Source organism: Poecilia formosa, unplaced genomic scaffold (genome assembly GCF_000485575.1).
Source record: "Poecilia formosa unplaced genomic scaffold, Poecilia_formosa-5.1.2 Scaffold20, whole genome shotgun sequence".
In the NCBI taxonomy this organism is placed as follows: domain Eukaryota; kingdom Metazoa; phylum Chordata; class Actinopteri; order Cyprinodontiformes; family Poeciliidae; genus Poecilia; species Poecilia formosa.
Genome location: NW_006799959.1, coordinates 637863 through 705781, shown reverse-complemented (window position 1 = coordinate 705781; position 67919 = coordinate 637863). Strand labels below are relative to the sequence as shown.

Below are 67919 nucleotides of genomic sequence, written 5' to 3'. Positions count from 1 at the left end.
GTCGGGCGAGGAGAAGGGCCTTGGGCGCGCTGGGGAGGAGGCTGGGCGTCCTCTGCGACGTTTGGCCGGTGGATCGGCGGACTTGCAGGTTCGCTTCCTGCTGGTCGGGGGTGGCGATGGGGAACGAGTGAAAGGGTGGGGAGAGGAGTCCCTGGTAGGCAGAAGGGCGGCGAGAGAAGCGATCTGGGAGAACCGGAGGCCCGGGGTGGGTGTGACCCCTCTCGACCTGAGGGCTGAAGCAGGAGACGTGGGATCCGGGCGGGTAGCCAGGCGAGCGCTACGGCGCGCGGGGGGGAAGGACGGAGGGACGGGGTCTTGCAGGGAGGTAGCTGGAGAGCCGGGAACGAAGTCGGAGTCGGACATGAAGAAATGCGTTCCAGGACGATCGAGGCAAAAAAGCGGTTGATCGGGGCTGGTAAGCGGAGGAGGCTTGGAGTGAAGGTCCTTTTGAACCGGAGCCTGCACGATGATTGGCTGGAGTGAGGCTTGGACCTGCGTTGATAGGTCCGGGTGCGGAGAGGGAGGCACTGATAGCAGGGCCAGGTGCGTCAAAAGAGTCTTCCAGCCTGAACTTCAGTCAAGACTCCATGTCAGTTGTGCTCACTCTGCAAGCTGAGGTGATTTTACAGAAAACTGAGTATATAATCCTATAACAATAGGAATGAAATTGGGTGAAAACAGACAGAAATGCCTACAAATTCAACTGACAATGTACTGTGGTTAAAAAAAAATTAAAAAAAATCCCAAAACTTAAACTGTTTCAGCTTCGAATGAAGTTTAAAATACAGCTGCATTTTACAAAACTGTTCAGTTGATTATTGTTATTTTAGATTAGTTATCTGGCCAAAAGTCAAATATTTCTGATTAAAAGGAAACCAAAAATTAAACTAAAACAAAGCAAGAATCTTATTTTAAATTTAAAATGTTTAAAACGGATATAACCTGACTGCTGGTCGCCAAAACTCTCCACACTTAAAATAGCAGAAACAACTTCAAGTTTAAGAAACAGTTAAAAGAAAATACATCATGAAAATGCCTTTTATGGAGTAAATAAACTAAAAAAAAAATTATTCCATGCCAGTTTAGTAAACCATGATGCATTAAAACTATTGTTAAGCAAATAAAGACGTTGCTCATCTTTTTGCTGTTCATCACAAGATTAAAAAAAAGAGTAAGATTAATTTTCAAAACTAAGATTTTAATATAAACAACTGATGTTGTTGCAGTTTTGCTTGATGATTTTTATTTTTAAAATTTGTAAACAACTTCAGGAGTTAAAGTAACTCCTGAATTTTCCTATGGAGACGATAAATCACCAAATCCAATAAGCCCCTTAAAACCACATGTGATTAACAGAATAAACATTTATTCCAGAATTAACTTTGATTTCCTAAATGTACGTTACTTTTAGCCATAATCCCAGAAGAGACCACTTTGCCGTCTAGGCAGCATTCCAGTCCAGTTTATTTACTAGTTTTGACCACACCAGTGCAACTGGTGCTACTGGTTTCCTAGCATTCCTGCTAAGGTGATGAACCACAACAAACAACGTGGCGCTACTTTAAGAAACTGGAAAGACACAACAAACACGTCTTATAGTTCAGGTTCACAAAAGTGTCTATATACACACACACACACGTTTTCTTTAAACAAGTATATAGAAAACAAAACTGAGCATGAAATACTGCATAAGGGCAAAATTACAACACTGTGCAGTTGTAGCACACTGCGATCCGAGGAATGTGCAACTGAGTACGATTAAAAAAATAAACAAAAAAACACGTGGCATTTTTTTCTGTAGAATCTCAAACAGCTAAACTTGCTTTGGCAGATGACATGAAGAGGAAACTAAACAAAATAATTCTTTGCATGTTCTTGATTTAAACAACAATTCATACATCAGAATTGGCTTTTTTCCATTTTGAAGCCCAGACTTTAACTGCTAAGTCCAGCTACATAATTTAGCTGAGATTTGCTGCAGCAACAATTTAATTTACCCTCAGGGGATCCTATAAAACTGTCCCTGCATAAAACACACTGCTGCAGCCCTGCCTCGGCTTTTAGAGCAACGATAAATCCGCGTACATCCGACCTGGACAGGTTAATTGAGGTATTGATAAACACGGACGGTCTCTTGCTTTGGGCCAAACACACATCACATTTATGATAAACAACAGACTTTAGAGATTAAGGGTGCAAACAAGGCTGGTGCATTCACACCAGCCTTGTTTAGTCCCTTTAAAATTAGATTTTTTAACTCAGTGAGATTATTTTTCTGGTTCAGTAAAGGTTACAAACAATCAAACTCTAGTTTGTGTAGAAAATCCGGTTTGTTTGAGGAGTGAATGTGTGAACATGCAATAATTGAACATAGAGCAAAAAGTGAACAGTAGTTGCATTTCCATTACAAATGTATGCAGAACTTTGTTAATATTCTGCTAATTTCGAAACCTCCCCGCAATTTCGCAATTGTGGAATTTCCATTAAATAAGAAAAACAATTAAAGTCACGAGATAATAAGTTTGTTCATACGCCAAGTCATTAAAAAAAAAAACAAAAAAAAAACATGCAGCGCCATCATCCTACAACCACTTCCTGTTTGTCTTCTTCGTCTTTTCCGCCAGTAGTAACATCTGGCTGTTGATCACATTTCGATACAGCTGAAAAACCATCATTTCTAGTTCAAAACATGCCAAATTTTTTTCAAAATTGCCATGTTTCCTTAAGCTAATTTATTTTCGGAATTCCAATTTACACAATTATTATTCAGCTTCATTCAAAGTGTAACAGTTACTTAGACGTTACTGTTTTCGCCAGGTAAAGCAGTGGCAGGTGTTACAGGGTGTCTCTGAGCTGCTCTCTGCGTTGTTATGCGTTCAGTCTGCCTTTTTCAGTCTGCTTCAGGTTTACTGTTATTACAGACTATGTATTTTAGCTCAACTCGCATAAATCATACCAAACATCTTATAGACAACAAACGAACCTTATAGAAGTAACCATGTTTGACCGCAGATACAGACTTATGAATGCGTAACTATGGCAGCAATAAACAAAACGGCCAAAGCGCCCTTTAAACAGCACTAAGAAAGCGAACTGCACCAGCTGAAAATGCAATAAATATAGCTATTTAGTGAGTCTGCCAGAATATCAGCTGTGAAAACACCCATAACGGGGAAATGTTATGAACATTTTTTTCCATACTGCCATTTGGGTCTCTTGTTCTCTTAAAAACAGCCCAACGCTTAAAAAACACAGAGGTTTTTGTGGCATCTAGAAAATGAGCCGTTTCAAAAACCTCAGGAATGTAACGTGCAAATCAGCAGGTACTTAGCAACCCCACCAGAGTTCTGCTCGTTACCTAGCAACCCACCAGAGTTCTGCTCGTTACCTAGCAACCCACCAGAGTTCGGCTCGTTACCTAGCAACCCACCAGAGTTCTGCTTGTTACCTAGCAACCCACCAGAGTTCTGCTCGTTACCTAGCAACCCACCAGAGTTCTGCTCGTTACCTAGCAACCCACCAGAGTTCTGCTCGTTACCTAGCAACCCACAAGAGTTCCGCTTGTTACCTAGAATCCCCAAAGGAGCTCCAGCACATCAGCTGGTTTTACTGCTGTACAATGGCTGCTAGAAAAGACAAGGTTGTATATCTGATTATACAACCTTGTCTTATCTAGCAGCAGGATCTCCAAATGAGCCGTTTGCAGATCTGCAAACGGCTCATTTTTCTGGAAAATGAGCCGTTTCGAGTCGACCAGACCATCAGGTGTAAAAATGCCCTAAAACAACATCAATGGGTTCTAAACTTGGAGAGATTAGACCTCTGATCCTGCTGAAAGGTGAGACACTGTTGGGTTTTGGATCCATTCACCTGCCAGCACCAACAACGTCTCTGAGTTACAGCAGGGAAATGGACTCTGACACGGAGACGGCGAGCGCGCAGGTTGATCATCATTGTCATTTGAATAATCAGCTTAGAGCGTGGTGAGAGAGCAGCACTGGGGGTGGCATGCTGCCAGGTTCCTATAATAACACAAAGGTCAGTGCTGCAGCTCCGCTTTAATCTGATCACCTAGAAACTTTACTCACTTTCTCTCCCCAGCTGCCGATTCTACCATCAACATCGACTAAAGCCTTTTTGGGTTTGTGGCTCCAAACGTCAGTGAGAGACCATCATTGTTTGGCCAGTGGGAAATTCAATAATTCAAACGTCTTTAATAAACCGGGACACAGCAAAGGAAATTCAAAGACGCAACAACATTTGTGGTTCTCCGCAGGCTGATTGATGACTGGGCCTGACGGGCCAACGCTCTGAATCTTCAGCGTCCTGCTGCCATGTGTGACCTGAATGTTCAATTTGTTTTTCCTCTTAGCGAGAACTGATCACCAATACAGAGGGAGCCATTAACGATTGGGATTGGAAATTAATTGGCTATTTGGGGGTTTATTTTCTTCTCAGGAGTAATGTTTCATAAAAGGCCTGCAGAAACCTTTAAATGGTGACAATTAGGGCTGAAACAATTCGTGATTAATTGAATCAATTGGCAACTAATTTAGTAATTGATTAATCACTAAAGCCAGAGAGAAACGTTCGGGCTGAAATTCCCCACATCCAGGACTTGTACGGGTCTAACTAGGGAAGGGCTGAAACGATTAATTGAATTATTCACAATTAATTCAATTAATGACGATTAATCGATTATTTAAATAATCAACCAATTTAGTGATCTATTAATTGTTTACTGGAATTTACTGAAAGAACAAGCAGTAATTAAGCCAAAACTGTACAAAAAAAAATATTTTTTTCACTCAACATAAAAAATATATACTTTTGTTTATCAGTATGTTAAACCCAAACCTGCTGTAGTGGCAGTTTTAGCTCCAGGTGGCTCTAATTCTGTAAATAAAGCTTTTTGGTACCCAAACAATCGGTTAGTCTAAAGACTGTACATGTTGGCTTCTGCTGATGGTTCTGGCTGTGCGGATTTGGAGCATATTAACACAAACTTTAATGTTTAAACTAGCAGAATAGGAAGTTATGTGTGTGTTTAGTGGGGTATCAGATATTTGTGGATTTTAGCTATTTTAGTTGTGGACACCAATTCTTGGAAATATCGTCAGTCTGGCTTCTTCTGCACTGCAAAAAACAAAATCTTACCAAGTATTTTTAGTCTAGTTTCTAGTGCAAATATCTTAATATACTTGAAATAAGACCAAACTAATTTAGAGTAACTTTTCAACAAGATACAGGAGCTTGATTTAAGTCAATAATTCCTTGATATTGATAAAAAGAAAAGTATTTATTCCACTTGCAGATGGTTTCATTTAAAACAAGACATTTTTCACTGAAGTGAAATAATCTGGCAATGGAATAAATACTTTCTAAGTCAATATCAATAAATTATTGAAACTTATATACCTGCTGAAAAGTTACTTGTAAGTTAGTTTGGTCTTATTTCAAGTGCACGAGGATATTTTGTGTTTTTGCAGTGTGGTGCAGAATTGTCTCAGCTAAAAGTCGGATAAAATTTCACATGATTGTTCAGACAGCAGACGCTCTGAAAACAATCTGATACATATCCAAATCACTTCCATATACATAAGTGACTAAAACTGGATTATTGTGGGGAACAAACTCAGAAGGAAAAAGTTGAATATGGTTCGTAAAACAGAAAATAAATGAGAGCTTCAGTATGAAGACAGTGACAGGGCCTGAGACGCTGTGAAGCTACGGCCCTCAGCAGTTTGTCGACTCCCAGCTGGACTCGACTCGCTCAGGTTCATTCATCGCTCCTCACATCACCACGTTTTAAATTTCAGCACAGATAAAAACAGCTTAGTTGTGTCACAGTAACCTACATCTCCTAAATCTGCTACATCACACTTTCTGCTGTTATTTTTAGCCCGAAGTGAAGTGCCACCACAAACAGTTGACGAGTATTTGAAGAGTGTCACATGGATGTATTGTTGTTATTCTCCAGCTGAGCGACCCGGTGGCACCAAATGCGTCTGTGGTGAGAAGCGGCAGACAGCTGCAAATCCCCTCAAGCTATTTTCCGTCAGTGTAAACGTTGACAGAGCAGTGGAAGACCTGCTGTTTCAGGATGCATTCACACCAGCTCTGTTTAGTCCACTTTAGTCAAACTGGTTTGTTGTCTAGAATTCATTCGGAGAGGTTTGGATTCACAATCACCTACAAACTTAGTGAACACTGGTGCGATTTGAATCCATATGTGAACGCCAGGCGGACCAGAGACCGCTCCAAAAGCAGGAGACGCACTGCAGCGCAATGCATTCTGGGTAAATGCAACCAAACAAATGTGGTTGCATTTACCACATTTCCCCCCTAGTCTAATTCTAGGGGGGGGAAATTGAAATTTTATCAAAGAAAAAAGAGAAATCCTACAACAGCTTAATCCATTTTTGTTTACATTTCATGAAGAAGGAAGTTGGGCTCACTTCCTTAATCAGCTGAAAATGTAACAAATGTTGCAACTTTGATCTCCAATCAAACAGAGTGTCAGATGTGAAAAATTTACCTTTTTACACGTTTTACCTCTAAAAATAACAAAAGCACTTAAAAAACCCACCCAGTCATTTTTGGGCAAAAGGTTGTTGTTTTTTGGGGTCTGTAAATTGAACCATTTCAAAAAGTGACAGGAGGCCCTAAAGCAGCTCAGAACAGGCAGATCTCACTATGTAGGAATGATTTTATGCAACAAAATGATAAACGTTGTATCTGATCTGATCTCTCCCTGTTAGTAGTCAAACCTCAAAGATGGTTTCATAGACTGCATTTGGGTGCTTCGTATCTGTAAAATTAATTCACTAGTGGGACAGCTCTTTTACGCAAACTATCCCACAACATTGTAGTTCTGAGGTCGTTTTAAATCAGGGAGAGATCAGTTCGCGCAGCAGGTCACCTCTAAGTGGGCTGCAAATGAAGAGAGCAGGGTTACCTTTGAGATGAGCTCGTCGTGGTTGGCCAGGTGCGCTCGGCAGTGGATGCAGCTGTATGTGCGGTGGCAGGATGGCAGGTAGGCCTGGAAGGTCTTCGACTTGGTCATCTTCACCATGTCAGTGGGGCAGGGCTCCTCGCTGGTGTCAGGGCTGGCACTGGAAGAGTTGCAGCTCTGCTGGACTTGCTGACAGAAGAAACACTGGAAGATGCAAGCAAAAGCCGTCGTTGTTGTGGAGTGGGTGTGTGGGACGCTCCACACAGACACCACAGGAGAAAATCGAGCCTGCGGAGGAGAAACCACAGAGGTGAAGCGGTTAGCGGCACGGTCTGCATCGGCTATTTTTAGCAAACATGATCCTGATTATATTTCCAGTACGAACTCGGCTCATTAGCTGGAGCAATCATTTGATTACAATCGTCTATTACATGATTACAATCGTGGGTTGTGCACAACGAATGTGTGGCGAAGTAACGAAATATTCCAACAATCAGAACGTCTCGTAATGTGATTCACTTGGTTGCAAACTCACTTATTTGCAATTTGTGAGTGTTTTGTCCCAATGGACGGATGAATAGCTGCAGGACAAAAGTTTTGAGATGGTTGCTTCAGAGGATAAGAATAAAAGTGATGATGCATCAAATGTTGACATTAATCCATCAGAGGTTAAACAGTCGACTGGGAATCATTTGAAATGTAACAATAATAGACTTTAACAACAACAAATGTTACTGGAGGATAAACTGTCCCAGAAGTTATTGCGATAAACGATAATATTGTTATTTTGAGACAATTTTCTAGTAATACAATGGCAATAATACGAGAAGACATTCTTAAAGATCAATAAACTTTAAATACTAATGAATATTTAACACTGGAGCTGGAAGACATTTTAAATATCCAAAATAAATAAACAAAACAATAGAAACAACAAATAAAATGAATTATGAAATCTCTGTAAACAAAATTGTCCTTCAAAAAAAGGAGGTAGTTGAGTCAAAGTGTATTAATTTGTGGTGGGGTCAATAATTTTTTTAAATTTTAGGATCTGCATTTAATTAGTCAATCACAATTTAACCGAAAAATGTATATGGATAAACACGCAACATTTTCAATTCAAAAACTGTTTTTGTTGCTAAATTATTGAATAAACAAACACATGAAGTTGTTTTAAATCTGTTATTTAGATTATTCAACCATCTAATTGGTGCACAGTTCAGTTTTCCAGTGTTTCAGGAACTTCTGATCAGTCATGGAGCTTCTTTAGAAAAGTGGATGCTAACAGTAGCATTAGCGCCTGTGCTGCTGCTACATGTTTCGCGTTGAGATGCTAATATAGGCTTGAATAGTTTTGCTGATAAGCCAACTTCTTTCAGCACAACTTGAACACAACAATAGTCTTTTCCAACGTCCATCAGATCGTTTTAGAAGCAGAAATTAACCTCAAATGGGTGAAAAGAAGCAGTTTTGTTGTTTTGGGGATGTAGCTTGTGCGTCAGATTTACTGAGGTACCAGAAACGTGTGAATACAAAAGGTTCCGGCTGACAGAATACTTTTGGAGGAATTTAGGAGAAATGTGCCATTGATTTGCTGAGTCATGCTATCTGCTGGTGTTAGCTTCCCGCTTCTCTATGATGACAAGATGTACGGAGATGCTGATGTCATTTTCAAGCAGAACTTGGCAGCTGTTGACTAAAAAGTACAAACAGCTGCTTTAATGACCATAAAAATCACTGTGGCAGACTCAAATATATGATGGCTATAAATGAGTTTTACTTTTTGAACTAAAGTGTTTTAATACTGCAAAATTGCACACATGTGCAGCTCTACTTTAAAAGGAACATATAAAAAACTTCTTTAACAAGGAACTTTTGTTCTATTTTTAGATCTGCAGAAACAATTGCACAGCAGATGATGCTTTAAACAGGACAGACCAGAATAGTCGACGCATGCAGTTGTTGACAGAAAAGTCTCTGCAGCAAATATTCACACAAAATGAAAATCTGCTGCTACTGTGCTGCGGCACAAATCACAGATGACATTAATGCCTTGTAAAGAAAAGCATCAGTCCTCACTAACTGATACCGAAAAGGTTTGTTCCTTTTTACACTCTGGTCTGCTGCCTTTTATGAGCCTCTCATTTGTCTTGTCAATGCAATTCTCTTTATTAATTGCTCTGAATGTGTCAGTGGTTTACAGCCAGCATCTGCTAAAAGGCTCATCTGTCAAAGAAAATACTTTTCTGTGAGCATTGCCGTCTGTGTGCAGGGAAACCGCAGCTGGTCCGGATCTGTTACAGGAGCTGAGCTTCCAAAGAAAAGACATTTGAAAATATTTTTTCAACGTTAAATAATTTGCATCGCAAACAGAGCAGGAAGTTCAATCATCCAATGGTTTATTACGGCCACTGGATAAACAGAGAGAACTTTTCAGCCAAAAATAAACTTTGAGATCTTAGAAATTTTCTAGGAGAAAAAAAATAGAAATTGTTCAGTTTGAAAAGTTTTTAAAAAATTACTAAGGAAAAAAAAATTCTGAATATCAAATGACAAAAATTCTCAATGTTTGAAACTCGGAAATTTTAAAAATGTTTTAAAATCACGACATTTCTTGTATGATGAGATCTTGTTGCACTCCAGCTGCAATGCGATACTTTCATTGCCACTTTAGCGAAATATGAAAACAATGAATTCTGTGCAACCAGGAAGTTGTTTTTTCACCATTAGCACATTTAGCAGCAAGTACAAGAGGTTGATTGACAGCAGTAAGACCCGCCTCCTGTCTATTGGTTGTTTTTGTGCATTTATTCAGGAGACAATAGTAGCTTTTGAGATCTCAGAAATTTTCTAGAAAGGAAAAAAAAAAAGAGAAATTTCTGAGTTTCAAATGTGAAAAAATTGACGATTGAAACTCAAATATTTTCTGGAGGAGATGGATCTTTTCACAGATTATCTGTCTCGTTACAAACTGTCATGACATGGCGACAGTTTTAAGAAAAATTAGTAAAAATAATCTTTTATAAAAGTTACATACTGCACTTTTAAACATACTTATCTCCAGTTCCTCTTTTGCAAAGTAAAAGGTTGTTAAGAGTTCACTTTCACACATATTGTGGGTAAATGTCAGGGTTTGCACAAAATGGAAAGGAAAACAATAACGATGTATTTAAAAGGCACTTCAGTGACTCTGGAAGTTTCTAAATGAGCTGCGACAGGAAGAGCAGCGTCGAGACAGAAACCAGCAGCCAGACGACAAAAACAAAAAAAAACAAGAAGAAGGTCTCTTCCGCAGCTCAACAGGAAGCAGGTTGTGACGTGAAGCATGGCGGCTCTGCAAACACGCGTTTAGATGACAACATAAACACAGCGCAGGCCTCCCAGACGAGCCGTATTTACATACACCGTGCATAATCTGCACAGGTGCTGCAGGCATAATCCCTGCATGAAAAGGGCCAAATCCCCTCTGTGAATTAGCCCAGTTTAAACCCACTGCCACGTGCACGTGTGCACGGCGAGAGGCAGCCACACACACACACTCACAGAGAGCTTTATAAATGTCACACCTCAGCATCATCAACATCACTAAATGAGCTTTGTGCAGAAAGGAAGGGTTGTCCACCGCACACGCGAACAATAGCAGGTTGTTTTCCCCTCAACATGACGCAAACGCGCAAATATTTATTCAATTATACCAGCAGAGACAGTTAAATGCCAGCCGCAGAGCGTGTTCCTGCCTTTGTTTTGGCTTCTTCCCCAACAAACACTTCCAACATCCAACGAGGCGTCCACAGGCCTGGCACGATGCATTTTACTGGACAATAAATTGTCCCAGAAGTTATTACGATAAACTTTAATATTGTTGTTTTGAAGTAATAGAACAGTAATTACAGCATAGTAACACATAACCAAAGGTGGATAAACTTTAAGGTTTAATGGACATTTAATGCTGGAACTGGAAGCCATTTTAAATATCCAAACTAAGTAAACAAACAACAGAAACAACAAATAAAGTGAATCATGAAATTTCTATAAATAAAATGATCCCTGAATAAAAGTGAGACCAAGACACCAAACTGAAGACAACAGGCCACGCTTTTAAAAAGTTGTGCTTTTAATTACTTCATGCTGTTAAAAGTCCTTTTAATGAGGCACTAGAGAAAGTACAAGAATATTTTCTCCAGTTCTGCCCCTCCCCCACCTGTTGCTGCGATTACAGGTTGGAAAACTCAGAGACTTTTCCCTCGTTTACAACAAAAACATCAAAGGTCACATATAAGGGTGAACCGATTGCACTTTTCTGAGCGATCTTTAAAAAGCCCAAGTGCCGATTGTGATTTCTATGTCTGAAAAGTCTGTGCCTGGTGAGTATTACGAAATGCAGATGTGACCTGGTGGGGAGTAAAATGGAAGATTTTCAGACCTTTGCGTAGAAAGGAAAGATCGATCTCCAAAATGAAGGACGTCGGTCCGATTGTTGATGCACCCCAGGTCTGTGTTGTATCAAAATCTAAATAATAATAATGAACCGACTGCCATTTGCCGATTTCATGGTTTTGATTCCAAGTTAGAGTTTCCTCCTTAAAGCTGCAGCATTTAACTTTTATAAAAACATTTCATATATTTGTTTAACTGTCACCATGTAACGACAGTTTAATGAGACAAATAACCTGTGAAAAGATCGATTTCCTCCCTGAGCTGAAGAAATGCATCCTGACCAAAACCAACCAATCAGAGCCAGGAGGCGGGTCTTAGCGCTGTCAATCAACCTGATGTATTTGCTGCTAAATGTGCAAAAGTTGAAGAAACAACTTACAGTTACAGGAGAACCATTTGTCGTCATCGGTTGCTATGCTAACTACCCTTAGCATTCACGACACGCTAATGATGCTCTGATCTGACACAGATTTCAGGATTTAGATGATAAAACAGGTTTTTAAGGACTCTTCCATATAGGGAATAATTTTCAATCCAACAGAAATAAACAAATAGCTCTGTCCCTCTTTGTGCATCAAAGTGAATGCAAACTTGTTTTTGTTTGGATTTGTTTTAGCTGCAATAAAAAAAATGGTTTATGCACTTATAGACTAAAACTTATGAAAGTTCTTTGTTTTGATGCATTTAACGAACAAGAGGGGAAAAAAATCTGATTTTTATTCATTTGATTGCTGGTGAAAAAAAAACTCGTCCGATTCCAATGTGTGGCTGATTGATCGGTGCGTCACCAAACACAAACAACGGCAGCCTGTTTTAATTTCCTCCCTGACTTCACCGCAGCCTGACTGGCTGATCTTTGTTCTCTCTCCTATTGGGTTACTTTAGTTTCTAACTGGACTCGGGTCCGTTTTCAGTTTCAAGGTTTTGAAAAGTTTACCGTCTGATCAAAGCAAACCACAAACGTTTGGAGCAGAGATGAACCGATCAGACGTTTTCTGGCCTTTTCCCGACTTTCGCCAACATGGATTCAGTTTTTCACAGATTTCTTTTGTCCTAATGACAATAAATAATTTAAATATCTTTAACAGGAGTTCATAGAACATTAAAAAAATTAGAACATTTCTGTTTTCACACAACGTTGCATCACAAGCATTTAATTCATTTTTATCTAGAAAAAAAAGCTCATAAAATCAGTTCATCATCCTACTTTCTGATGCATTTACAGGCCAAACGTTATATGACTTCTTAGCCAATCAGAAAGACGGAACAAATATCAGCCAATTCCAGTGTCTGGATGATCGATCAGTGCAAACAACAGGTCGTTTGTTTTCCCGATGACAGCTTGATATGACGCACACTTTATTCAATAATACACAATATGGACAAGTCAACAGGGTTTTGCGCATGAAATAAGTATATCCTCTTTATTTTTTAGCTTATTTTAATTATAACCTATGTTTTCCTACAACAAACAGATTAAATAAAAGACCGAATAAGCTTTCTGAAAGGTGATAAACTAGTCATTTGCTGCTCATCTTTTGTTTGATTCCACTTCCTCACCGTCTTATCAGGTCCGTTTTGTCTTTATATGGCGTTTTCTTTTGCAGAATGACTAAAAACTAAAGCTTACCAACAGATAAGCGCTGAGAGGACTGAGGGATCCCAGCAGGATCAGCTGATTATTCTAAATGAAAACAAAGAAGCGGCGCACTGTGCGTCTCCGCGAACAGGAAGAGGTGTCCAGACAAAAGACTCGCTGTCCTCTTCTGTTAAACATGAAAAATAAATAAAAACACAGCATGCGCCTTTCCACCACATCTACGTGGTTTAATCTCAACATTCCGGTCGTTTCCAATCTGCTTAATTCCCTGTTTTTTCCGCCTCCAAACGTGTTTATCACCACAAAAGAGCTCGACGAAGCGCAACAGTGTGGCTCAGCTGCTTTCGTTGTTTTGCCTCTTCTTCTTCTTCTTTTTTTTTTTGTTCTGACAGTGAACCCAACGCGGCACCAGAACCGAACCTTTCCTCACAGATTCATAATGAAAACATTGTTGGATCTACTCACCACCTGAGTCAAGATCTCGGTGGGGGAAACTGCAGCCAGATGGATGTTGTTGTTGTTATTTTATGCTAATGTTGATGTTTTTTCTTTTTTCTTTTTGGGGGTAAACCGGTGATTGTCTCCGTCCCAGATTCCGGTCCACGTGTGATGCTGCCAGGTGGGAACTTATTGTTGCGTCCACAAGGTGCTGACGGATCTCATTTTCCCAACACGGGCTTTTGTTGTGCCTTTTGTGTGCGTAATGGACTGGCCTGGTTACTTTGGAGAGGGGGACGTCACCACGTGGGAGGAGAAGCGCGTTCGAATTGACGGCCGAATCGACCAATGGGCGGCCGCGTTGCCTTCACGGACCCGTAGGATAGAAGATAACCGATTTGAAACTTAAAAAAACAAAACAAAAAAAAACGGTTCTTAAAGTTAGTTTTTAAAGAATCAATACTGATTTCTTGATAAGCGCGGAGGTTTGATGCAACTGTGATGATCAAATGTATTGTAAAAATATTTTCGACCAAAATTATTTGTTAATAAACCGCCAGTATTTACAGCATAAACAACAGTAAACTAGATAGAACTAAGCTAGCTTATGGAAACACGGAGAGTTATACACAGCAAACTAGAATGAACAGAAAACAACACAATTTTCCTTCAGGGAGCTGCTTAAACCAAGACACATTGGGGGAAAAAAATAATTATTTAACCTAAAAGCAGTCTAGTCTAGCTGATTTAATGAATGTATAAAATAAATTTAAAAAAATAGCTAGCTAGAGTCCTCAAGGTAGGGAAGTTTGGTTCAACAACTAAATAAATATCGTTTAACCTAAAGCAGTATCTAATATAACAGTATAACTGTAATTAGTGTGTTAACATCTCAACAGTTGAGCAACAAAAATAACCCGATCTATAGAATAATGTAATGTTTTTCCCACTCTTAGCAAACTAGCTAACTTAGCTGGTTAGTAAGCTAACTAGCTGGAAAGTTGTAGGAAAAGGTCTTTTTAGTAATTTTTAAAAAAAAAAATAATAATAAAAATTCAGTAATTAACATTGTTTTGTTTGTGCTCAAATTCAGCAGTTTGTGACTTGAATTATCAAATTTCTCCAAAATTCCATGTATATTAGCTCTTCAATTCTAGTTTTAATAACTTTAAAACTTATTTTTTGAGTTGTGAAGTGGAACCATTTGCTCTGGGACATTTAGTGCTGATCACAATTCGGTTCATTCCTGAAGTTTTGTGCTTCCTCTGATGGCCAATGATGTACTCAAGCTCTTCTGTAAGAAAAGTTTTAGATGGCTGCTTGTTCTTGCTTTGTGAGACCGGCTTGAATTGTCTTGGGGTGAAAATTTGTCAATTTATCAGACTGACAGGCTCCAACTGCGATCAGAAGCAAAATAAAAGGAAGTGCTATGCAAAACCAATTATTAAAATAAGGGTGCACTGATTGCAGATTTCTGGCCGATCACTGATGTTTAAACAGCTTGACCAACCAATTTTAATTTTGGCCAATGCCAATTTTTTTTCTTCTTCAAAGTTGCTTAAGGTTGCAACAAAGTGAACTTTAAAACTTAAACTTTTTTTTTAACTTAAACAACAAACCTCAATGAGTTTTTTTTAGAAAGATAAAACAGTACTGAATAATTGTGCAGTGGAATGACATCTATAAATGGTTTTCACTATTTTTAAAGAGATAAAAACCTGAAAAGTATGACCTTTGTATTCTATGGAAGCCCATTTCTGCTATTAAAGAAAAAATAAAAGCCAAACAGGAAGTCATAATGATAAGTTTTAAAGTAATTGAGATCAAAAGACAAAATTTCAAGAATAAAAGTCCTAATTGTGAGTTTTTGTCATAAATGAGAATAAAAGTAATAATTGTGAGTTATTATTACTAATGTCACTCATTATAGCAACAATAAAAGTCACTTGTGAGTTTAGTCAAAATTTGAGTTTTAGTCCTAATTATGAGTTAAAGAGACAATGTTAGTTAAAAATCATCCTGTAGCATGATGCTGCCACTACCATCTTTCCTCACATCCTCAAATCTGTAAAATATGGTCTTTGCAGAACAGCTGCGTTTATGTTGGACTTAAATTACAAATTAATTAAACAATTAACAGGACAGGACTTTGCTTCAAGAGTACAGGAATACAAAACCTTTTAAAAATGGCAATATACCAACAAGTTGAAGTAAAATTTAATTAATTACATTAGATTATGATGTAGGAGGACAAAATGTGAAACAGTTTAACTTTTGGCAGACGCAGTAAATATAAACAGACATATCTAACACATCCACAAAAACAGATTTTAAAAACCTCACTGGCAAATCTCCACATCCTTCCACTGACTGAGCACAAAGGGAAAAATATAAATATATAAATAACTGAAATGGTGTCGTTATTGCAGTGGAAATTATTTCCCATGCGGCGTGAACGCGCCACCAGCAGTAGGCGGCAGCGTGCAGATACCAGGATGTGTAAATAAATACAAGAAGTTCCCCATCATTTTACAGCACGGTGAAAACATGAATATGGGTTTGATTCCTGATTCTTTTGGTTAAAAAACATCTGGAAATACAATTACTCTGGTTAATTTTTACTTAATTTGTTTTGTTTTTTTTGTTTTTTAAAAAATCAGATATTGTTCATTCTTGTTAAATTTGATGATGTTACGAGTTAATCAGGAGACAGATTCAAGAATAAATTAAAACAATTAAAAATGAAAAATTATCAAAAAGCAACATATCGTTTTTTTTATTGCAACCTCTTGGTTGTTTACAGCTGATCGGCGTCATTCTGCCGTGCCAGTTTGAAAATACGTAAAATATTCAGAAATCAACATAAATAAATAAATAAATCCTTAAATGAATGAATGCATGAATGTGACAGCAGACCTACCTCGTCCTGCGGATGACGTCGAGGACGCGCGTCAGCCAAAACAACAATTCAACTGCTGCTATTCATTTATTTATTTATCGATTAATTCCCATATTTCTTTATTTTTACTTGTACTATCTTGTATCTCAATAGGTAAACGTTGTACTATCGGAGGATGGATGCACGTAAACGCAACATTTGCTGCAGCTGCACGCCGCTGTGCGCGCGTGCGTTATGAAATCTGTGTTTTTGTCGCCGTGTGCACGTGACTTTATAATCCCCCCACGTACCCCACCCCCCATGAAAACACACAAAAAACACACACCAAAAACCCGAGATCCGCGTCTGCAGGACGCAATCTCCTGAAATGAGCCGCGCACTTGAACGCAACTCCAATCTCAAATTACAAAACGTGGCTCTTGGAAAGAAAGCGATGCTGTAACATCATCATACATGCTGGTCAAGGTTCAAAATGACATACAACAAAGGATAGAAACTGTTCTTTCACACTTTTTGGTTGTAAATTAGCAAAAAATATGAAGAGTTTCACGCATTTAATCGTGCAGTAAGCATAAAGTAGCGCACAAATGTAGCAACCTTGTGAATATTTCAGCGCATTCCTACGTTAATGCTACGCTAAAGCTGTAAAAGTCACATTTAAAAGCGAATTTGTTGCAAATAACGCCGCGTCCTCCAGTAGGTCACCCTGCGTTTTGCACTTACCCCAAAAGCCGCTTCGCCTTTCCTCCCTCTCCTCTCCTCAGACCAAAACAACCCGGCGGAGGACGAGCGTTTCTCGGCTCTTCACGGTTCCATAAATCCAGATCGGATCAGTTCAAAAAACAAAAACAAAAAATAAAAGTCTCCTCAAACATCCGCGCGTCCCGTCCTGAAGGGCGATCCGTGGAAATCTGCGGGAATCTTCTGTCCCGGCTGAAGAGTGGAGACCCATCCGTCAGAGCGGGATCATGTTGTTTTTGTTTTTAAAATCTCCTCTGGATACTTCAGCTGCAGAAATAAATGACGGCAGGCCGAGTGGTTCCGTCTGAGGCCTTATTTATAGCGAAAATCCCGATAATCTGTGCAGAGCGGCGCGTTTTGGTCAAAACGTGAACAGATGCGCAGCCATGAATCCAACTATCCGGTCAGAGTCTCTGGTCTGGGTGGGGAGGCAGAGAGCGAGAGGACTGCGGAGTGAAACTTGTCTGAAAAGTGCAGAAAAAGCTGCGTTTTATTTCATCAACTGATGCTGCGTTCAAGAGCTGCGGGAGATGTGGGTGACAAGAATCGCAAATAAGCTAAAAATACAACAAAAAAAGTACAGAACTACGGAAGCACTGAACTGGAAAACAAAAAGCTAAAGAGAAAACTTTGTTAAAACAAGATTTATATCTTATTAAAACTGAAATATGTTCTTTTAAATGAGAAAGATTGTAGCAATAAAACAAAAACCGCAGGTTTAGATGTCGTCTAGAAGAAACAGATGACATGATATGTCACAATCAGACAGAGCAGCACATTTTATATTTTGCTAAAACAAGAAATTTTGTTGTCATAATGAAACAAGATTTTCATCTTATAACAAGAAATCTTTTTATAAATGAGAAACTGTTATAACAACGTTCATAACAAAAATCTCGTTTTCTTGACAAAACTCATCTTCTTAGATGAGAAACTCAGTCACCGTAGCAAGTTTTGCATCTCCTTTTTAAAACAAGAAAGTTTCCCATTACAACAAGATCCTGAATGTATCTCCAAGTTCTGACAGTTTAGTGCTCCTGTACGGAATCCCATAAGTGCTAACAGATTTTGTGCGTCTTACGTTTCAGTGGCATACTGTAGACTAAAACATTCGTATTCAAAAAAATGATAATATTGCCATACTAAAGTGATAGCCTGAGTAATTTTTTGACAAGTGACTTTTTTGTTTTTACCTAATTATTTTTTTGCAGATGTACAAACATGTCTACCAATCACTTAGACAAAACTAGTCCAGGTGGTTAGTAGACATGTCCAGAAGTCTTCGTCACTGCAACTAAATTTAGTTTCCCTTTGGGATCAATAAAGTATATTTTTTAATTGAATTAAATTAAACACCTCACCTTTAAGTTCTCAAAGATACTGGAAAACTTTCATTTTTATGGCTTTTCTCTGGAGGTAATTATTGCTAAAAGAAGAAAACAAATTGAAGCACATTTGCTGCTTTTTTATAGCAGTTGGTTAATTAGATCAAGAGGGATTTCAGTTAGACAGAAATAAAGTTAGCTGATTAATCTGTCACCAGCAATATGGTGAAAACGGGTTTTGTTGGAGTTTTTATGGTGATTATTAGAATGACATCCTTACTAAGAAGGTCTTCTGGTAATGATTTGGTTTTACACAGTCATGCAAATGCAGTCAATAATTTGTGGTGAGAAGTAAATTGAGATATCTCACATTAAAACCCTCTTGAAATGGTAAAGATCACACTAGATCTAAAATTAATGTGGAATTCACCATCTATGAAGTATTTGTACAGAAAATGGTTAATAAGTGTTGGAAAATCAAAACAACTGCCAACATTTCAAACTGTAAGATGATAAATAAAGATTAATTAAGCTAATTCCTTGCTCCATATATCCAAATCTAAACATGTATTTTGAAATAACTCAATATTTAAGTAAGTGCCATACTTCTGTCTAAACTTGGTGTCTTTTAAAGACATAAGCACAGCAAAAATACATGAATAAAGTATTAATAATTCAATCAGTCTTTGTTAAATTCAAAACGTTTACAAACAACCCCCGGGACGGCGATTAGCTGCTTCTTTTCCAACCAAAACAACGTCTTTCGCTTAAAAACACTGTTAGTTCCGACGCAGCGCGCGTTCCGAGAAGGCGGCAGCAGCAGCACAGTAGCCTAGTTACACAGCCGAAACCACAAATAGCGTCCAATGAGAACGAGGCAGAACGTCCGCGCGACCAATCAGCTGCCAAAGAGGGCGGGGAAAGCTAAATACAGCCAATCAGCGCGAGGGAAGGCTGTAATTTGCGCGCGTCCGCTTGTTTGTTTTTGGCAGTGCGCGCCGCCACCTGTGACGCATGCCAAATGTAAATATAGCTGTTTATGGCGCATGCGTGGCCGCATTGCAGGCACGTGGTGGAACCAGAGCAAGTAAACAAACTCGTGGCTAATCAATATATTTGACTGGTTTGTTTTCTCTTAAGATTTAGCTTAATTGTTCTCGTATTCTTTATTTTTAAAGCTAATTACAGCTTATTAATAACACTTAAATTTTCGGGTTTTATCGTTAGTTGTTGAGTATAAACATTTTCACTCGTTATAAATCAGAGTAATTGTCATAAATGTCAAATTTCTATAAGATTGTGAACTTATTTTGCAAATTTGAGAAATGAAAAAAACATGTCTTCCCGCCGTGACCCACAAACATAAATGTTGAATTTATGAATCAAATCTTATGTAATAGCTCTGGCGTTGCAGAATAAGACTGCAGAGAGATTTTAACTTGTACTACAGCGACCCCCAGAGTTTGTCAGGTTAATATCACTCTGCAGATTACATAATCCGGTGCATTCAAAGCAAACGCAGGCTCCTCTACGAGGTTATTATGGTTCATTTTCCGAAACCGATTTATGTACGTAAAAATGTCCGTTTAAAATGGTAATAAATAACTAAGTTAAGTCGGAACGTATTTTAAACGCACAGAACCATGATTTTAAAGGGGATATTTAACAAAATTAGCCTAATTTATATTCATACGCAATCTGTGTATGATTGTAATATTGTAAGCAATTTAAATATGACCAAATGTAAAATAGACAAAAATAAAATAGAAATAACTGTGCATATGGAAGTAAGTTAAAACTATAAATTGAATCAAATTAAACCAGCAGTGTCAACTTTTTGGCTTGGGGATTAAAATGTCCAAAATTTTTGTATTTTTCTTTCAAATTATAATTGTAGAAATTCTTGATTTTTACCTACTAAAATAAACATGAATTCTTATGAAATAAGCAAAGAGGTCATATTTAAATAATTTAAGATTAAAAACCAGAGAAAAGGTCTGGTTTGCCAGATTGTTTTTTAATAAAGGCAAACCATATCCTAAATTTTTCATCTTTTCCTGAATTTTTTATTTCAATCTTTGTCTTTTTGAACAACATAATAGCCGTGGCCAACCTTTAATTTTAGTAAAAGGCTTTGGATTTTTTGTTGTTCCTTTTACAAATAAATTAAAGTAAAAAAAACCTGGATGAATTCGTGTTGAACCTAACATTTTCATACTTCAATTGTGTAAGTTTTGAACATCAGTTAAAATTTTACCTTCATTTTTTTTCTTGGCAGTAGGTCTCGAAGGTTAGCAGCGTCTTCCTTGATGGTTCCAGCACCAGTCTTCTAAATTCTTGAATTTTTCCACACTTTCACGCCATTTGCATTGCCAGACCAGATGGGACTTCTGACTTCCTGCCACGTCCGCTTAAAAGTGAAACATCTCGTATTTTATTTCTTAAAAAATGTCGTTTTAGTCCTTTCTCGGCGCTGTGAGTAGCTGAAGGTAATTTTTTCAGTCAAAATGTCCTACAAACCCGTTTAGTCAAAGTATACAGCTGTTCCCAATTAATCAGTGCTAACTGGGAGTAACACCGAACGTTTGGACTGATGCAGAGCTGTGAATTTGCAATGGAAATGCTTAAGTCACATTATAGAATCGTGTTTTGATTAATTCCAAAACACGAAACATGTTGATAAAGTTCAAGCAATTATGCTAATTAAATGCGACCGCAAGAAAACTTCTGTGTGAACAGTTTACGTCCCCAAAGTGAGCCGCATGCGCAGAAGAAGAATGTTGACGTCACAAAGTAGCGCATTGTTTACGGAAGTAAGGGCCGCAGTCTATGGATCGATTTCAAAGTTGTTGAGCAATGGGTGCCAACAGTGTCATCATAAAATCATAACAAGGTGAAGCTAATAAAAATAAAGCAAATAAATGCCATGATCATGCCAGGAATGGTCATGGCATTCCTACTTTTATGTAATTGACGTCATAATTATGCATCATAATTCTGCACCTGAAGAAGTCAGAAGCGGTAAAAACGGACGTAAACAGTGACTAAAAATATTAATGAACTCATGAAGTCTGCATCAGTAAAGCGCATTGCATCACAATCCCTCCACAGACAGACTTATTTACAGTCAGTGGTCCCCAAATACCGTTGCTAATAGTTGTGCTTTTTGTTAGCTTCCATCGTCTTGCTATGACGTCAACGTTTTTCATTTGCGAATGACGGTCGCTTTGGGGTCGCAAACCAGTCACACGTTTCCTTCGTCGTCTTATAGCAAAATCTATCCCTAGACGGCGGCAACCATTATTACTTCCGTAAACAGCGCGCTGGTGTGACGTCAACGTTCTTCTGCGCATGCGGGTCACTCCTTCACACAGCAAAAATATTTCCAAGCCAACTTACAATGAATGAAGACTTGGACACACTACTGAAGGTATATTATTTTTAATGAACGTCTATTGAAATGTCATGGCAGAGTTGCAAAAGACATCCCCATCCCCCCCAAAAATTTTTTTCCCCCAAAGTAGCAGTCAGTCTGTAATAATAGCAAATGCTTCGTTCAAGTCAAATCCTTCACACGACAGCGAAATAAAACCCACCAATCAACTCCAAACGATTTAATGGCAGCTCAAACAAACCTTTAAAATACAACCAATGGTTCTCTTTTTTTCTTTATTTAGTTTTCCTTTTTTAAAACTACACAATTAAAGATTTATACTGATCAAAACATACAGAGTGAAGAAGTTCCACTGGAGACAACTCAAACAAGATTAGTGTCTGATAGAAACATTAATTTTACAATAAAAATATCTGCACAAAAACATCAAAAAAAAAAAATTAAAAGGAAAATAAAGGGTAACGCAAAAAATATATTGAAATGTTTGCTTTTCGTCTTTTATTACAGTCACAGATCACACAGCTGTTGCAACAAATCTCTTAAAATTTACAGAAATGAAGGATAAGGTCGCCCCCATCCCGTTCTCACCCCCACCCACAGAGCTGATTGTGTTCATCTTTAAGAGCGTATACTGCGATTACAACGGATTCCCGACTGAACAAAAGCTGCACATCAAAATATTGGATATCGAGACTATCAAAAAAGGCACAAACAGACAAGGTTGCACAAAGAACTCAGCTGAAGCTTTTTTTTTTTATTATTTTTTATTTATCATTTTTAATTTGTCCTCTTTTTATACAACTAATCCCACTAAAAGGTTTCCAGTGCCCTTTAAAAGTTCCCATCCCCACTCCCCGCCCGCTTCTCAAAGAAAGAAAGAAAACTATCTACAGGCATGTCAAGTCCTGGCAGGCACCTCGGATTACAAGTCCCATCCCAACCACCGGAGAAGCAAGTGCATTTCATCATAACGGAGACGGACGAGTGTGTGCAGTGAGCGAGACGAGCGCTGGGATTAAATCTGCAAAGTGCAAAAAACAAAAAGCAAAGCAACGTTTTGGTCATCGTTCCGTGTCGACAGATGGGTTAAATCTCTGCTGGAGTTGAAATGTAGACATGCATTTAAAATGGGAGTGACGAGGTGATTCATAGCATCAACTTTAAGCTTAAATTTGAGATAAAATTATTTTAAAGATAAATTTGTCAGTTAGGTTTTTGATCTGAGCTGCATTTTTTGTTTTATTAAATCCAATCAGGGATTTTTTCAACCATCTCAGACCATAACTATAAGTTTTAAACTGATAATGATGTGGAGTTTTTCTTAATATGGTATTACGGAAGCCCATTTGTGCCACTGTAATAATTGAATTCAAAGTTTTGACTAATTTATGACAGATTTTTAATATGTATTTGTATTAATATGTATTTTAATATTTTTTTATTGAAACAGGAATTTTTTACATAAGCTTTAAGCTAAATGAATTAAAGAAATCAAGCTCTAATATGGCATATTATGGAAATCCATTTGTGCCACTATTAAATCCAAATTGTGGCCAATTATAATGCATATGTTTAGATTTTTTATCTGTGGTGCATTTTCTTTTCTTTTTTTAAACTCAATCAGGCATTTGTACATCAGTTTTAAACTGATGATGTAAAGAAATTATGTTTTTCATAATATGCTATTACGGAAGCCCATCTGTGCCACTGTAATAGCAATTAAATCCAAATTTATGATTCAGCTGGTGAAGTTTTTGATCCGTGATGCATTGTTTTGTTTTTTTTATTAAACCCATCAGTCATTTTTATCCAAGTTTTAAACAGATAATGAAGTAAAAAAGTGGAGATTTTACTAATATAGCATTACGGAAGCCCATTTGTGCCACTGTAATAACAATCATATCCAAATTTTGACTAATTATGCTGTTATGGTGGCATAAACAGGTTTCCATAATTTCCTTTAGTCCGGCCCCCCTTTGGGGTCAATCTGCAGTGGTTTAATTTAAAACATGGCTGCTGTGATGTTGGCACGTCCGGACGCGATGACATCACAACCGGGTGTGGTCAGAGGTGCGGCTGACCAGCTATGGCTTGAGTGCGTCTGAGCGGCGCGTTAACGTATTCTTGTAAAGATAAGTCATCCACAAAAATAAAGATATACTCGACTGTAAGCTGTGTGAAGAATCCCGCGTTTATTTACGCTGGAAACGCAAATCCTCCCAACTTTAAACAAAAATACAGCAGCTTGGCTTTTCTTGTTTTCTCTACCAAAGTCAAATACAATTTGTGTTCATAATGAAGAGAAAAATCCTCCAAAAAGCTGCTGACTTTAAGCTGGGAAGTAGCAAATTATCCATATTTTTTTCTTCCTCTACTGGGATTTTATCCAAATATCTAACATTTTGCTGCATTATCCAAGTTTTAAATCCATCTGTGCGATTTGGAGGTACTTTAATGACTAAAATCTCAGCTGTTTTGTTAAGTATTTCCATAGACGCCCTGAAGATTCTAGATAAACTGAAGAGGCGCAATAGTAACCCTTTTTTCCCCCTCATCAAAATATAATATGTGAAATAAAAGTATTTAATTTAACAGTCTTCAATCTGATCAAACACAAACGGTAAAGATATTCTTGACTTCTGCTGCAGTGATGCATGTTTTTTTTCCTCAGTTAATGCAGTTGTGTGCTGGTCCAACTGTTTCTAGAACTAAAATGTGCGATTTAGACGTGACGCAGAAGTAATATGTCGTCATGCTGTGCTTTAAATATTTGTCTAACATTTTAAACACAGATTTGTCATTACTGAGCATGCAGAGATTAAAATCTGCTCGTCGGACAGAGGGCGGGTAAGCGGAAATAAAAACAGGGGGCGGAAAGCACCGAGTGTTTGGAAACGATTTTAACCACGAAATGAGGAGGAGGAGGCGGCGAACCGGGCCGGCTTGTGTGGCACTTTTAACGTCGCTGTCTTTGTATACGGAGCTTTTTATAACAGTCATGCAAAAGGGCACAGTTTTCTTCTAACAAGGCGAGAGAGATCCACAAACACCGAAGAGGACAACAAAAGAATAATAATAATCATAATAGGAAAACAGAAGAGGGGAAAGGTGGAGGACTCTACGTGTCCCACCTCCTGGAAAATATGAAAATATCATACAAACTTGTGTGAAATCAACTTTTCCTTTATTTCCTCGTGGCTAAGGCAGAAACTTCCAATAAACCGTACATATCTACACGTTTTAATGCCAATAAGAAATAAAAAAAAGGGACTTTTTTCCTTTAGAAACTCATTAATTCACTTCACCCTAAACAATAAAACATCTTAAGACTCTTCAGGCTTCATATATATATTTATATTTAGTTATATGCGGTCCTCATATCCGGGGCCTTCTGTGTGAGTATGTTTGAGATTAAAATACAAGGTTTGATAAAATATACATCCTCGTCAACACCAAGTGATGGCTTGTGGCCAGTTAAAGTCTGGCTCATTCTGTCAGAATTGCATAAATCAGGCGAGTTAAGTCGAATTTTTCTAAATGAGAGAGAAAGAAAAGACAAAAATCACTGCATCCTGTTGCAACAGTGTGATAAAAGGTATGAAAACTCGTTTTGTTTTAATGATAGATGATTTTTTTGTGCAAAGCAGCTGCACCAAAACAAAAAGTATCATTAGAAAAAAGGTTTCAACTCAAATGCCTTTTGAGACACACATATAAACACAAAAAAAGTTGTTTATCTTGGCTTCAAAAAACAAAATTCACCCCCCAAACTATGAGCTGTGATGTGACTCCCACCCCTCCGGTCCCCTTACCTCGCCTCTCCGCCGAGAGAGAGAGGAAGAAAGGAGAGACGGAGAATGACTGATTGATTCCTGACGCCGTTCCTGAGCAAAGTGGACTTGACAAAAGAAAAAGGAAACTGAAAAGAGAAACCGGAGGAATCCAGGCGGTGTGAACAGGAGAGAGTTAAAAAAAACAAAACAAAGCAAACCAAAACCCCAAAACAAAAAAATCACAGCAACAGAGTGGAGGCGGGGAGGAGCAGTGGCGACGCAGAAGCCTGTCCGCAGAATCTCCTGCAGGACGAAACGAAAACATTTCGTTTTTTGATGCTTCGCTGTGAAACGAGGCTGAAAAAACAAAAATATCACAACAAGCAGCAGAGAGACGGAGATCTGGAGGGAAGTTCTGACTAGAGCTGAAACGATTAATCAAATTAATCATGATTAATCGATTATTGAAATAATCAATTAACTTAGTAATCGATTAACTGGAGTGTGCAGACTTGAAAAGTAGATTTACTGAAAGAACAAGAAACTCTGAGCCAAATTTGTACAAAAACGTACATGTTCATTTTGATTTAGATAAAAAAAAACTTCTTTGTAAACATGTTTTATAAAAAACGTCAAGAAGTTTCAGCTTCACCTATTAATCACCTGTTGCTGTCCAATTATTGATTAGTTAACTGAAAAATACTCAGCAGATCAGACCTACACTGCACTGATGTTAAGTGAAGCAGAAATATATAAAGTATTTATTTTGTATTGTTTTTGCTGCAGATGCATCAAATGTTCTCTAAAGGAATGGTGTTTAAGAACAATAATTACTTAATGGCAGTATTCTAATGCATTTTTAATTTTATAAAACATGTAACTAGAATTATGTTGTGTTTTTTAACCCTCACATTGTTCTCAGACACTTTACAAATAAAATAAATGAGCTTAAATGGTTACATAAAAATATGTAGAATTTTTATTTGAACCGATTAATAAAAAGTTGCTTTATAAGAGTTTTTTAGAGACAGAATGTGAATCAGGTGACTCTAAAAATGATGCATGATGTTTATGGTTCCTGCACAGTTTTGGCTTGATTTCAGCTCCGAGTGTGCTGCTGTTTTAGAGAATTTATTCAGAGCCCGTTTACTCCGGTTAATGATTAATCAATTACTAAATTATTTGATGATTATTTCAATAACCGAGTAATCGTTTCAGTCCTATTTTCAAATTGAACAGAATCCTACTTCAGAAAGTTTCCATGCTCCACAGATCTGAAACAAACTTCCAGAAAACTGAGGAACTGCTGAAACACCGAGTTCCTTTGAATCAAGACTTAAAAACCAAATTCTCAATCAATACATTTGATTAGTAATAAATGATCAGCATATCTGATGTGCGAGCATCTGCCAGTATATCAATTGTTTTAACATAATTTGAACCAGGTGAAGCTCAACTAAACCACATTTACAGACAGAAGGGTTTTGTTTTGTTTTATTTTGTCGTAAATGCATAATGTACACAGAGTGTGTTGCTATTTTAGCCAGTTGTCCTTTATTTTGAGCCTCAAACTGAACAGAACTTCCTCCAGAGCTCCTTTTGGAGGGAACAAACCGGGTCTGCGGTACCTGAGAGCCGTTAGGACCTGAAGCCGGGCTGGAACTGAGCCGTTTCTTCGAAGATGAGCTCCTTCAGCGTCTCTTTGGGCAGGTCGTCCAGCTCCATGTCGAACTTGAACGGAGCCTCGGCGATGGGCTGTGCGGGACAACAGAGGGGGCAGCGTCAAAACCCACAGCCGGTAACCATAGAAACGAAAGCGGCAGGGCGAGGGCGCCTCACCTCGTCCGACGGGTCGTAATATTGCTCCAGGTAAGGGTGGGCCAGGGCCTCCTCCACCTCGATCCTCTTGTGAGGGTTAAACGTCAGCATTCTGTCCAGGAGGTCCAGAGCTGCAGCACAAAATCAGCATTTAACACGACCAGTTGGTGCAGGCGAACACTAGAGGGCGCCATCACATCCTCAAAGTAATCGTTTATGTCCCTCAGCAGATAAACACAGATTTTGTTTGCAGGAAGCTGATAAGAAAACTGGATTTTCCTGCTGACGAGTTACTTTCTACATCTGGCAGGAAGAGCTTCAGAGAAAAAAATAATCTGAAGCACTGAACTGGTGAGGATGCAATTTTTATAGAGTTTTTGTTAAAAAAAAAGATGTTTCAATTTGTTATTTTAACATCAAAACCAGAGGTTTCCTTTCAGCTGATACAGAAAAAAACTGAATCAACTTAAAACATTTCTTCTTTGAAACAGACATAAATGTAGTGAATTACAAATCTATTTAATAACGCTGCATCAGTGCACAAAACAGCTTCACAAGTTTGGTCAGACATGTAAAAGAACCTTAATTTGTTCAGTCGGTGCATTATAATAAATATATATATATAAATAAATAATATATAAAAAAAATATAATTCAAAATAATGAAACTGACAAAAACAATAGGATGACTATCAAACTGCACCAAACAGGCCTGTTGATATAAGCAATAAATCAATTAATGCAATTGATTTATTAAATCGCATTTAATAAATAATGCAATTTAATAAAATTGCATTTTAATAAAATAATGTGATTTTATAAAATCTCATTTTAATGCGATTTTATTACAATAATAAAATTGCATAGTAAATTTAAAAAGAGTTAAATTTACTATATTTTTAATATAATAAAATGATAGTACATTTAACTAATTTTTTAGTCAAATTAATTTAACTTAAAAAATTTTTTTTAATTTTTTTTAACTAAGAAAATTAACTAAATTTTTTAGTTAAAAATTTAGTTAAATTAAATTCAAAATTTAAAAATTTAGTTTTTAACTAAATTTTAGTTTTTAACTAAACTAAATTTTAGTTTAACTAAACTAAAATTTAGTTTAGTTAAAAGCTAAACTAAATTTAGTTTTTTAACTAAATTTAGTTTTTAACTAAACTAAAATTTAGCTTAGTTAAAAGCTAAACTAAATTTAGTTTAACTAAATTTAAACTAAATTTAGTTAAAAAACTGAAGCTCCTTCAGCGTCTCTTTCTCTACGTTTAGTTAAAAAACTAAACTAAATTTTTATTGCCAAGATTTATTTATTTTTTTTCTCTGTGGGTGATAAAAGTCTTCAGTCTGTTGTTTTGGTCTCAACTAAACCTTATTTTGAAGGACAGTTTTGTTGACAGAAACTTCATAATTCATTTTATTTGTTGTTTTGTTTATATTTAAAATGTCTTCCAGTGCTAAATGTTCATTATAATTTAAACTTTACTAATCTTTGAGAAAGTGTTCTTGCATTATTATGTCAATACCATCATATTACTGGAAAATGGTCTCAAAAGAGCCGTTTTCAGAACGTTTATCGTGGTAACTTCTGAGACAATTTACTGTGACCAGATGAGCAACAAATCTTCTTTCAAATGAATAAATAATAAAGCATAGAATTAGACTGAATAGATCTGCCCTTTTGTCAGTTTTTTTTCTCAATATCTGGACGGATAAAGATATAAACGTTGGTTCGGTGCAGCTCTAGTTTTCCAGTGCCTGGTTTTTCTGTTAAAAACTTGTGGATAAAGCGGCGTGCCCTCTGACCTTTATTGTCGGCGTTGGGGAACAGGCGGTTCCACGGCACTTTGCAGCGCACCGGCAGCGACAGCAGGTAGTTCCTGGCCTTGAGGTTGATGATGCAGTTGAGGTCTTCCTGGCTGGGGGAGCCCAGGATCCCTGAAAGCAAATGTTCGTTTTAAAGATGTCCGACTCAAACTCTTCAGCTTTCTAAGAGGAGAAAAGGCAGATGGCTGAGGCAGTATTTGGTCTAACACAGAGAGACTCAGAGTCTGACTGGATAAGGGCAGCATTGTCCGACCAGCTGCTCCTGGTGACAGAGTGTGAAACCCTGAACGTTGGAGCTTTCCAGAAATATTCAACTATTGGATTAATTCAGCTGAAACATTCTTCATTTGCAACAGAACGAGAACACCATCACTTCCTTTTCCAGCTAGAAATTAGTGATCAGGTCTGAAATCTGGGTGTTGCGATGGACCTGAACCTTCAGAGCAACATAAAGGCAGTTACAAAATCAGCCTTCTGTCGCCTGAGGAACATTTCCTGGATTAAAGATCTAGAGAAACTCATGTGTTAATCTTTAAAATACTTAATAGTTTATAACTCACGGAACAGCTTAGCATCAAAATACAGTAAATAAATTACAAATAACTTTTCAGCAAAATATAGGAGCTTGTTTTAAGTCAATAATTATTTAATATCAATACAAAAAGTCCTTGTTCCACTGGCAGATTATTTCACCTGTAAAAACATTTTCAAAGTACTTTTTTATGAATACTAAGGAATTATTGACTTAAGCTCACATTTCTTGCTGAAAAGTTGCTTGTAAGGTAGTACACTTGAAATGAGACAAAACTAAGATATTTGTTCTGGAAGCTAGACAGAAAAATATTTGGTAAGATTTTGTATTTTTGCAGTGAAGCTCAACTATCCCACAAGTTCAGGATAGAAAATATTTACAAAGAATATGTTTTCATCGAAAATGTATATATTTTTTGTATATATTGTTCTTAATTACTGCTCTGAGTGTGTTGTTACTTTAGCAAATTACATGTTTTAGAGTCTGTACCCTTAGCGATTATTCGATTACTGGAGTAGTTGGCAAATATTTCAGTAATCGATTCAGACTGTCATTTGAAATTTACTTACTGAGCAACATTTCATTGCCAGGCTCCAACAATAATAAAGTAACTAAATACAACTAAAAGTGTCAATATAAATACAATAAAAAGATAGTAAAAGGTAATAAAAAGACAATCCTAACACATTATAACAGCTTTATAACCTCTGGAGGTGAAGATGCACAATCAAGCCAACAACCAGTCTTTGTTTTGGTTTGAAAACTGTTAAACCATCACAAAAGAGATGGAAAAATGCAGCGATCCAGTTTTGAGGCTGGACATAGGAAGCATATTCACCCAGGATGTGGTTGAGCTGATCCAGGTAGTGCTTCCCAGGGAAGATTGGCCTGTTTGACAGCATCTCAGCCAGGATGCAGCCCACTGACCAGATGTCTATGGACTTGGTGTAGCCCTGAAAACGACACAGTCAAGATCAAAATATTTACACTCCGTTTACTAAAAACATATGGAGTAACACTCAGCTTTGTAAACACCTATGCAGTGATTCAACAATACATTTATGTTACATTAATGTACAGATTAATAACAGCAAAGTGAAAAAAAAAACTAATTTCAAAAGTCAAAACAACAATTTTCAAGCATTTTTAATGCAAGTTTTACATTTTCTTCCAGAACCCAAATTTAGCGTTAAAGAATACCTAAACATTTAATTACAGTAGTTAAAATGTCTTATAGTATTCTACATTCAACAGTAAAGGTAAATAAAATGTAAAAATGTCTCTCACAGCTCATATACCCGACTGGTCAGAGAACAAAACACGAAACAAAATCCCACAATTTCAATAACTTTTTTAAAGTATAAAATATAAGCCAATATTTATGTCAATTAAACAGATAATAGGTTAGAAACAATAGATATTAATTATGTTGAAACAATCCAAACAAACTGTAGGTAAATGACTCTCCTGCTTAAAATAAATGCTTAGAAAGTCAAACAAAAATATCAGAAGTTTTCCGTCTTTTAGCAAATAAAAGTTATTCTGGAGATTCTATCCGACGTAGAACAAGAAAAGTTTAGTCTGGTTTAATTCATACAGCAAAAAAGTGTCTTTGTTACCAGGAGTATAAAAATATCTGGTTTCTACTCTAAATAATGTTTTCCAAATTTAGAGTTTTAGGCAAACATTTGATTACACTTCAACACAAAACTGTGCAGTAGGAATATCAAGCACTTTCAAGGACTTGACACAAAAATCAAGCACTTTCCAAACCTAAAACTCCAGCAGTCGTAGGAACATCGTTATTAAAAATGTATGGAATAAAATTCAGCTTCTTCTCCTTTTTTAAAGGTTTTAAAACTGAAAAGGTGAATTTCTCTATGACCCCTCACTCTGTGGTCGCTCAAAAGTAACTGTGCATTTGGTTTTGATGAAACTGAAGTTTACTTCTCCATTTCTCTACAGCAGCGTTGCAAAACAAACAGTGAACACAACAGGGTGACGAAACAGCCACATTACTATTATTATTATGAAAAATCCCCGGCTAAAATAAGCAGCTCATCCTGCATGCTTCCTAACCTGGAGGGAGAATGAACCATGCGGTATTTTGAGCGTAGAAGAAGAAATCCGGCGGCTCACCTTGGAGTTGAGCATGATCTCTGGAGCTCTGTACCAGCGCGTGGCGACGTACTCTGTTAGGAAGCCGGTGTGGTCGTGGTCGGGATCCGCCACGCGAGCCAGGCCGAAGTCACAGATCTGGCAGGAAGACGACAGGACGCATGAAAACCAGCAGAAACAACTTTAAATAAAACTAAATTATATTTGGATGTGTTCAAGTTTCACGTCTTGTTTTAGTTCACTGGATTTTATCATTTCATCTACAAATGTTTTTCTAGTTCAACTTTATTCCATCTTGTATCTAGATGGAGTCAGAAGATTACGCACCGATGCGTCTCAAAACATTAGAATACTGCATAAAAGTGCAACATTTCTTGCCAGGCATCCCAGATTTAAAGCTCGGCAGTAAGTACTGCAATAAATGTCACTGATATTCATCTTAGTTTCACAGAGTTGGGTGGAAAAGCCAAGTAGTTGTAATGATGTCATATTGATTACAAGTTAGATAGGACTGAGGTGAGAGCTAGTTCTAGGCTTGTGGCTTGTTTGTCGTCACAGCAACTCCATAGCAACGGCCTACCAAGATGGCTGCCAGTTATGAAGTTCACAGAAGTGCAACGTCACATGAGAGCTATGTATTGGAGCTTTTCTTCATCAAATTTGAACCAGGAGAAACTAAAAGTTGTTTTTTTTTCTATCCTAAAGCTAAATGTAATTTTTTTAATACAGTTTTGACTCAATTACTGGGTTAGTGTGTTCTTTCAACAATTAGCCGTTATTTTTGAGTCTGTGTATTGTAGTTAAGGATTAATCGATAACTAAATTAGTTGACTATTATTTCAATTATTGATTAATGATGATTAATCAATAATTCTGCCCTAGTGTAAATGCACTGGATTGAAACGTGTGGATCATTAAGAAGCTTCTGAAACAGGCATGATGAAGTTTTTGATGTAATCCAGGTGTGTGTTGAAACAGTGACACGTAAAACACACACAGGTCAGTGACGGTTTACGGAAACGGGTTTAGGAAGCCAGGAGAAGCTCGTAAGCCGCTTACTGAGCAATTACCGGCAAGTTACGTCAGAGAGAAAGAAGAAGACAGGGCGTCTTTCCGGTTTGTCTGGTGCTTAAAACGTCAGAGACCAACCTTGAGATCGCAGGTGGTGTTGAGGAGGAGGTTGGAGGGCTTCAGGTCGCGGTGCAGCACGTTGGCAGAGTGGATGTACTTGAGCCCTCGTAGGATCTGGTAGAGGAAGTAGCAGATGTGGTCGTTGCTCAGGTGTTGGGTCTTCAGGAGCTTGTAGAGGTCCGTCTCCATGAGATCCTGGACGATGTATCTGCACCGACCCAGGTTAAAGACTTTAAGCCCGTCAGGGTTTGTGGAAACTAAAATGCTTTTCTACAGGGAAAAAACAAAGGCAGCAAATTTCCACCAAAAAACCCTGAAATTTTTAAGAGAATTTATAAAATTTTTAGGAACAAAAAAAAATCCTGAGCTCCCAAAGATGAAAATGTGCAAGAAACAAACAAAAAAACTTTTTTTAATCTCAAACTCAGAAAATTTCAGTATGTCAAACATTTGACTTTTCAAATTTCAAAGTTTTCTCCTAGAAAGTTCCTGAGATTAATCTCAAAATTTCATTTTTTTTTTCCAAGCAAATGTTCAACTTTTCAAACTCAGAAATTAAAGTTTTAGTTTACAAAAGTTCTTAGATTAATCTCAAAATGTCTACAATTTTTCTAGCAAATTTTTTACTTTTCAAACTTAAATTTTTGAAAATGCTTCAGACATTAATTTGGATAAAATCTCAAACTTAATGTCATTTTATGCATTGAAGTCATATTTTAAAAACTGAAAGCAGTTTGTAGCTGTAAATTTGACGAAGGTTGAAGGAACCGTCCTTCAACCTTCGTAAAAGCTAAATTTAGCGTAAAAATTTAGCTTTTACGCAAAATGAATGTAATTATTATGAAATGGAGACTGAGGAACAAAAAACCTGAAAGATGATGTTTTGGTAGCATTATCTGTGGGTTTGTAAAGGAGTTCTCCGTCCAGAAGCTCTTCGGACTCGCCAGACATGAACCTAATAGAAAATCACTGAAGCAAGCTGAAAATCTGAATAAAACCTGAAACATCTGGAATAGATCTGAGTGGAGTTATCGGCTAAATCCCTGCTGCAGTGTGGAAGAACTACATCTTTAAACACGAGTTCCTGTACCAAATATTAGGTTCTGCTTTTCTATTGCATTAAATACTTATTTCATTTAAGTATTAAAACAAATATAAATCATACAATGTGGTTTTCTGGATCCATTTTCTGATTTGATGTCAATTACAGACCATTCTTTGTAAGTTTTGTGTGATTCCTCATTGATGCAGGATCACACAATGTCTGCAAAGTGGACTCGGTTTTACTGCTGCTGTTGGGAAACAGTGAAGAGCATCTGAGGCAAATACATGGCGACAGGTGGCCATTATGTAATAAAAACACAAATGAACATCCCTGCTCAAACAAAAAGCCGCCAGAGCCTTGCCACTCTCGACCTTTCCTGAGACAAACACAAACATAATAAACATCTTCAAAAGGTGAGATTAGCATGGTAAAGTTGACAGCGGGCGCCAGGATACACGTCCTTCATCTGCTCGATGGACGGCGCCCGGATGATGTCGTTGATGCCGATGATGTTCTCGTGCTTGAAGCGCAGCAGGATTTTGATTTCCCTCAGGGTGCGCTGGCAGTAGGTCTGGTGCTCAAACGGGCTGATCTTTTTGATGGCCACGCGGAGCTTGTTGTCCCGGTCATAAGCGGAGCTGGATGGAAAAAAGAGAGAAAAGCCAAAGGTTAGATTTAAAAAAATCAAATGAAAGAAAAAACATTTCATCCATCAAGTTCAGCATCTTTATTCCTCCCTCAATGACCCATTAAACTCATCTACATCATCAGCCTGGTGGGACGCCAGGCTTTATTTGCTCCACCAGGCTGAATGTTAATTTTAAGTCAATTTTAACTTTTTGCAAAGGGGGGCAAATATTTCTAAGCTGAAAGTATTCAGGGGCCAAAATGTTATTTTCTCCCCAATTTATTTTAATTCTCTCTTTTACCAGAACAATAAACATATTTTACATTTGCCTAAATATTCACAGTCATTTACCTTTTTGCGTTTATTATTTTCAGCTTTTTAAGTCTATAAAATGTTTTTAGTTTATTCCAAGGAACAAAAGTAAACATTTTCTTCTACAACAACTTTCGCTGTAATTAGCCAAATGTAATGGTTGGATGTGCCAAAGTTTGTTTTTGAGTAAAAACTTCCTGGATTTTGAAATATAAAATAAAATAAATGCTAAGGGTCTAAAGGTCTTTGTGCTGAACTCAACATTTTCAAAATATAAACTTTCCACGGAAAATCTCATCCGGATGGCAATATTTGTGCCACTGTTGAACTGCAACAATTAATCCAAGGGCCACAGGTTGAACACCCCTGTTTCAGGTCTTTTTTTTTTTTAAATATGCACCAGTAGCAGCTATAGCTACTATATATAACAAAACATAAAAAGACAAAACTTTAAGGACTGTTTAACAATATATTTATTACTTTTTCTTTTTTAATTTCTGTACGTTTGTACTTTTGTAGTGTAAACAAAAATTTAGATTTTCCAGTTTTCATGATGACCTACATAGAGAATATCTCCTATATCAATAATGACGTCTAAATTGGGTAATGAAATATTCTGGACTGATTCGTGGCAGGAGCAATGTGAGTTTTGTGCAGAGGCAGCAGTGAGTCGCTGAGCTGCGAGTCGAGCGTCGCTTCCTTCCTGTGGTTTGCTGCTGGAAAGCTTTTAAACTAAAAACCAAATAGGACAGGAAATGTCAGGCTTCAATGTGCAGTTTACAAAAGCTAGTTAAGAGCTCATAACTAGTTCTTAACAATATTGACCTAAAGAAAAAAAATGCAAGTACAGCAATTTATTAATTTGATTTTTTTAAAGCATAATTTCCTCCCCTCTAAATAAAATGGCTTAAAATGATTTTAAATGTTACAGTTAGAGGAGTTTGAATTATATCAAAAAGAAAGGAAAGGTGTGTGTGTGTGTTCTTTACAGAGGCCTTGTTGAGTTCAGGCATTACCCTCTGGGAGATCTTTGATTTTCTGCTTACTCTGCATGCTTTTTGCCTTCTGTTGCAAAACTCTGCAGCAGCAGCAACAGGATTTTCCAACGGGTACAGCTTGTATTTTTAAATGACTTCAAGTCAAGCTAAAAGCAGCAGGTCACTATTTTACGTGTGTTGATTCGGGAACTAATGGAGATTTCACTGATCTGATCCCTGCAGGCTTGAACTTGTTCAGAGCAATTTACTTTTGAATTTTCACACATTTGCTTTGCCAGAAACTTAAACAAAGGCTTCAGAATATTTTATTATTAAAAGAAAATCAATTTCCAAATTTTTGGAGTCTTGAAGTTATGGGCCGAACAAAGTCATTTCAAGGGCCACACACAGCCCCCGAGCCACACTTTGGACATCCCTGACTTAAGCCAAGGTACAACAATCCCAGTACTTCAAGTCAAAATGCACAGCTGGGTTAGAGTAACATTGAAAAATTAGTAATTCAGTTCCAAATGTTATTCTGTAACTAAATATTATTTAAGGCAAACAAAGAAGTACCTTTAATATAATGCAGCAGCAAACCGAAGTATTTTCATGTAGTTTGTATCTAAAGCACTTCATTCGGGTGTTGAATGATTTATTGCGTCAGTGCAGCTCGGCTCATAGGCTTGTTACAATAAACTGTCCCAGAATAATAACTTCTTTAAAAAATCTTAGCAAAAACGTTAACATCTATTGTTGTACCTATTGTGTTAATTCTGGAGAAGCTAGAAGCACAAACGTCGACTTACTTTTGATTTTAATAAAATTAGAATTTTTTTATTTGGTTAATGAGTAGATAAAATAAAAAGACAAAAATATCACTTTAGTAATGTAAACATGCAAACATTTGTGGCCCCAAAGTGTTTCCAACTCAGCGTCTTTGGCCCTCATGTCAAAACGTTTGGACCCCGGCTCCATGCAGGGTTCATTTAAACCGGATTACAGAAACAAAGTAACTTTTTGTGTTTTAATTTCCTGAGGTTAACCTGCATCTTCACACATTCTTAGCTGATATGTTTCATATTAATTATAGTTTTTTTTTTTTTTTTTTTGCATCATGCGAGCAGAAAATGCTCCTTCGACATGTTCAGTGCTGAAACTGCTGACCTCCTGGTACTGCCTCTGAATGTAAATGCCTTCTGAATCCAGACTCCAACGCGGCGCAGCCGTTTGGTGCAGTCAGTAAACCAAGAGAAATTGTGCAACACTGCTGCACTTCAAGATAACAGACAGAACAAGTGTTGCAATATTTCTGTTTTCGCCCGACATCCCAGAATCTCTCCGTTTACATCCAAGCCAAGCACATTACAAGCGACGCTAATGTCTGCAAAGAAGAAAAAAAGAGAACACCCACACAATGGGACCAAATAAGAAACGAGTTGCTATAGTGACGGGGGTGTAAGGACTAAAATGTAAACACAAGTGTGCCAGCCTTCTGCGAGGGGAAATATGAGTGACCTTCCTTTCTACTCGCTCCGGAGGAATGTGTGTGTGCATGGCTGCGTGGGAGGAAAGTAAATAGTTTTCCATGTTACTGTTCTACTCCAGCAGATACTGTGGTGTGTAACAGGCTGCAGCTCAAACCTGGAGCCTGACTGGCATCATTTACTAGCAGCCAGTGTTTTTTTTAAAATGCAATGCAAGCACAATCTGCATAAGACAGGTGCCAATTTATTTCTGCATACTTTAAATGAGATTGGTTGCATACTTTGAGTTTCTTTCTTTAAAAATGACTGAGAAAAGCTAAATGATTAGCTTACAAATGTATTGTCCCCCCAAAATTTTACTCTGCATGTTTAAACTACAAGAAAATTAACTAAAGAACACATTAGAAGCACTAGTTGGCAATCTGCATTAAATACAGAAAAATCTGGACTTTTTCCTGTCATCAAATTAAATGCATTAGAAATCAGTTATTTGTTCTGTACGCAGATAAACAACCTGCATGTTTTATGATGTGCTTTATTGAGCTGCAAAGCTTTAATAAGTCAGTTGTTCAAAATACGGGCATTTATTGAGTTATTTATCGCGATAAAATTATATTTGTTTCCACAATAAATTCCAATTAATGATGTTTAAATGCCCCTGAGCAGATTACATTATTGGGATTTTTTTAATCATTTTTTGACTATTTTCTCATTAAATGTATCAAACTTGAAAATAAGACTAAATGCCACTGCTGGGCGCAGTTTGATGATAAATCACAATTCTTTGTGCGACTGTTGTCCTGACAGAAGTGCATTATTTTTTTTTAAAGCAGTATGATTGATGTGCCATTCATAAAACAATCTGCAGTCAGAAGCTCCTTCATTTCCACGGTAACACAAACTACTACAGGAGATTTTTAACTCTTTGAAGAACCTTGAATACTGTTAATTGATCAACTTAAAAAAAGTCTGCATAAAGTCAATTTGTATGATACTCCTGATATGCCACTATAATCCAAACATCTTTACTATGCACACACTGAGAAATGACTAAAAACCCCCAGTTCAACCCTTAGCATTTTATGAAATAAAGAAATGAAACCTGTTGATTAATTTGGCAACAAACGTTTTAGTTTCATAACACACATTACGAGTGAGATCAGTTTACTATCAGTTTGTTCAGCAGTAAACCAGAAGGAACTTCTTGAGGAAGTGGAAAGTACAAAGAGTTGAGTGTTTTATGATGGCGCCAGTAAACCGAAGGGGTTCTGGATCACTGCGCCTTATCAGAACCGTCTTCACAGAACTGAGGTTTGGTTTAAATGACATGATGGGCAGCTTAATGCTCAGCTGTCTGACAGATTCAAATAAATCCACTGTCTGTCCATTGTTATTTATTGTCAGCCAAGACATTTTAAATCCATTTACACAGTTTCTTTTTTTCTCCTATTTACACAGATCTGGAAAATAAAAGTTAATACTTATTTTTAAAATTTGTGGATGCAAACATGAATGCTTGAGACGCTGTTCTCCTTTAAAAGCAGCTAAAATACAAACAGCTATTTTTATTTTTGTGCAGATTTCCACCCATTTGATCTTTACAGAGACAAAAGGATTTTAAACATTTTAAAGAGATTATACTCTGGATGCTGTTCCCGTTTCCTTTGCATGTTAATTTCAAATTTCATCTGAGCATGCTCAGTGTGTAAGAGAAGAGCGCCGGGTGGGGGAGGCGTTTCCACGGAAACAAGAACACAAGGCTTTTTCTCTGCAGCAGCAGCAGCAGCATTATGCAACAGGACCGTAACCAGGATGATGTTAAAGAGGAAGGGGAGAAGCTCGCCGATATGAACAGTCAGGCTTGACGTTCAGATCATAGGCTGAAAAATCTGATAAAATATCCCGACTGGCGTCAAGTGTGAGCAAATGTACAATCTAGACGTTTATAGAGTAGTAGTAAACGTTCATAGACAGATAAGTGCTTTAATTCCTCTGCCAATATTAAGCAGGAATCCAGATTTTTACAAACACACAGCATAATGAGCAAAATAAAAAATGATGGTCATATTTGAGGTTTTTCCTCCTGCTACATTTGCATGCAGCAGAGGATTGTTGCATTCTTTTTAAACCTTAGTAAAACATAAGCTTTAGCACCGTAAAGCTTACATTTCAAAACGACTCGCTCTGTACGTCTTTAATTTCCCCGATACAAAAAAGAAATCACCAAATCATTGTGGTGAGAAAGACCCAGCTGTGAGGAAACTTTTGAGGAAGTGACTGATGCAGAAACTTTCCCTTCTCGCGCCGTGCACAGACTCGGTTATCGCTGCGTTGTGATGCGGTTTATTCTGTTCCAGGTCAAAGTCCACTTTTACTTTAGGGTCAGACAGAGTGTGTATTTACAGACCCAAACGACCGTAATAAACATTAACCACATTAGCAATTTCAGAATATCTGCACAACTCTCCTATTTAACACATTCAGCGAGAAAAAAAAAGCAGAAGAAGAGGTGATATGGTGATATTTGTCTGTGGAAATCCTCAGTGTTTGTGTGTATAAAGAGATAAAACTGTTTACTTTAGAAATGCAATGATTATTTGTGGTGCTGCTTTTTAATCTACTTTGTCCAGAATACATAAAGTTTTCTGCTACTCTCAGATGAAAGTTGAAAAATTACTACATGAAACAAAAATTAAAAGTAGATTGTCAGGATAAACTTTGCTGAACCCGACGCCATCTGGATTTAGAAAACATCAATCCACGTTTTCTGTTCGTCATCTATTGAGAAGGAACAAGTGGGGGGAATTGGTGAAGCGTTTCTCGAAAAAAGGTAAACGGATGGTTTTAATCACTCCTACATTTACTTGTTTCAGTTTTTCTGTGAACTCTTTAACCTGGACTTATTGTAACAATCTCAACTGGTTTCGGTTTGACTCATTCCACACAGAAAGCTGTAGGATATCAGATCAAAACACAAAGTTAATCAATCTCTGAGAAAAAAGTGAGCTTGCTGAGACCTAAAGCGGAGAGCCCAACAGATAAAACCATCACTATAGTAAAATTTATTTATTCAACAACAACGACAGAAAAGATTTGTAAGAACAGTCAGTCAAATCCAAAAGCAATGAAAAATGTTTTTACAAATTAACAAATGAATAAACCATTTTACCAGAGTTACACTGGAAAAATAGCTGTCAAATATAACTACTAAAAATATTTATATTTGTCTACTTTCTGAACAAATTGATGTTTATCAATAAATCCAGTTTATTTCTATAGCACATTTTAGCAACAAGGCAGTTCAAAGTGCTTTACATCATACAGTTAACAGAGAAGCCAGTAGCAAACATTACGTCGAGACACACCAACTATATTGGTCAATATTCCACTTATTATGGATGAAAAGAAACTAAACAGATGGACATTTAGTCTAGATTTAAAGGAACTCAGTGTTTCTGCTGTTTTGCAGTTTTCTGGAAGTTTGTTCCAGATCTGTGGTGCATAGAAGCTGAATGCTGCAACAATTAAGACGGTCTGCTCATGTTGAAAGGATGGAGTCCAAGGTGTATGAATGTGCAAAGGTTTTTTTATTTTACTTTAAGCCTTTAAATAAAACTGTAAAACAGCAGAAGTAGGAAGATTTTCAACATCATTTGCACGACTCTTGTCTGTGCTTAAAGTTGACTCGAATGAGGAAGTCATCAGGAGAGAACACGCAAGCAGATTTTAAGGAAACTGCAGCTTCTGCAACGACACGCTGGCAAAGAAAACCAGGCCACAAGCGATAAGAACAAAGTCGACGGACCACTTGTGCAAATTTTTACTTTGCATCACCAAAAATCCTGTTTGTTCCCCTTGACGACGCGCGAGCGGAGCAGTTTGCATTTGTTTTGGCTGAGCTCTAGAACCGCTAGCGTTAAAAACTCCAGTGTTATAAAATCCATCCGTCTGAGCGCAGCGACGCGGTTTGGCCGCACCAGAGCAGCCGGCAGCCTGATTGGCTGGTGCGTTTAACTGGCGACTCGTCCTTGCAGCTGCGAGCGCCCAAATTACATCCCCTCCTGAATCACACAACAGGATTTCGGTGTCAAGGCTCTTGTTCTCTCGCCCTCCCTCGTTGGCTGCGGAGTGCTGGTACTGATGTCAGAGGCAGAAGGGTTGCTATGGAGACGGGCGCCACGGTGGCATTTCGAGAGGACAGATCAGATGGCAGAATGAACCAGAGCATCCGCCGTGGCAAAAAAAATAAATAAAAAAATAGGGCAGGTCTAGATCAGAGGGAGAACAAAAACAAAAAATGAAAAAATCTGGATTTGGACTCGCTAAACCAAAAAATAATCTTTATACCTGAAATTAAATAAAAACATGGAGGGAATATAAGAAACATTATTTCTCCCCCATTGAAGTATTAAAACAAAAGTAAAACTGATGGCAGCTTCACTTTGCAAACTGCAGAAATGTTTACATATTTATGACTGAGGTTACTTTGAAATGTAACCATTGTCTGCTTTGGGATGGGCCACACTGCCTGTTTTCTGGAACAACATCATAAAATACAGCCAGCATATCAGCTGTGTTGTAGCCAATCTATTAAATATGGAAAACAATAATAACACATAATCAAATTTTACAAGTTTATTTTTGCATAATAGTGGTGAAAAATAGCTGGACTTATAATTTTATCACAATATTTTGTGGTAATGTGGTGATAAACAATTACTGTGTTTTTTGGCAAATGTGATTGCATAACAGCATTAACGGCACCTCAAACAAATGCTGCTGCTAAAAACCATTCCTGTTTGAAATACGCTTCTTCAGGACATTACATAAGTGCAATTTAGATCAATAAACTGCACCCAGTAGCTGCATTTAATCATGTTTTTCAATATTTATCAATGATTTTTCTGATAATATGGTCAATTGGATTTTAATTGAGACTACAGATGAAAATTCTTACATTTTTCACAATAGATGATAAACATAAATGCCCACCCCAATGCATAATATTTGTCTTTTACAAAAACAAAGGTAGAAAAGGGTAAGAAAAATACAATAAGGTCCAAAGTGTTAGATCATCATCTTTGTCACCTCCAAACATGTTCCAGTCCCAATGAAATTGGCTTGAAAATCAAATTCTTTTCTTCCTTTATGTTTTTAGCAAGGGTCAAAAATGAGTCTCTGGAGGACAAAGGGAGTAAACAGCATTTCAAGCTGAGGTTAAACATTTAAAATCAGTTCACTTGCTGAACCAGTGATGTGCAAAGTGTATATTCAAATAAGTAAATAAAATAAGTTAAATTAAGCTTCTACTTCTGCTTTTAACCACCTGCAGAGGCTGAAGGGGGGAAAGTTTTCATCAAAGCCAATTTTATAAATGTAAAACGCTAAATCTCTTCCACAGTAAAAAAACAACAACAAAAAAAGTCTCTAGTGTTTCCCAACACTCCCAAATCTATGAAACCTGCTGACCAGGTTTGAAGGACAAGACGATGAAGGACAGGACGATGTGGCTGGGGAAAAAACAAAAAAACAAAACTTATGATACAAATGTTTCGTATCATTCGACATCAATAATTATTCATTAGTTTTTTTGTTTTAAATATCTGAAATACTGCCAGGATGGTGGTGCAACCTTTCCTGTTTGATCCACAATTTTTACTCCATGTTTTTTATTTTTAAGCAGTTACGGGGAACAATGGCCAAACCTGAAACTGCTGCAAGCTACTCAGGTTGTTGCTAGGTAACCAAAGAATCAGTGAGTTGCTAGGCAACCACAGAGTGAGTTAGCCGATTCCACCAATCTTGTTGAGCAGCTAATGTCTTTCCTCTGCCTACATCTCCCAGAATGCCGTGCGGTTCTGGACTGGAGTTCAGTGAATATTGCAGCAGATGGATGATCTATTGGTTTTGATGCGCATTAATTTATTGTCCGTATCCAGCTGTTTGATGGCAGATTCTTGTATCAATGAGGTTACAGGACTTTTTCCCCCCAAACACAATGTTCTTGTTTTCATTAAAAAGTAATCAAAGTTCTCCAAGAATGAAGCCTAAAATGTGGCACTTCTTGAGAAACAAATGCAAATAAAAAAAAAAAAAAAGTATCCATCTTCTGAGGAAGGATAGGTTTTGACATGCGTGTAAAAGGAAGCAGTTGTTTTAGGTCAGTAACAGGTCAGAAGCTGTTCACAAGTATCCACCAAAAAAGCTCCATGACAGAGGCAATGAACCCAATCTTGCACGAACAAAAGAAACAACCAGAGAACGGCTTTAGATGCATAACTTCCCATAAGCGCAGGCCACTTGAGCAGCACTCCCCAGCGATCCAACTGTTCCCGTGGGCGGGTTGAAAAGGCAGAGCATGCTACGGCGGATCCTGAATATCATCACAGACGGTAATGTGGCGTCCTGCGATTGTGTGTGTGAACTGCGTCTTTTGTTAAGAGGCTCAGAGCATCGCCAATCTGAAACGTCAGCCACTGAAAAGCCTCACCTTGAGCATCCTCAGCTGTTAGCAAGAGGCTATTAAACCAAAATAGGCCTGCTGAGATCCTTACAGTAAAATCAGATGTATACAGTTATATGCATTTACAAAAGAGAGCAAATATATTCTTTATAGTTTTCAGATTGTACAATAAGATTTTTCTTACAAATGACTAAATGACTTAAATAGTAATTTTAAGTCAATAGAAATACAAAATCACCATTTACAAACCAAAATGGTTCCCAGAACAATCATAAAACTTTATTGAACTTCAAAAACTGCATCAAAGTTCAACATTTTTGTTGACAAGTTAAGAGATCAACAAAAGCAACATTTCGTCAGCTAATGCAAAACAAAACTGTTTTATCTGCCGATTACCGAACAGAGCCGATCACACAAAGAATAAGAAATGCACTGATTAGAAAGTTTGAGCCGATATCGATATCCATGTTGAAACTGCTGTTATGGCTAATAACCAACATTACATATATTTTCCTACACTTTTAATGGCTAATAACCAACATTATATATATTTTCCTACACTTTTAATGGCTAATAACCAACATTATATATATTTTCCTACACTTTTAACACTGTGCAAACATAATCACACTACACTGTTTCACTGCTTCAGTTAAAAACACTAAATCCAGAATTGCATCAATTCTGATGCTGAAGCATGCAACCCTTACAACCCTTTTAAAAATGGCCAATTCCAAACACCGGCTGACTAATTGTTGCGTTATTGTGTTGAATTGTACCTACCGACAGAAACAGCTGTTTGTTAGCTAATTAAGAAGAGCTGCACAATATATCACAAAATTATTCATCACATCATCATTATATGGAATATCAGGGTTTCCTCCAGGGTACTATAAGCCTGACGGGCCGCCAGGCTTTACTTCCCCGCTCCCTGCAGGCTAAGCGTATTTCTCTTTACCTTAACTTTTATGCTTTTATACATTATTAAGAGTGTTAGCAAATAGTTAAGCTAGGTTTATCTATAGCAAATCAGTAATTCTTAGACATTTAAAAAGATAATAGCATTTGATTATCCGTACACAACCTGGAGAAAGAACTTTTATTTAATCCACTTCAGTATTTTCATTGTTGTTGATTTATTATTTCAAAAATTTCCTGTCCATTTGTAAAAACACAGTGGAGCAAATGATGAACTGCCCAAGCGCCCCCACCATTGGGGTTAGCCAGATTTCTGGGGGGGGAGGACCTTGAAAATGAACATCGGCCCAGAATGCAGCAAATATTAAAGTCCGATTCATTCATGGGACTTTGAACCTTATTTCAGTGACAAAACACAGGGTTTTTTAATGCAAATCTTGTTGTCTAAACAGAAATAACGCATTTAATTTTTTTCAACAGCTGGATTGGCTACTCGTCGTCTTTGTTTGCTAAAGAAGAAGAAAGCTGCAGTCTTTTCAGGAACACCAACAAGCCTTCAAGCATCACGTTAGCACCCATCACTCAATATTGCATTCATTGTCTCCGCGTATCAGAGAAAATAAAAGCTGCAGAACCGCACGCAGGTTGTCATGACAACGGCAGACAGCATCTCAGCGTATGGGTTTAGGGACGTGTGCAGACAAAATGCTATTCTCCAGCAGAAAAGGGCATGATTCCTTTCATAAAGCTGATTTCTCTTTCACTTATCCATCTAATCTAGAAATTGCTTTTTAATACTCTGTTTTCCTCCGTCATCTGGACCAAATGGACACTCTGCCCTTGATACTAAAAAGGACAGATTTGTCAAAACTTGGCTCCACAGCTTTAGTGAAATTAATAACCATTTTGAATTTTGCTGTTTCCATCAACCTTTGCTAATGCGATAATTCAAAATGCTTGTAAAAACTAAGAGGTTGGTGGAAACACGGTTATTGTTTCAAATGTTATAAGTAAGAAAGAGAGCGGTCCATCTTACATTCTGATGATCCCAAATCCGTCTGGAAAAATATTTACTGGATTTACAAGACAAGAATGTAACTTATTGGAAGGTGTGCGTCCTGCTACAGCAACAGCGTTTCAGACAAAACCCACAAAACCTTCAGCTAAAGGCCACTGAGGCTGTTTTCACACCTGATAGTCTGGTAGTCAGGTGACTGAGGACCAAAATTGGAACATTGGTTACATTTTCACTGTGTCAAATGAACAAAACTAATTGAAAAACCTGCTCCCCTCCTCACCTCCACCACTGAAGGAAACAATACTGAGCGCAACGGCCTTCTTCACAAAATGGAAACAAAAATGGAGTAGCGTCAGATTTTAGGGGTTGTAGGATTTCTATTTTGTATTTGGTAAAAGACCACAGGACATTTCTCGGCTTGTACTAGATTCACATTCATTTTAGTTGCATTTCTTCCCAGAATGTCCTGAACTATAGTCCACTTCCTGCTTTTGGAGCAGCATCTGGCCCGCTTGGCGTTCGCATTCAAACGTAACAAAGTTCACTACCAACTGAACAGAGACCGAGGTTTGTAGGCGGACCAGAGTTTGTTTTTCGGCCAAATCAGAGTTTGATTACGCGTTCACACCTTCCCAAACGAATCAGATTTTAAGTAAACGAACTGGAGTTTTTTTTAAAGCTATATAATGAACCCAGACATTACTCAGCAGGAAAATTATCTGAAGCAATCACACAAATAAAGAGGCAACCAAAATCAAGTTATGATCCAAATTAGGGCTGTTGTAAACGAATATTTTAGTAATCGAGGTACTCGAACCATTCGAGGAATCGTTTCAGCCCTAATCCAAATCATTCAATGAGGCTAAGTTACAAAACTTCAGCAAGGAAGAGTTAACCAAAATATCCCGACTCCCATGTAAAAGACTCGGAGTGAGATTCATTTCTTCATATTCCTTTATTAAAAACTAGGGCTGAACAATTAATCGGATTAACTGTGATGAATCGATTATTGAGATAAACTAATTTAGTAAATCAATCGTTAACTAGAGAATAAGACTCAAAAAAGGCCACAGTTAGCAGTAATTAAGCCAAATCTGTATTAAACTGTATTTGCATTTATCATTCAGTATAAAAACATTGTTCTACCCAGAACTCCTCAAATGTCACAGTTTTAGCTATACCCGGTTAAAATCTGTAAAACAAATCTCCAACGCTAAAGGAATCTTTTGTTGTTGCATTTTAGGGACCAAAATGCTTATTTTAAAAAAATGTTGTTTATTTGACTCTTTTAATGCATTTCTAACATATAAAAAGGTGTAAGTAGTTCATGAAAAATCTGCAGAATGTGCCAAATTTTAATAAGATTAATTGACAATTAAAGTAATTATTAGTTGCAGCCCAAAATGCATAGCCTGACCAAATTATGTAATTTTCATCAACACAGCTAGTCAAGCAAAATATAAACACAAAAAAGGTCCAGCAATATTAAAAACCGAACCCATAAGGAGACAAAAGTTCTGCAGAGCATTTTTGTCCGCTCTGCTACCCAAATCCATTTCTGTCTAATACACGGCACTCAGAGAAGCCCAGCATGATAAACAGACAAGGTGAGAACAAAAGTTTTGGTCCCATTTTCCTAGTTACCATGGTACCCATTTCTACTCTAATTATTGGTTATCAACAAAGAGAGAGAGGGAGGGCAAAAGCAGCACCTCCAATATGGGGTTGAAACCTTGAGAGATTTTCCAGGAAAACCACTCAAAGGTTCATGGGGGAAAGAAAAAGCATTGTTGAAAGGCCAAGCAAAATGAAAGGCGCTTTTCATCCACTGGGAGGATCTGAAGGATAAAACATATCACTCATAAGAAAATGTTCCATAAACACCTACCCTACTGGTACATTTATGTTCTATAAACCTGTCAGATTATGTTTTTAATCTGTAATCTATGCATGTTTTGCTAAAACAGCAGAACCACTGGTTGATCTCCAGACGCCCCTATAATGCGAGAGAGACATGGTTCAGCAGAACCTGGTGCAGAGAATGGCAACAACTTCTGGTATTTGAAGCACTGAATGCATTTAAAGAACTAGCAACAGAGCTAACGTTGACCAATATGCAACAATCCCCGCTTCGTATAATCCGAAAATAAGGTTTAATTACTGAGGAGAAAATAAAAACATCCATTTTTACTATATAAACACGTCAAACGTACCACATGTAGCATGAACTCTGTCTTAACTAAGGTTGCAACTAACGATTATTTATAAAATATTTTAAAAATTGGCACAATTGTGCAGGTTGAGGAAAAAGGACTGCGAAGTTATTTTATTTGTGCAATGCCTGTACAGACTGTGTGTGCTGCTTCTCTTTATTTTTAGTAGGACATTTGAAAAAGTATCAACTTTGAATGTTGCATTTTATGCAGAAAAAGTGTTTCTCCTGCTTGAATTTGACATTTTGTGAACATATTTTACTATTTTTTCTTTTCAGTTTTAATTTTACCAGTTCAATATTTTTCTTAAAATTATGAAAGTATTTGTTGCATTGGCAGATTATTTCACTTATGACAGGAAAAATGTCTTGTTACAAATTAAATAATCTGCTGCTGGAATTAGTACTTCATTAAAAATAAGAAATTATTGACTTAAAACAAGCTCCCATTTCTTGCTGAAAATTTACTAGAGACAGTTTTGTCTCATTTCAAGTGTACAAAGATACTTGCACTAAAAATTTGACTAAAACTACTTGGCAAGATTTTGTGTTTTTGCAGTGTGTTCTTTACAAAGTTGAGATAATTTACAAGCAGTGCTGGATAATCTGGTGTAAAATAAAAGGGGCGCTCCAAGGCAGCATGCAAGCCAAGGCAAGTTGATTAAGAAGAGCTTGTGGATCCCATCAGAAAGCACTGCTGCAATCAAAACAAGGACACAAGAAAGACTTAAACTGCATTATATAAAAGTCGCATGTCTGCTGCTTTACAATTTCTGCAGATCATTGTTTGCTTGTGTTTTTTTTCCACCACACTGCACCCAACCACATCCAGCCTTTGATGACAAAGTTTCCACCTCTCCAATCTAGACTAAGGGGGCTTAATGGAAATGCAACCAGTGAAACCTGACAGAAGAAAGTTCTCATGCCATTTAAAAGGTATTTCCGAGTCTAACCAGGGACGTCTGTGAAATACCTGCTGCACCACTTTTGCAGGGCGCTAAAATGTCCCAAGTGCTTTAAAACCGCAGGTTTCTATAACAGCAAGAAAAGTGCAAGGAGGCCGAGACCTCAGAGCACACCAAAACGCTCCAACGATACAGAAACGACGCTTTTTCATAACAAGCATGGACAATGTTTCTAAAATGGTCCGCATTTACCAAACCTACAAAACAACAGAAAGTTTGTCTGTAACATTTTTACAGGATTATTGATCGCAGAAGCAGGACTTTCAATGCAACTTCAACTTCATAGTCAAGCTTTCAGAAAATACAGCTTATGGACAACAGAAACTTTTTTATAAAGCATATTTATACACATTTGGGTTGCAAGGAATTCTTCACACGTGCCCAGACGAGATCCACAAATGGATTAAAACATTCCAGACATGCACAAGAGTGGCCACAACACGCCTAACCTTAGAAAGGCTATTTCAAACCAGAAATATTTAAATTCAACCCCAAAAAACTGTTTCCACTCATGGGAGCTCCACAGAAAGAACAATCCCACTTTACTTGTTCATAACAACATGGAGGGAAATGTAACAATATGTAAAACAACAAACAGAACATCTTTAACCAGCTGCTGCAGGGTTTGGAAAATCTCTCTCCAGAGCAGCAGTGATGATGAAAAGTTGACACAAACAGAAACTTCATTAAATGAGTTTTAAAAACACTAAAAACGTCAGAGTTTGGTCAACAAGAGGAGGAGATGCAGAAAGAAATTCCCCAGCTGCTCAAAACCACGAGCCATGTGGCTGGTGTTTATGTGTGAACAGAGGAAGTTTAGGTAACGCCAGGCAGACTATACTTGTGGATCATTTTGAAGTTAAAGGTTAAAACAAATGGAAAAAAGTCTAAATCTTTTCCACAAACAAATTGATGCCCACTTTCAGCTCCAGATTAGTTTCTGTCGCCAACTAGCATCCAATCGTCATCACAAGCTGAGCATTTTTGAGAAAAAGTGATAGACATACATTTACTTTAGAGATCTGCGATATATCGGCACTAACTGATATCAGTCATTTCTTTACATCTTTTTTTCCCCCTGAATGTGTTGAAACTGTATTGAAATATAATATCAGCACATATCGGTTATCGGCCATAACAGCAATCAGATATCAGATATTGGCAGCGGCCCAGATTTTCATATCGGTGCGTCCCTAAAAACCTGCAAAACCTCTCAAGCAGACCTGTCACAACAAGCAATAGATTAATTAATTGCATGATAAATTTAAACAAGTTTAATAATTTTCTTTTGCATAATTTATCATTTTTCTCCTTTCCTACGAAAAAATGGATGATAAAAGTCGTCATTATGGTGTTTCGGTCTCAGCTAGCTCCTTTATTGAAGGACATTTTTTTAATAGAGACTTTATAATTAATTTTATTTGTTGCTTATTTAGTTTTTGTTTATTTATTTTGGATATTTAGAATGTCTTCCAGTTTTTAATGTTCATTAGAATTTAAAGTTTGACATTTGAGAATGTTTTCCTGCATTATAATTATGCCATCACCATAACAATACTTGAAAATAATCTCAAAACAACAATATATTCGTTTAACACAATAACTTCTGGGACAATTTATGGTCTAGAAAAATGTGTTATTGTGACAGGCCTACGTCAAACATGAGTTCAAAGTAAACAAAGATGGCCGACCCAGAGGACAAAAATCCACCTAGAAATCTTGCTGTATGAACTCTGAAGTAGAAGTCTGAGTCGTATCTTATTAGAACCTTGGGTTACCAGTAACTAGTAACCAGTAACTACTGGAGGTGGGATAACTCTGCTGGTTTAGAGAAAAGAGGAGCCACCCATCAGGCCTGTTTCCTCACTATTACAGCCAAAAAACCAATGAAATATCATCCAGAATAAACAGATATGCTTGTTCTTTAATGATCTTATGGTACTAAAAATAAATAGATGCTTCTTGACTTTGCTTGGTTACTTCATTTAAACTTCCTTTGCTTTGCATGAACAAGCACCCATCCTGACGCACAACTCCCTGGTTGACTTACTAAAAAAACAGTCAGGCGTTTTGCTAATTCATGTGCTGATTACCCTTCAGTACAAACAGTACTCAACATTTATATGGCAAGTTCTTACCAGTTCTTATGTGTCTTTTTATCACTACTTGGACCAAAAACTACAAAAAAATCCTAATCAACTTGTCTTGCAGATATCAGGGCGGGGAGCTGCAATTCAAAGAAAGCACAGCTTGTATTGCAAAGGAAGACAAAAGAACGACTCTGCTGCTGTTTGACACAAGGATCTATGATGTAATCCAATACAGTGTGTTCAGTTTAAGGTTGAATGCAGCACCACAGTCTAAAAAAGCAAATCTAAAAATGTAAAACATCCCAAATGTGTTTATCCATCTGAAAGCAAATTTTTACCTTTTATTGTTTGGGTCAATTTTTTTCCCCTTTTTTAGGGGTGCAACGATTGCAGTTTTCTGGCCAATACCAATCTTTACACGCTGATTATTTTTTAAGCAAGTCAGGTGTTATACAAGTAATTTTAATGTTAAGATGTTATTTTACAATACCCCAGAAACAATACAAACTGGTTTTAACTGCACATCAGGTCATGCTCTCAAATATAAATGAAAATCTTAGAGCATCAAAGTCCAAATTATTAAATTAAGTCATTTAAAAAATGTATTTATTAATTTAATTATCAGAACTTGCACAACAGGTTAGATTACAAACCTGTTTGGAGCTTCTTGCTTAAACTACCTTAGAGATAGATAAGATCTGTCGACCAAAATTAAAGCCAGTCAGTTGATGCACTGCCATTTTTTAAATAAAATATTTTAATGTAAATTAAGACCAATTTAATGTAAACTAGAGATTGTTATACAACTCAGTGGATGGGGGGGTTAAATGCTCAAAAACTGCTTTAAATTCCTCACACAATCCTTACCACAGATTAGATTGTTTTCACCCATGTAAATGATCTGTGTTCTCCTTCAGTCACCTGCATACCAAAAATCAAATGATATGATACGCAAACAAAAGAGGCAGATTGCACAAAGAAAGTGAATGGATTTATACATCGATTTCTAGTTTTTACCTGGAGATGGTTTGGTTTCAAAGCAAAAATATAATTATTGGTCGTTTCTATTCTTTTTTTTTTCTTTTAAAGGTTTATTTAATAATTTTGCAGATGGAATAATTAGTTTGGATGCAATTTAGAGCCCCCAAGCCACAAGAGGCCTCCCATAAATGTTAGACTTTTAGCAGAGATCTAAAATGTTCATACATGTTTATTGAGAACAGCAATATTGTTAAATTTAATTTGATGGTTTCAGCATAGGTAAAAATACTTTCAATTGTTTAAAATCTTTAAGATTTAATGAAATTGCCAAGTTTAGCTTGTAAAAGTCCAAAGAAAAATCTACAAACTAAATCTGTACTGGGAACACAGTTAGTGGTGGGCCCCAAATTAAATTCTGCTCAAGGCCCCATACAACTTTGGTCCGGCCCTGCACCGGAGAAAATCTCTCTGCATCTAATAAAAGCCAAATCTTTATAAAACATGACATTTACATGTGTTGTTTTTTAGTTTAAGTTTTCTTTTACATTTTCTTTCTATTTTACTTGGATTTGTCATTCCCTCCTTATAATATAGACCAGTACTATATATTTTTTGCTCATTTTCACATCTCTTTCAAATAAAATTTAGTTTTCACATATTGTAGCTTTTCAAAGACATTGCTGATGATGTTCTTTAAGATATTAAAGAACATAGTAGTAGATAATAGTTAAGATATTAAGGAACATAGTAAAGATATTACCTCTCTACTAATTCTCAGTAGAGAGGTAATGTTTAAGTTGTTCCTGGTGGATACCAACTTCTGGTTTTCTTTAAGGTTGAGGCTGATTGGGGTTACACCTAATTCATATGTTTATCTGAGAATACTTATATAAATAGCAGGAGGTTTTGTTTAATCAAAACAGAAAAAAGAAGGGATTGCAAGATTGCAACAATTTATCCAAAGAATCTGTCCTTAACTGTAATCTGATTTTCATTATAGGAAAGAAAGTCGGGTAAATGCTGTGGATTGATGCATCTAAGCACAAATGTTTTAATGCATTTTGGAAAAAATCTGATCCCAGATCAGAACCAGTCAAGAGAAAATTGGCAAACAGATTGGTGCATCACTACTTTTAATGCATTTTTATGTAAATTACAGACCATTAAATACCCAATAATGTTTAATCTCAACATCCAATAACTTTCTAAACTCGCTTTTAATTGAAATGATTCGTTTTGACATATTTTAACCCTTTTTGGAAATTTTGCAGGTACAAAAAAATCCCCTTGAGGTCCTCCCACAGCACATTTTCAGGCACATTATGCAACCACATCCAAACAGTGCACAGGTAGCAGAGTGGGAACACGCTCGATTTGAGTGAAAGTGATAAAAAAAAATCTACAAGTTAAAAAAGATAAGCATGCATTATGAGGTAAACAGTTCCTACACTGCTGCAAATATAAAGACGTGGATCCTGCACAGCGTGACAAGTCCACATAAACGCTGCGGATATAAGCTTAGCTTGATCAATAAAAGCAAATATTTACTATTTTTTGGGTGGATTTTGCCACAGTGTAGCTGAAAACCTCCAGATTGTGAGTTTGAATCAGTCTCCGGTGGTCACACACCGTGATTTAATCCGTTTTCGCTCTAACTGCCGTCTGCCCGACACCGCTCGCTGCTCGCTAGCTAAAACATGACAAGTGAAGTTGTGTTTAAAAGATTTAAAATAGGAAATAATAAAACTGCTTCGACGATAAAACTGAAATTTTTCGAGTAAAGACATAAATATTAGGATAAAAGAAAAGCGCTCACCACACCATCCCGTAGGCGCCCTCCCCGATGTAGGAGAGGTTGCTGTACCGAGGCCCAACGTCGAAGGCCTGTCCGCGGACGAGCTCCGTTCCCGGTCCGGGGCTGGAGCCAGCAGGGAAAGCTGTCGCCATTATGGGGATTGGCTTTTTCTGATATAAAAAAAAGCAAATTAAAGTCGACCAAAAGCCTCTCTAGGGGTGTTTATGTGCGGTATCCGGCGTCGGAGTGACTGTAGCTAGTCTACAGTGAGGTGGAGGCCTTTCAGTGTGGAGTGGAGCGGGTTTTTTTCTCCTTTCCGTTAGCGCTCGTTCGAAGCGACCACACCGCTGCTGAGCTGTCGCAGGCGGGGAGCAGCCGAGGAGAGGAGCCGATAGGGGAGGCTGCTGCAGGAAATATAAGAGGTGGTCATGTGACACAGTTTTCCTTTTTTTTACTCCCCCTCCATGCTGAGACGAACACGTTTCATTTTATATAACTTTCATTTTCTTTTAGGGTTCAAGCATAAGTGTAGCATTCAGAAAAAAAGGTAGGATATACAAAGAAAAGCAGGAGGAAATAGAGGTTTAAATAAATATCTTAAAGTAATTGGTAAACATGTAACAGGACTTTGTGATAAATTAAACTGTATGTTTTTATGGAATGCTCTGGCAATGAATCATAAAGAAGGCATTTCTAAAAAGAAATAAATACAATATACAGTGGATAACATATTTAGCAGTGATGTTAGTAAAATAAGATATCAAATTAAGGTGTTTTGTTATTATTATTATTATTATTATTATTATTGTTGTTATTATTTAGAAAAATACAAATTTACCAGAAAGAATTTAGTTTAATTATTACCTTGATTTCAGAGCATTAGTTGTTTTTTTCTGTTTACCTCCTGTCCATACTCCAGTTCAGTAGGTGGCGGTAGTGCACCTTCACAGCTGGTGTACCAGTCGCCATAAAACATAACAAGAAGAAGAAGAAGAAGAAGACGCTCCACCTATGAAACCACATACTGATTTTAGAAAACATTATTAACTCACACATATTTTTTCCCAATCAGAAACCAACACGTGTTTGTCTGATTGATTTTTGAAATACAAAAGTTAAATTGATTAAACAACTGACAGCTACACCTTTTTAAGAGACCTAAATTATATAAATGTCATGTTTTTGTAGGGGTCAGGATCAACCCAAGCCTTTTTGGGGCCCTAAACATACTTTCATTTGGGACCCCACCATACTAACATGAACACCAGATGCTTTATCATTCCTAAGCTACTCTATGTGTAGCATACTAGCGTCATTTGAAATTAGCTTACATCATATCAGTGCTGTGGAGTAGTAAAATAAAAATAATTAATTTTGAAATGCAGAGTGGTATTAAAGTGTGCCATATTATTTTAAGTATTTAAAAGTAAAATCAGCTGATAAACACTACATTTGGTTACATTATGGCTAACAAGTTTGATATCTTACATTTCCCCAAAAGTGGCAGCAGCCAATAACAGGAAGATATTAACTTATTATTTGTGTAATAACTATAAAAATAATACTGATTTTTTAAAATGTGTAATAGCATTTAGTTCTTCATACATTTTAGAAATTATACAGTAAAAATAGTACTATATAATTACTTAAAGGAGTAGCAAACCAAAAAAATAATCGATTTTGAAAATTTAACACATGGGTGCTCAGTTTGAGCAAAAAAAAAAAAAAAGAGAAAAAAGAACCCAAATAAAGAAAAAAAGGGAAACAGTGCCTCCAGTGGTCACTGAATGCCATACGGTTTGGATGTAAACAGCAACCAATTCCTCACATGAAAAACGTTACCGACAGACAAGAAAAGACAAACAGAAAAACTACAGACACAAATACAAACAAATGAAGATACTTGAAATTTCCATAATGAGCTGCTCAAATAATATCAAAGAGATGCCAAAAATCTACAACAAACACAACTAAATTCACAAAATGTAATCAGAATATTACCTTTTACAGTGTATTTTAAATATTCTGCTTGTGAAACCTTTGATAAAGCCAATAACTTAAAGTTTGCACATTCTAGTCTAAATGTGAGAAATATTGAATGCATGCATTAGTGATGATGATGTTTTTAAGAAGGTGAGGTAAATATATAATTTCCCACTAAATTCCCTGGAGATAAGGCCGCATGTAAAAGAATACCCATTGTGTTTCATCCAGGGGTCAGTTTGCCCCTCCATTGTTCCCTAACACGTCAGTGTGTACAGGAAATGTGAAATGTTTTAGAGGTGAGGGTATATTTCTTCGAATAGAAATGTAATCTGATGACACAGCATGCTTTCACGTTTGAGCACAGCCAGCAGCTACTGAACAGAAGTCTATGTGGAGGTCGAATGATCAGCTTCAGAGACACAAATGGCTGACATTTCATCATCAGGGTGAGTAATGAGAAGGTTGAGCAAGCAGTTCCTATAAAGCACCGTCATGCAGCACTTGTGCCCTGCTTTAAGATGGATGGAGCTCACTTCCTGTTTAGGCTAAAGCTTCGTCTGACTCCAGGAAAATCAGTCCAGCAAAGCTAGAGAGAAGTATTTATGATTCTGGCAGCAACACTTTGAATTAGCTGCCATTTCTGTCTTTTTTCACACATAAACAATCTGAAAAGTGTGTTGTGCATTAGTATATCCACCCATCTTTACTCTGTTATTCCTAAATAACACCCAGAGCAGCTTGATTGAAATCCATTAAAAGTTTAAGAAGATCTGGGAAGAGTAAAAAAAATTGCCAACTCAACTTGACTCTGTAATTTTCTTGTTACTTTGACTCAGTTAAATTGCATCAAATTTAACTAAAAAAAGTAAAAAGCTATTACTCAGATTTCTTTTGCAACTTTAAAATGTTTATTATATTGTTATAAATGAAGTTAGTAAGTCTAAATGAGAAACACAACGTTTCATGGACATTATTTTATCAAATCATTAATTAGGAGATTTTAACAAATTTCCACCAAAAGTCAGAAACAAAAATTAACTTCTAACTTTTTTAAATGAATGCCTTCAAATATATTTTGATTTTTTTGAAGGAAAAATAATTAGAAAAAAAAATATATATATATAATTGTATTAACTTATAACTACTCAAATATGAACAATTTGATTATACTATCTGAATTAATTTGTAAAAATAAAATTTAATTCGACAGAAATATAAATATGAGCAAAGTTTGGTATTTTAAAGAAACAGGATAAAAATAATTAAAATAAATAACATCAAAACAACAATTTCAGGGACATAAACTGTAATCTTTTTCATTGTTGTGGACATTAACTCAATCATTAGTGAATTATTTGCAGCCAACATTTGTTTTAATAAGCAGTAAGGTTTGTTTTACAAAAATTTCATCAGTGCTGAAAGTACTGCAAAGACATGAAGAGTAGCTGATATTTATTTTAGAGAACCATAAAAGATTGACTGCAGAATACTGACTGCATTGAGATTATTCCAATCCGAACCGCTAGGTGGCAGCATTCACATTAATTTAACACAACTGAAGAAGATGTGAATTGTGACTTTTTTAATATCAATATCACATAGATTAGAACAAATATGAAATCAGTATTAGATGTTCTCAAATCTGAAAAAAATCACAGGCTGCTTCCAAACATACAGAAGTGAAGAAAAAAAGAAAAACACAAACCAACAACAAAAAGTAATGACAAAATAAGATAATAATAATAATAATAATAATAATAATAATAATAATAATAATAATAATAATAATAATAATTTTTAGCTGAACATAAAATATTTAGGTGAATAGCTCTAATAATTTGTTTGAAATTCACTTTTTATTTGCAGATAATATTTAATGCTGAAATCTTCAAAAGACATTACACCTCCATTGTTTTGTTCATGCCTATGTGCAAAAATTGGTGTATTATTAATTTTTATGTAATCGCAGTTCCACAAGCGAGTATTGTGTGGGCTAATTATATTTGTACTTTAATCTCAAATATAATACCACTTGCTGCTGAAAGAGGGAAAGTTTTAAAGGCAGTTTTCAAACTGCCTTTAAAACTTTCTCAAAGTCACATCTAAGCAGGAAACTAACTCCACCCAGATTTGAAAATATTTTACTTGGAATATGGAACCGTAAGGCATTTTGATTTGATAAAAATGACAAAGTTTATTTTTAAGGTGCCATTCATGATGAAATTCAGTATCTTGCAGTATGGAAACATCTTCAATGTTTGATTAAATTTCCTTTTCTGATATAGTGTGTTTTTGTTTCCATACAAAATCAAATGTGCAAGGTAGATTAGACAGGAAGTACTTTCCATTTTCATGAGAAATATTCTTCTCACAATAGATAAATCTCTGTGTCCACTTATTTAAATGAGTTAGGGTTAGTACCAACCCCCCAGCCAAGTACAAGGTGAATGTCAACAGACCACATGGCAACAACTTTACCATTTGACCTCACTTTCCCTAAGTCTATCATGTTCTAAGTCTCCTGAAATGCCCCATTTCTAAAACACTTGGCTTTTATTAAAACATGTAGATGTGTCAAAGATAATTATGTGAATAAAATGGCACATTATTAAGTTTTATTTGTGTGTTGCTGGATCACTGCCAAGTTTGAGGTCTTTGCTTTTTTTGTTGTTCAATAAAAATTACATTTTACCCCCACAGCTAGTTTGTAAACTTAAAAAAAAGGAAACTGAGAACAGTTCTTGTCAAACTGTATAATAAAATCTAAGAATATAAACAGCAAACAAGAGAAAATGCAAAATCCTAACTATTTACAAAAACAACATAACAATTGAACTATTAACATGAGTTCAGCTCCTGCTGCAGGAGCAGCAGCGGCAGCAGCAGTCCGGCTGCTGCTTGGCCTTTTTGTGTCTCTTTAAACAAGAAGAAAAAACCAAATGAGCTTCTCATGTTGTGACATCCAAGGTAAGTACACTGTAAACATTTGAGCCACATTTAGTTGTGTCTACTATCTTCTGCTCTTTAAGTCAAATAAATTTAGCGAGTTTTAGATTTTGAACCTAAATCTGTGAGTTTGTGAAAGATAAACTTACAGTAATAATTTATGTTAACTTTTTATTAATTTTGTCAAACCTCCAATAATTGAATTAACTAGAGTTTTTAGGGTAACACTTAAAAAACTGAAGGAAGAAAGAGAGTGGAACTATTTCCCAGTGTGCTTAGCGGCATGTTTTTCTATCCTGTGATGGAAGTGTGTTACACTGATCTGACTCTTGTGTTTTATTAAGACAAAAGTTTATTTTAATGCAAATGATAATTTGCAAAGCTTGAGGATAATGTCCCGTTCACAATAAATGTTTTAGAGCAGAATTCATTGCGATGATAATGTGAGTGAAAATAATAGAGAAATTTGTGCTATTTAACTCGGTGAGGGCAGTTTATTTTTTCTTGCATATTGTGAAATAAATATTGCAGTATTAAGTTAATTCACAATTCAAGATTAATAAACTTAAAAAACAATGTTTAGACAACTTGTCTCTTGTTGTTAAATCAACTTCATGAACTTTAGTTTCTGAGTTAAAACAAAAACAATTTTCTTGTTGACTTAAATTGCATTTTCAAGGTGGACTTTCATTTTCAAGTTAAGACACCTTCTAATGTTTTACAGTGTACTATCCATGAAAGCTGGACACTACATGGAGGAAATACCACAAGTAAAAATGAAGACCCTCACCTCATCCTTTTTCTCACCTTTTCCTCCTTCAGCTTGGAGGGCAGGGTGAGCATGTATGCAGAGCTATAAGTTCACATTTATCTAAATTTAGATGAAGCCTTGAAGCCTTTGAGAACATTCAGATATTTAAATCTTTAGGTATTATATTCCTGTTTTTTAAGGAATAAAATGGTCTTGTCAGTTTATAAGTGATTGGCTCCCAGAATATTTAGTTACGCCTATGTTACGTTGTATCTTTCAAGATATTAATTCACAAAGTGCTTCACAATTATAGCATGTAAATAAAGTTCACTTACCTGATATGTTAATATCTGTCTGAAAAATAAATGCAATATTTTAACGCCTCAAGATGATTGAAAGCATTTCGGAAGCTATACTAATTATATATGAAGTTCTATGTGGTTAAATGATACGCCTTTATTTTGAAATTGTAAACCGGATGCAGATAGTTGGCTAGAGTTCACTTGACCGTCAAAGCGCTCGTGCGTTGCCCTTGACTGTCATAGACCCACGTGACTTTTAGCTAATGGGAAGCTAACAGCTAGCTAACTAGTCCAGGTGGTTGAGGAGAACCCGGGGCAGAGAATCTTTCCTGAAGTCGTTTAGTTTACTTTTTAACCATCAGCTGCGTTGGGACAAGATGTCCGCCAACTGTAAGTCTCTCCTGTTTCTACTGCAGCGGTGTGTCGCAGTTAGACAGCTGCCTCTAACTGCAGCCATCAAAACAAGAAGCAGCGTGCTGTCCGGCGTCTGGTGGAGCCACATTCAGCAGCGAGCATGGATTTCTGACAGAGCCACGGTCCGTCAGCTCCAGCCCGGCCTGAGAAGCATCCAGCACCGGTTCTGCACCAAGGTCAGGCCCGTAATCCCTCCTGGAAACACGGGGAGTTGCTCTGTGGAGTCAGTTTCACTCTGAAAAAAGATAGTTTGTCACAAATCAGCTCCGGATTTTGTATTTAAATTGATTATATTCTTAGCATCTGACTGCTTTTTAGGTGTGCTGAGTGGAGATGCGAATCGTTCAGTGTCCAGGGATTGATTCGGATTTTTAGGTTAATGATTTGATTCACAAATTATTTTTAATTCAGAAACCAATTTTACTATTCAGACTACACATTATGTTTAAATTGTGACTGACAAGAGGAAAAGACAATGTAAACAAATACATAGTTCCAAAAAGTAAGAACCATAAGTGATTTATGCCACTGAAACGCCATCTTGGTAGGCAAGGGGTCCGCAAAGCATAGATGAGCCATAGTTTCCAGACCAACAAAAACAAAGTATATTGACACAATGTGCAAGAGAAAGTTTTATCAACCCCTATCAGACAGAGAATGTGCCTTGATTATTGTTGTCATAGTAACAGGTCTTTGTCAGGTAAACGGATCAATGCGGCCTGAAAAATTGTGTGTGTATCTTCCAGGCTGGGTCGCCATGCGAAGAGGAATACCCTCCTCTGCCAGACTATCAGACTGATTCGCAGCCACAAACCAAAGAGGTTTACCTGGTGCAGGTGAAGGGTCTCCTCTGGTCCTGCACGGCACAGGACCTGCTGCAGTTCTTCTCAGGTAACCAGCTTTAGTAATGCTGAAACTTGTGTAAAGTGTAAACATTTTTCATTAATATCTGCAAATTATTAGAAAGGAGGAAGATGGTGATATTATTGAGAAGTATCGCAATTTGGGCTGAAACGATTAATCTTGATTAATAAATTAATCGTTAACTGGAGTACTCAGACTCAAAAAAGGCCGTTTGCTGAAACAACAACACACTCAGAGCAGTAATAAAGACAAAACTGTAAAAAAAACAAAAAACAAATATAGTTTACATTTAAGATAAAAAAAATTGTGGCTTTATTTATTTTCCATTACATTTAGAATGGCTGATTTCACTTTCTGAATGATTTGAAAGGTTTGTTCCAGCTCATTTTAGGTAGTCAACCTATCATTTTTGTCAGTTATTATTTATTTTATAACATTGGCTGTTATACGCCTAAATGCACTGACTGAAAAAAAAATTAAAGTTGTTTTTACATGTTTGTCCAAGAAGGTGAAGCTTCTGGTGCATTTAAGTGTGCTGTACTGGTGCAAAGTTGGCAGATAAATTTGTAATTACGTACATTTATGTCTGTGTGTTTGGTTTGTTTTTAAGTCAATTCAGTTTTTTTTTTTTTCTGTATCAGCCGATGCAAAGCTTCAGATATTGGTATTGGTATTAGAGGTGAAAAAAGAGGATCGGTGCATCCGTGGTGAAAAAGATGAACTGTGCTTCAGACTGCAGGATCCGTGATGGGGAGAAGGGGATCCACCTGACTCTGGACCGGCTGGGAAGGCCGACGGGACGCGCCTTCATCGAGATGGAGCACGAGGAAGACGTCAGCAAGGCTCTGGAGAAGCACAGGCAGTACCTCGGTCCACGCTACGTTGAAGGTCGGTTTCTCTGCTCAGGGTCAGAAAACCTGCTAACCCTGGGAGTCCAGGCGCTAGCGTAGCGCGTCCACCAGCGGAAAACTGTGTTTTTTGTTAAAAACATGAAAAATTAACAGGAGTATGAGGGATTTTACTGGGTTATTATGCAGTATTTACAATGCTTAAATATCAACTACAGAGTCTTAAAAAGGCAAATGCAATGAAATATAATTAAAATAAACAATACAATTGTAATCAGTTAAATCCTAATGAAGTAATCAGCCGATGGATCTAAATAACGCTGGTCACATTAAAAATTAAATAAATTTAAAAAATATTACCGCTGATAATATTAAGTTAACTTAATATTTAGTTGAGCATATTTGTTTGCTTAACTAAATATTCTTATTAATAGAATAAATTCAAGTATTTATTGTATTAAGTTTTCTTGTGTTTTTGCAGATCTCTCATTTTATTTAGTAACGTCTGCAGCTTGGTGCAGGATTTTAATCTGCTGGTTCAAAGTAGGGAGGCACTGATCTGAAAATATCCGATGTGATTTTAATATCACTGGTATGACTGAATACCGATATCCACTACCGTTTCTACACTTTTGGAGAATAAAATACCAGAAACAGATGGCAACAAGATAAAAATAAATATCGGCTGTTCATGTCGGCCCGGCTTTATTTATTGGGCCGATGCCAATATGTTAAAAAATGTCTAATATTAGCCGATATCAATGTTAGAGTTGATATATTGTGCATCCTGAGTTCAAATGGTTCAGCTTGTCTACTGTAAATTTAGCTTTGTGTATTAAAAAAAAAGTCTTGTTTAAACATTCAGCCTGGGGGGAGAGTAAGCCTGGCGGTCTGCCAGGCTGATAATCCACTGGGGAAAATCCTGCTGGCAGCTGATATTTAAATCTCTGGATGTTATCTATTGATCCTTTATTACAACTGAGGCGATCCATTTGATTTAATGCAACAGAATGGGTATAAAGTGCATAAATTCCTGATAAAATTTCAAATCTTTGATGCTAAAACTTTTAATGGTTTAGGTTAATAGGTTTTGAGTTAGTGTCTTTATAAAAAATCAAAAACACAAGGAAAAGACACAGAAATGAAATAATTTTTATAAAACGTTCAAAGAAAACATTGAACAGTGCCATCTTTGCAAAAAGATGTGACAGTAACATTAGATTCTGCTGAAACGAATAGTATCTCGCTTTACGGCTCTAAAATGATTAAAGGGTCTTCATCGGGTGTTTATTTGAAGAAAGATGGGAGTTTCTGTTGTGTTTTCAGTGTATGAGGTGACAAACAGCGACGCTGAGGAGATCCTGCAGAAATCAGCTGAGGCGCGGGGTGACGAAGACGTGGTGCTGCTCAGAGGGCTGCCCTTCTCCTCCAAGGAGGACGACATCGCTCGCTTCTTCTCAGGTGAAAAAATTATTCAGAGACCTTAAAAATGAACCAGAGGATCAACAGGGCTGAAATTCCTCCATCCAGGATTTGTACTCAGAAATTTTCTTTTCTTTTCTAGAAAATTTAAATTTTTTGGCAGAAATTTTATTTTCTTATTTTCTATCTACTTACACTGGTGTAGTTAAATGATAGTGTTTTTAACTTCTGGATAAGTTATTTTAGGGACCATTTTCTCTAAAAATTGATGAATAAACATGAGAATATGGCGGCCATCTTTCTTCTACATATCTATCAGTCAAAAATGGGTTTTTATGCTTTGTGCGTGACACGATTTTAATGTTTGATTTCTTGTTTTGTCGACGCAGGTTTCAATATAGCTGAGAACGGGATCACCATGGTTACCAACTCCAGGGGGAGAAACTCTGGACAAGCGTACGTACAGTTTTCCTCTCAGGAGGAAGCCAAGAGAGCTCTGCAGAAGGACAGAGAGCTTATTGGACACAGGTAAGGCTCTGTAGCTGTTACTGATCCGGTTTCCTCTTGCCGACAGAAAGATGTAAAACTGTCGGCTTTATTGCAACGGTTTCTGCAGATACATCGAGGTGTTTCCCAGCAGCATGGAAGACGTCCAGTCCGCCTTGAGGAAAATGAGGACCATTCCGAATCCAAATCCAAATCCAAATCCAAATCCAAATCCGCCCCAGAATGCGAACTGGAGACCAGTTCCTGACTCCCAGACCCACTACAGAGCTGGTGACTGAATTCAGTTCATTCATTTTGAGAATCATGGCAGAAAGTTGGAGCAGCTCTGCTGAGTCAGTTCTGACTTGTTCTGTTTCTAGACTTCTGTTTGTCACTTCTTTGGTTATGTTATCGCTATGATGCGTTACCATGGCAACAAAGTGTTGTTTTTACAACTGGCAGCAGCTGATTAGCAAATCAAAAGCTCAAATAATACCTGAACTATGAAAAGGAGGCTTTCACAGAGCGGAGAGATACTGAAGAGATCTAATATCGAAAATAATTATTTTTTTTTCCAAATTTTGGCTTTTCTCATAATTTTTACTTTTATCTCAGAATTCTAACTTTAATCTCAGAACTCTGATATGAAAGTCACAGTTTGTTTTCCAGTGGCCCTAATCCTTTTTCATAGAGACAGGAGAAAGTTAAACCATTTCTTTCAACGGTCATGAGACAGAATGAGACTCGTACATCTCTATCTTCTGCTTTCTAGCCATGCTGGAAGACTGAGATTTAGAGAGGAGGAGCAAAAGCAAAGGAGGTGGATTAGCAGTGCTTTCCAGGCTACGTTTACGTGCCAACCAAATGCGTCCCAGAATTAGAATTAATTTGTGAATTGATGTTTAAATGTGGTACTAAATAATAAATCAAAGTTATTTGTGCTGCTTCAGCTTCCCACCAGATGTCGCATGCGCCGGCGCATTACATCCACATGCGAGGGCTTCCCTTCCACGTCACTGGAGAAGACATCGTGAAGGTACGGCCCAGGAAACAGGAAGTAGTAGCATTACGTCACATGTTTGACTGGACACAACCGCAGCGTTTCTGCTCCTCCTCCTGCAGTTCTTCTCGCCGCTCGTCGTGTCAAAGATCCTGGTGGAGTTCGGACCCAGCGGACGGCCGAGCGGTGAGGCCGACGTCTTCTTCCGCTGCCACAGGGACGCGCTGGACGCCATGTCTAGGGACCGCATGAACATGGGTAGGAGCTTCGCCGCTGATGGAATAACAACAAGGCTATCATAGCTAACTGGAACTGACGAAATAATGGAAACTGAAATAAATAAAAACATGTCTGTTAACTGATAAATAAAAACGGTAATTAGTGGCGAAAAACTATAATCACTAACCATATTGTGTGTTTATAACGAATAAAACATTCTGAAATCTAAGATGCAATTTCCTTTGTTTTCACGATTATAACCAAAGATTCAGTGAGCGAATGAGGGAAAACTATTTCTAACTGAAACTATGTCGCGTGTTTATAAACAAGCATACTGAAATTATAGATATATCCTTTGTTTTTGTGTTCATGAATCTATTTATTAGCCTTTCAAACTGATGTAAAATTGATTTTTCTCCCATCCAAGCAGTTTGTGTCAAATTGCGGTACGCCATAGTCATCTTGGCGTCGCTTATGCTAGTTTGCAAAATGGCGACAGGAAAATTACGAGTAAACACCAGTCAGTGTGTTTACTGACTGGTGTCGAATTGTTGTCGAATTATTGTTTGACAATAATTGAATGCATTTTTGGAAATGGTACTTTATGTTTAGTATTCATTACCCAAACAAGGTAAACATAATAACAATACAATACTTTGACCCTTTTTTAATTCTCCATCTAAAAATTAACCCAAGTCCAAAATAACTACTATAGCTAATAAAAACTGAAGAATATTTAACTAATAAAAACTAGCAAACACACTAAAAATTCACTAAAACTAAATGAATTAGACAAACAAAAAGTCACAACAAAATAAAACAAAACTACAATGAAAAACCCAAAATTAAACCCTGGTTTGCAGTTTATTTTATTTTTGAAACTCAAGAATTTATTTCAGACATGAAAAAAACAGAAACAAACATATGAACAAAGGAGTAAATAAAAACAAAATAAAGCAACAATCAAATTCAGTTAAGAGTAATGTCAACATTAACATGTCTAAAAAGGCCGTGCACATGTAATCCTTATTTTTAATTTAAAAAAAAACAAACTACTACTTTCCAGTTGATTTCCCGTAACTTATCTCTTGAACAAACAACCAAAGCCTTCTGAAAATATGTATTAGATGCAGTTCATGCATATTTTCAGTCAAAACAAAAATAAGTGAACAAATTATCTGAAATTTTTGAAGTTTGAAGTTTTTGTTCTCAATTTTTGTAAGTTAATAAAGCTTTTTGGCAGAAATTAACTTTTCTTTTTTGTGGATTTTTGAATAATTTTTTTTACATTTTTGTTTAGATTTATCCCAGATCAACACTAAAATGATCGCTGTAGGTTCATCTTTGTTGATGCCAAAGTTTTCTTTTCTTTTCAGGGCAAAGATACATCGAGTTGTTCCTGAACTCTGTGCCAGACTATTGACTGACGGTGAGAAAATCCAGAAGTTTTATGTTTTCCTACAGAAGAAGAAATCCTCAAATGTTTCAGCTTTAAAGTTCAATAAAGTTCTTTTTTGGAAGATTTTTCTAAACAACCTAATTCTGGGAATCTAGTATGGAACAACAATAATGTCTAAATTCTGTTTGCCCCCCCAGCCCCCTGTATTCACTGTAAATGTAAAATAATTTGAAACTAACACTGAATACATTTTTTAGGTGAATGTCGACACTCAACCTTGGAATTAATAATCAAAATCATCATATTTATTCTTTAAACAATAAAATATGAAAAAAAAACCATTCCTGGTGTCAAAGAAATGTCATTTTTATATATTTTTGTGCTGAAAAACTGTTTTTCATTTTAATTGCACATTTTAAAATTTATTAGATTTTATTTTATGATAGAAGATTTTTAGAGATGATAATACTTTCAACAGCAGAAACTTTTTTGCTCTGACATATGAAAGTTGTTATGATTTATATCTTGTTAAAACCAACCAGAATATGTTCCAGTTTAAAGGTGAAATGTTGCAGGATGTTTTTGATAGTCGTAGGGACTAAAACTTTGTCTTTTTATAAAATCATATTCTGTCAGAGCTCTGGCACTTAAATGCTTTTTCATTTCTTGATTAAAATATTTTCTGGAATATTATGGTGGAGAGTAAAAGGTGCTAAATCAAAATAAATGCATAACTTATGAAAGAATTACTTAAAGGTAATTAATTTCTTAAAACTGGAACAAAAAATTCTTATATATACATTAATGTGCCTCGAATTATTTAATTTCATTTTAAAAATTAGATATAATTTCTTTATTTGCTAACATATTTGATGTTACTGTGCTGTCAACTTCACCCATCAAACTCAGTGGGGGGATTAGGACAGACTCTTAGGTCTGATTGGCTGCTTCAAGCAAGAAGTCAAGATGACTTGAGTTAGCTATGACTCTTGAGGCCGATATGTTCGCTAGAATGTGTACAAATAACTTTAGAAACACAATTCAATTATTGCAATTTATTTACTAAAACTTTGGGTAGAGAATTCCAGCCCCTGTTTCTCTAGTTTGGACTGAAATATCTCGCTAGAGACGTTAGCTGCAGTTAGTGGGCGGAGCTAACGTTGACCATCATGTGGTCTGTGGCAGCTTCTTCCATATTCAGTGATATTTCAGACCAAACTAGGAAAAATAGAAACTGGAGTTGGTCACCCGGAGTTTGTAGTAAATACTTTACAACAATTTTAAGTTATTTTACACTTCATAGAAAATACTGTCATCAGAGTCAAAATCCAAAAAAGTTATCTTTGCTCACTATTTGAAACAGCCAATCAGACACCAGGGTCTCTTCAGAGTTATCTT

At 36.8% G+C, this 67919-nt stretch overlaps 3 protein-coding genes across 7 annotated transcripts in view; 1 reads left to right on the top strand and 2 right to left on the bottom strand.

Annotated features, from left to right (window-relative positions):
• ypel1 (yippee-like 1) overlaps nucleotides 1-17595 on the bottom strand; it is a 37830-nt gene extending 20235 nt beyond the window's left edge. The window contains exons 1-2 of one of the 4 annotated variants that reach the window (XM_007547358.2): nucleotides 17053-17595; nucleotides 6959-7243 (exon numbers count right to left, since the gene is read on the bottom strand). In XM_007547358.2, coding sequence (XP_007547420.1) covers nucleotides 6959-7075 — 117 coding nt within the window. In that variant the 5' untranslated portion in view covers nucleotides 7076-7243; nucleotides 17053-17595. Of the gene's footprint in view, nucleotides 1-6958; nucleotides 7244-13457; nucleotides 13826-16350; nucleotides 16539-17052 lie in introns of those variants that run through there. The other 3 variants (XM_016669132.1, XM_016669133.1, XM_007547357.2) reach the window with 3 other exon arrangements.
• A 4399-nt stretch (nucleotides 17596-21994) lies between these two features.
• Nucleotides 21995-54296, bottom strand: mapk1 (mitogen-activated protein kinase 1). The gene is made up of 9 exons (XM_007547354.2): nucleotides 53906-54296; nucleotides 34494-34676; nucleotides 33012-33201; nucleotides 31884-32000; nucleotides 30583-30697; nucleotides 29192-29323; nucleotides 27402-27511; nucleotides 27191-27317; nucleotides 21995-25865 (listed from the first exon to the last, which is right to left on the bottom strand). The coding sequence occupies exons 1-8, from the start codon at nucleotides 54034-54036 to the stop codon at nucleotides 27201-27203; spliced, it is 1095 nt and encodes a 364-aa protein (XP_007547416.1). The 5' UTR covers nucleotides 54037-54296; the 3' UTR covers nucleotides 21995-25865; nucleotides 27191-27200.
• Nucleotides 54297-60069: 5773 nt separating this feature from the next.
• grsf1 (G-rich RNA sequence binding factor 1) lies at nucleotides 60070-66861 on the top strand. 2 transcript variants are annotated; one of them, XM_007547353.2, is made up of 10 exons: nucleotides 60070-60459; nucleotides 61030-61174; nucleotides 61880-62035; nucleotides 63322-63456; nucleotides 63807-63945; nucleotides 64034-64194; nucleotides 64854-64939; nucleotides 65026-65161; nucleotides 66499-66551; nucleotides 66779-66861. In XM_007547353.2, the coding sequence occupies exons 1-9, from the start codon at nucleotides 60247-60249 to the stop codon at nucleotides 66543-66545; spliced, it is 1218 nt and encodes a 405-aa protein (XP_007547415.1). In that variant the 5' UTR covers nucleotides 60070-60246; the 3' UTR covers nucleotides 66546-66551; nucleotides 66779-66861. The 2 variants fall into 2 exon arrangements, with proteins under 2 accessions (XP_007547415.1, XP_007547414.1); XM_007547352.2 differs by having other exon boundaries at nucleotides 66499-66861.
• The last annotated feature ends 1058 nt before the right edge of the window (nucleotides 66862-67919 follow it).

Coding starts and splice junctions, on each gene's coding strand:
- mapk1 (XM_007547354.2), bottom strand. CDS start 54,036: ATGGCGACAGCTTTCCCTGCTGGCTCCAGCCCCGGACCGGGAACGGAG. Junction 33,202..34,493: donor ATCGAGCAGATGAAGGACGT/GTATCCTGGCGC, acceptor GGGTCGGTGCAG/ATACATCGTCCAGGATCTCA. Junction 32,001..33,011: donor ACACCACCTGCGATCTCAAG/GTTGGTCTCTGA, acceptor TCTTCCTGCCAG/ATCTGTGACTTCGGCCTGGC.
- grsf1 (XM_007547353.2), top strand. CDS start 60,247: ATGTCCGCCAACTGTAAGTCTCTCCTGTTTCTACTGCAGCGGTGTGTC. Junction 63,946..64,033: donor AGAGAGCTTATTGGACACAG/GTAAGGCTCTGT, acceptor CGGTTTCTGCAG/ATACATCGAGGTGTTTCCCA. Junction 65,162..66,498: donor TAGGGACCGCATGAACATGG/GTAGGAGCTTCG, acceptor TTTTCTTTTCAG/GGCAAAGATACATCGAGTTG.